At 49.7% G+C, this 67,585-nt stretch overlaps 7 protein-coding genes and 1 long non-coding RNA gene across 10 annotated transcripts in view; 1 reads left to right on the forward strand and 7 right to left on the reverse strand.

The window, feature by feature from the left end:
- The window catches only part of Hoxd4 (homeobox D4), an 8,335-nt gene extending 644 nt beyond the window's left edge, over positions 1–7,691 (reverse strand). Inside the window, exons 1-4 of the mRNA XM_048345202.1 lie at positions 7,665–7,691; positions 5,807–5,892; positions 3,264–5,508; positions 1–2,721 (exon numbers count right to left, since the gene is read on the reverse strand). The exon at positions 1–2,721 is cut by the window's left edge and continues 644 nt beyond it. Of these exons, the coding sequence (XP_048201159.1) occupies positions 2,381–2,721; positions 3,264–3,690 (768 nt within the window). The 5' untranslated portion in view covers positions 3,691–5,508; positions 5,807–5,892; positions 7,665–7,691 and the 3' untranslated portion in view covers positions 1–2,380. The remainder of the gene's footprint in view (positions 2,722–3,263; positions 5,509–5,806; positions 5,893–7,664) is intronic.
- Positions 7,692–19,007: 11,316 nt separating this feature from the next.
- On the forward strand, positions 19,008–22,987 carry LOC125350532. Its single transcript, XR_007210762.1, has 2 exons — positions 19,008–19,191; positions 21,030–22,987. It is a non-coding gene; the product is annotated as an uncharacterized LOC125350532 (long non-coding RNA).
- A 266-nt stretch (positions 22,988–23,253) lies between these two features.
- Positions 23,254–26,537, reverse strand: Hoxd8 (homeobox D8). Of its 3 annotated transcripts, XM_048345201.1 has the most exons (3): positions 25,090–26,537; positions 24,539–24,681; positions 23,254–24,460 (listed from the first exon to the last, which is right to left on the reverse strand). In XM_048345201.1, exons 1-3 carry the CDS (start codon positions 25,658–25,660, stop codon positions 24,386–24,388), a joined length of 789 nt encoding a protein of 262 aa, XP_048201158.1. In that variant the 5' UTR covers positions 25,661–26,537; the 3' UTR covers positions 23,254–24,385. The 3 variants fall into 3 exon arrangements, with proteins under 3 accessions (XP_048201158.1, XP_048201157.1, XP_048201154.1); XM_048345200.1 differs by having other exon boundaries at positions 23,254–24,678; positions 25,090–26,520; XM_048345197.1 differs by having other exon boundaries at positions 23,254–24,681; positions 25,090–26,376.
- Positions 26,538–30,893: 4,356 nt separating this feature from the next.
- Hoxd9 (homeobox D9) lies at positions 30,894–33,863 on the reverse strand. The gene is made up of 2 exons (XM_048345204.1): positions 32,524–33,863; positions 30,894–32,171 (listed from the first exon to the last, which is right to left on the reverse strand). Exons 1-2 carry the CDS (start codon positions 33,341–33,343, stop codon positions 31,930–31,932), a joined length of 1,062 nt encoding a protein of 353 aa, XP_048201161.1. The 5' UTR covers positions 33,344–33,863; the 3' UTR covers positions 30,894–31,929.
- Positions 33,864–36,240: 2,377 nt separating this feature from the next.
- Hoxd10 (homeobox D10) lies at positions 36,241–40,024 on the reverse strand. Its single transcript, XM_048345203.1, has 2 exons — positions 38,516–40,024; positions 36,241–37,202 (listed from the first exon to the last, which is right to left on the reverse strand). Exons 1-2 carry the CDS (start codon positions 39,468–39,470, stop codon positions 36,925–36,927), a joined length of 1,233 nt encoding a protein of 410 aa, XP_048201160.1. The 5' UTR covers positions 39,471–40,024; the 3' UTR covers positions 36,241–36,924.
- Positions 40,025–44,876: 4,852 nt separating this feature from the next.
- Hoxd11 (homeobox D11) lies at positions 44,877–49,023 on the reverse strand. The gene is made up of 2 exons (XM_048345205.1): positions 47,849–49,023; positions 44,877–47,094 (listed from the first exon to the last, which is right to left on the reverse strand). The coding sequence occupies exons 1-2, from the start codon at positions 48,630–48,632 to the stop codon at positions 46,859–46,861; spliced, it is 1,020 nt and encodes a 339-aa protein (XP_048201162.1). The 5' UTR covers positions 48,633–49,023; the 3' UTR covers positions 44,877–46,858.
- Positions 49,024–55,085: 6,062 nt separating this feature from the next.
- On the reverse strand, positions 55,086–56,189 carry Hoxd12 (homeobox D12). The gene is made up of 2 exons (XM_048344229.1): positions 55,541–56,189; positions 55,086–55,377 (listed from the first exon to the last, which is right to left on the reverse strand). The coding sequence occupies exons 1-2, from the start codon at positions 56,115–56,117 to the stop codon at positions 55,139–55,141; spliced, it is 816 nt and encodes a 271-aa protein (XP_048200186.1). The 5' UTR covers positions 56,118–56,189; the 3' UTR covers positions 55,086–55,138.
- A 4,834-nt stretch (positions 56,190–61,023) lies between these two features.
- On the reverse strand, positions 61,024–62,938 carry Hoxd13 (homeobox D13). Its single transcript, XM_048344230.1, has 2 exons — positions 62,161–62,938; positions 61,024–61,274 (listed from the first exon to the last, which is right to left on the reverse strand). The coding sequence occupies exons 1-2, from the start codon at positions 62,936–62,938 to the stop codon at positions 61,024–61,026; spliced, it is 1,029 nt and encodes a 342-aa protein (XP_048200187.1).
- Positions 62,939–67,585: the final 4,647 nt, after the last annotated feature.

The following is a 67,585-nucleotide window of genomic DNA, read 5'->3' on the forward strand; positions in this document are numbered from 1 at the left end:
GGAGAAGGGAAAAAGTCTATATAATAATCTCCATAATATCTATATAGTTGGATATTGTGAAAATATATTTTCCCCTCCCAAGGAGAAGGTTCATGTATGCACATATTTGGGTTTTAGGAAAGCATCTTAGCAACTTTCCAATTTGCCTAAGGATAGTGGGTCTTTTCAAATGCTGCATCCAAAGACTGCTCTCCATGTTAGAAGGGGGGGGGGAGGTGGAGAAGAGAAGGGTAGTCAGAGTCCAAAAGGTTAAGGGTTTAGAGGTCAGTCCTCCTGGCTGAAATACAGCTAATCGAATAGAAAATTTGTCCTCTGGATGAACCTGATTCTGTAATTTAGCCAAACTTCAGTAAAATACCTTTTCAGCCTCTCAACGTGAGGGCGTCAGAAAGAAGACGTCTTGACTATGTATGAACTCTGTGCTTTTTGTCATAGAAACAATGATGGGAATAATGCAGGAATATCCATCTTTAATATACCGACGTGGCGATATTCAAGTATTGCCATGTGCAAGTCTGAGAGCCAGGCTTACCCCAAGGAGGAACAAAGAGCTGTCCCCGGGGTCTAATACAAAAGACCAAGGCTTGGATGATACTTTAGAGAAGGGAAATTTTAGCATAGGGATCTCAATGAATACCTGCCCTTAGCTCTCAGGAGACACAGAACCAAAGAATATGCCTTCAAGAGAAAATCTTTTCCCTTTCCTCCACTTAAGTGTATTTTAAAGACTGCTACTAAAACCTTCTAAAATGTTCTGAAGTACTGAGCAAATAACTTCATTATGGACCTTAGAATTAAGATTTAACTTTACCCCCATCTCCCTCCCCCTTATTTGTCACTTTTGGGTAGATGGAGTCAGAGGTCTCTTTTGGAGCACAAGGTTTTTGAGGGTTAAAACTTTCAAAGACTTTCATTTGAGTACATCAACTCTAGTTATTACTTTTGACTCTTTGCCCCTTGTCCTTAAGACTCAACATTTTAGAAAAACTGAGCTTTGAGCCCTTCACAGACATGGCACACATAAGAAAAGTGACTTAAAATGATCTCTCTTGTTGTTTCAGATTTATTGTTTTTAAGCCACAATTTTCAAGGCAAAGAAAAGGGCCTGAAAACTTTTATACTTTTTCAATTTCTGCTTCTAATTAATAGGTTGGAAAAAAAATCACTTATTGACTTTGCTTTAAAAAAAAAAACTTCAGGAAAAACCCTAAGAGCAACTTTTGTGTCCTTCTAGGCATAATTCCTTTAAAAAACAAAAAAGACTTCTTCACCTACCCACTTTTTCTCAACTGCACAGCCCCACCTCCATGTAGGCCACATAGAAATTCTTATCTAATACTGCAACAAGGAATATATAGGACATTTGGAATTCAGTTGGAACAGAAAATTTAGTCATTATCAAACAAACCAGAGCATAGAGGTTTTGTTTTCATTCCTCAGAAAGAAAATGTTGGGCCATTTGTTTCTTTTTTTCCTCGTCCTTCAGCCATCCAGAACTGCTTGTAAGCACAGTGCAATTACGGTGTAAGCACATGTGGAAATACATTTTCAAGAATTCAACATTGCTTCTTCTAGAAGGATTAAAGGCCCCTACACTTATTTCCAGGTCTAGGAAGGGGGTGGTGATCAAAATGCCAGTTATAGCCAAAAGTAAGTCTACATATTTCTGACTCAGCTCCTTGAAACTCAGACTCTTTACCCTCTAAAGATTTTTGGCAGGAGGTGTCAGTTATTTTCTGTACCCCATCTCCCAACAAATAAATAATAAAGCAAATATAATCTAACCATAAAACAACCCATTTGTACTTCTTTCTTAGATTTATTTCTTTGAGCATAGGGCCACTGGGAGCATGACATTTCTTTCTAGCACACTGGCAATAATATAAGACACCTCAGAAAGTTCAGAGATTTTTGGCAAGCTCTCTTGGTCCCACTGGAAGCACCTGGCACCAGGGGGGACCAACCTTCTGCCTCAACTCCCCCAACATTGAGTAAACCACAAAGCTCCCTGGAGGGGTGGAGTGGGGGAGAATGTCCAAATTCACACTGGGATAAAGCATCCAACCTTCATTTGCAAATTCAACATCCAACAGCAGAGATTTTCATGAGTTTAATGACTCGCCAGGGTTTTATGTTCTCAGTAGCTCCTGCCATAGGATCATATACTTACAGAATCCCGCCCACCCTCCCACCCCCATCCCCACTCTAGGGAGGGGGCTGCCCTCGGGCAGGACGCTAACCTAGTCCGAGGGCGGCCTGCGAGTCCCAGGTCCACCCCACAGTACCTTAGAACCCAGCGAGGTGACAGCAGGCCCGGCCTGCCCCCACAGCTTCGGCTCCGCCTGGAGCACTGAGAGGATTGGGCCCAGGGTCCCCACTTCTATAAAGCCGTCAGGTCCGTGTGGTGGTCCTTGGCTATTGGCTGCAAATGCTGGCCCGGGGCAGCTGAGGAGGAGCAGGAGGATGAAGATGAGGAAGAGGATGATGATGACCTGCCCTTGGTGTTGGGCAGCTTGTGGTCTTTTTTCCACTTCATCCTCCGATTCTGGAACCAGATCTTGATCTGGCGCTCGGACAGACACAGGGTGTGAGCTATTTCAATCCGACGACGCCTTGTCAGATACCTGTTAAAATGAAATTCCTTTTCCAGTTCTAGGACTTGCTGCCTTGTGTAGGCCGTTCGGGAACGCTTGGGCTCCCCGCCGGTGTAGTTGGGGTTCACTAGGAAACAAAACAGACAGTAGAGCCAGGTCAGTGCCCCGCCACCACTCAGGCCCCTAGCCTCCGCCGCTCACTTCCTGGCGGGGGCCCTAAGGCCCGCACGACCCTCCCCGCGCTCCCCAGCTCGCCTGCTTCCTCCCTCCTCCCTCTCCGGGGTGCATACCCTCCCTGGCACCCACTCCCCCAGGCTCCCAGCCGACGGTTCGCAATTGTGTTCCCTTTGCCCTGGCCCACCCCGAGCTCCTGATCCCTGAGCATTTTGGAAACACGCTTCTCCTCCTCTGCCTGTTTTCCCTCTGCTTTGAAAATGGAGTCCTCCCCCACCCCACCCCCATCCCCACCCCCTTTTGCGCCCACAGCCAAGCAGTCAGCCACATGGTCCCGGCCTGCTCCCTCAGCTATAAAAATTTATGGAGAGAGTAATTGCAGCACCCAAGGAAGCTTCACAGCCGCCACCCCCTCGCAGCCCCTCCTGGGGGGGCTCAGGTCCCTTAAGGGTGTGGGGGGAAAGACAGGAGGAGGTTACTTGACCCACGCCTTACCCGAATTCACGTGCACCTTCTTCATCCAGGGGTACACCACGGCGGGCTGCTTGAGTGCCGTCCCGGGGGGCGGCTGCTTGGGGCCGCCGGGCTGGCTGCAGGCCCGGGCGCCAGGCAGGGGCGCGGGCGGGGGCGCCGGGCACGGCTCTCCTGGGGCTCCGTAGTGACTGCCAGGGCCGCTGGGCTCTTGCCCGTGACCCCGTGCGGGCAGTGCTGCGCCCGGCCCAGGGCCGCCGCCTCCAAAGGGTTGCTCACCAAAGTCGGGCCGCGGGTAGAGCCCCGGGGGCTGGAAGTCAGCGCCCTGTGCGCCGCCGCTGTAGTAGTCGGCGCCCTGCTCGCCTAGGTAGCCGCCCTGCAAATATTCCTCGCACGGAGGAAACTTGGGGTCCACATACTTGGAGTTCACCATATACGAACTCATGGCCATTAATTTCAGAAGGTAGAAAATACTAATTTTTCTCGTGTTGTCTTTTTTTCTCCTTCCATAGGGCCCTCCTACTTGCTGTCAACTGAATAAAGTTGGACGGCCATGTGACCAGGCCAGCCAATGGGGAGGGAGCGAGTTTATCACCGGGTTGGTGAGCATCTCATAATTTTCACAAATTTAACTAAATAACAGACGTGTAATCAAGTGGCTCGCCTTGCCACATTTGAGGGTCCCTGCCAGATGTTAAAGTAGTTCCAACCCCAGCATCCCTATCCCCAGAAGGTAATCTCGTTTTGGGCTTTTTTTCCCCCTCTGTTCCTGACTTTGCTAACCTTCTTTCATGCCCTCTCCACTCAGAATAGCCTGAAGCAACCCCTCAAACTGGGCACAGTTCAGGGGCAAGTGAGGAGTCCTAGTGGGGTATAAAGCAAGGAAGGGTAGGTGGGCAAGGTGCCTCTGCCTTGGACAGAGTATCTTAGGCGGGCAGTTTACCCGCCCAGGCGGCGGGAGACGGGACTCTGCCATACAAAGACTGTGTCCTGGCTTTGTCTTCATCAGGGTCACCCAAAAGATACCAGATTCTGGCACGCCTGAATTAAGTTAGGCAATGAGTAACCACCATGGTTTCCTTATTAGTGCCCAGGACAGGTTGCTTCTAGCCTAAGTTGGGCCTTGCTGTATGGCCAGAGGACATCAGGGTCCAGGTTCTTGAAGTGTTGGGCCAGAAAGGTGGTGAAGAGACCTCTCTGAAATGCACCACAAAGGTCCTAATGAACTTCTTTCCAGCTTGCTTTCTTCCCACCCCAGGGCTTTAAAAGTCAACTAGCCCGATCCCAATTGGGTACCTTTGCCATTTATATTCTTGGAGAACAGAGCTGTAGCTGAACCTAGCTGGTCTTTTACCTTACTCGCAAGACCCCCAAACCTAGCCCTTTGGCCCTGCATTCATGCATCCAGTTAAGGGTTTTGTTTGTTTTGTTTTGTTTTTTGTAGCACCCACTGAAACCTCTGTTTAAAGGTGTGGAGCTTCTGCAGGGAAAGGCTGCATAGTGTCACCAGGCACAGTCGATCCTCCTGAAGTACAAGGCAATAAAACAGAAAGAAGTTGCTGACCTGCACCGGCTGCCTCTACTCTCTCCAGTTCTGGTTATTTCGGAGAAACGTGAAGGTTTTGCATCGACCATATATTCCCCTAGAATCGAATCTGTGACTATGTGAATACCACACAAATTCGGTTCTACAGGGTATATATAGACAACGTTACAACTTCTGGGTTCTATCCAGAACAGATACCCAGAGTGCTGCCAGCCCTGGTCTTTTCCTCCGAGCCTCCGCCAGCTCCAAGAAGCCCGACTTTCAGAGACAGTTCAGGTAGCTTGGTGACAATTCGAGTTCTCTCATTCATTTGCCAAGGCCAGGGCTGAGCAACTACAACATTCTTCTTAAAAAAGAAAAGAAGAAAATAATTCATCTCAGAGATACTTGTTCTAGTACCCTCTCTCAGGATCCAAATACCTTCTCTACCTCATTCAGTAGGGTCGGGTTTTTTTGTTTGATTGTTTTCCAGAATTTTTTCTACCAGAAAGGAGCAGATGCCCTTAGCAAGCAGAATGGGGAAGGGGGGGGGCAACAGAGGAATATCTCTTGTTTATTCCCTTTCCCACTGCCTAGCAGTTGTCACAGCTCATTCTCCCAGAAGTCCCGCATTTACCTTCCTGGGCCCTCAGCCCGGCTGGCCTCTGCTTCCCTCCGCTGCTGCAAACCCAGAGACAGGCGCAGCTCTCAGGCACCGAGCCGCCCTGGGCTGAGACCCGCGCACTAATGGTGAAGGGCAGGGCGAGGGGTCATTCGAAATCATTTACAAACATATCACAAAGTTTCATTATTTTTGCCTTGCCGACAGCAGCACACAAGAGTACAAAAGTTCAAGAATTTTACCCGCCCCAGCGCCTCCGCACTGTCCAGGGTTTGCCCCTCAATTCAGGGCATCAAGAGCACAGATGCATTCAGGGGCCGGACAGAATTCAGTAGCAGAAGGATGCCCAAGGCTGCCTAGGGTTTTTAGATGCCTGATGGCAGGCTGAAGATGCCCAATTTTTAAAATTGTTTTACTCACCTCCCCCATAATGCAAAAATGACTTTCAAATCTTAGGCCTGGATGGATCTGGTGGGGTTAGGGCAAGGTAACTCCTCCTACCAAACCTGGTAAAAATCAGTTGCTTACTTCTACTGTGTACTTTGCATGCTACCCCACCTCAGTTCTTTGGTTCTACCGGTTTAGCTATTTCTCAGAGGTTTCTGGGGTGCCGGTTCTAATAATAAATGGCTCTAAGGCTGCTGAATTTGTTTGTTCCAGGAGAGTCTCCACGATTTTCCTTAACACTAAGCATTTTCACCTACTCACCTTCCTCAGGGTGCTGGGCCTACCTTGGGTTTATCCAAACAAACTGGGGGAGCCTGCTGGTCTGAGCAGAATTGGGGGGCGAGTGTACACATTTTCATATTTGTTAGACGCTGTGACCTGCATTTCACCTTATTGCTCGCCTTGTTCAGACAGGTCAAAGCCAATGAGTTATTGATGAACAAAAGCGTTAAATATTCACCTCCCGCTCAACTGCCCATACTAATGCTTTTGATCTCCCTGGCTTTTTGTGCTGTGTTCAGCTACAAGGCGCCAAATGTGGGTTTGCAAGACAGCAGCTCTGCAGAGATGAGCACTCACAGCCAGGGCAGAAGAAGGGGGGCAAAGCCAGGGAGATCTGGGGACACCAAAATTTTCAGCTCAATCCCAGAGCCAGCCTGGTTATAGAGGGGAGTTACATTCTGGGTGCATCTCAGCATCTCTGAGTGAGCACAGCCCCCAGAGGGTCAGCTAGGCTACCCAGCCAAACAGAATAAAGAAATCTGGCCCTGAGCCCAGGCCCAGCTTTTCTATGAAGAGAGGGTGTTACACAGTGGGGGGATGCCTGGTTCATTGAGCCCTTACTTGTGCCATCTTCCAACAAAATAAAATCGAATGGGTCTCACATTGAGGGAGAGGTGGCCATGTTTTTTTTTTAAAAATCATAATGAAACTATCTTCCAGGAGCTGGCACAGGCCTCCTCAAAATTCTACTGTTTTTAGCTGCTTAGGCAGGTCAGCTCTAAACTTCTCAGCTAAGAAACCCAAGAGATTCTGGTTCTACACTGCCCAATCCTGCTGGTGCTTCTTTACAACACCAGCAAGTCTGGTGCAGAAATTATTGAACTGAAGTTACCAAAGAGCAGAGGCGAAGGAGAAGAACCATACCCTCAATGCTCAGCCAGTATCCCAGAGCCAGCGCCCACTCCACTAGAGCTAGGGAAGGGAGGGGCAGGACAAGGATGCTCAGGGAAAGCTCAGAATTCGTATCCTTTCTGGAAGAGGGCCAATTCAACACACCCAAGGCCATCAGGGATTATATTTTGGTATTCTTTTTAATATATCAATTTTAAAATTAAAAAATAATCGGGAGGAAGGTTGGGCTAGACTTGGCCAGATGTTACTGGAATCGTTTGCAGGGGCAGGATCCAGTTGCCTTGTTTACGGTTTGAGCCGGGGGAAATGCTGCCCACAACTCCTTAAATAGGTTTGGCTGCTTCAAGCTCTTAAACCGAAGGGAGCGCTCCAGCGGAGCTGCACCTGTGCGAAGCTCAGGGTGGCTGGGAAGGTCGGCCAAGGCCCCAGGAGGCTAGGGTGAAACTCCTACGCGTGTTCCCTTAGGCAGGTGACTGTGAACAAGGCCCCCCCAAAATCCTTTCTAGAAACTCAACCCAGAACCTCCATTTTCTAGAAGTCAGCTCTCCTGGCGAGTCAGGCCTAGGGAAGCAGATCGGTTCTTCCACCCACCCACCCGGCTGGCGCGGCCCTTCGTCGGCCATCTCCCAGTATCAGCACCGCTTTTGCACAGTTGGGGCGGGGGGGGGGGGGGGGGGGAAACCGGGAAGGTACTTACAGCAGCTGTCTCTTATGGTCCGGAACCTGTTGCAATGAAGACGGGGTTCACTTAGATCTTATACGATAAGAAAGCAGAAATAGAAGATACACAGAAAAATGACAAGGCCCGGACATCCCACCAACAGTCAGAGCTCCCTACTTCTGGTGCCAGCCCCTGCCCCCGGGGGACTGCGCAAAGTTCCGCGATGACTTCATCCTCAAGGGCAGACCTCTGCCGGAGTTCGAAGCTCATCAACCACCGCCCCCCCCCCCAACTCTGTGCACTCTTGGGCAAAGCCTTACTGGTTGCTTGGCCGGACTCTTGACTATAACAGGGTTGCCAGTGGGGAAATGGAAAACAGCAAAAAATGGGCCTTTGTGAGTTTCCTTGGCGCACAAACAGCCCGGTGGGTGCTTGTCCACTAGGGAGTGGGGTCTCCTTTCCATCTGTCTCCCCCACCTTAGTTCCTGATCTTTCTGGCTCTGGGAGCAGTTCGGTCTCCTTTTCCAGTTTCAGCTTTGTTTCAAATTTCTCAGCCTTAACTACCTCCCCCTCCCCAAACCCGACTTCTCCCCAAAGAAGGTTCAGGCATGGTTAGACTGGCCTTTCCACTTCTTAACCAATTCAAAACAAAGAGCAATTTCCAGGAGAAAATGAGGACTCAAATGATAACCAAGGGGGCAGGGATCAATGAGTTTAAAGGTAAATGTCAATGCTTTAGGTTGTTACCTAATTCTATGTATGTGACAGGATTTTTTCAGCCTTGCTGCCAGAGGACCCACAAACCCAACTCACAAAGCAGTAGTTTTCCCAGGGGCTGGTGCCTAACTTGAAGTTTTCAGTCTTCTCCAGTTTTATTCTAGGGTGGTAATTTGCTGTGTGAAGGTCTCAAGGCAAAGCCATCTCCACACTCTTCTCCCTCTCCCCACCAACTTCTCCACCGTTTTGTTGCACTCCTGAAGCAGATGCAGTAAGGTAGGGTGGGGGTGCGGTAAGTCCTTCCTGTGAGGTGCAAGCTCACAGTTCCTAACTTTCCATGGCCAGGAGGGAAGGGAAGAAGCCTAGGATTCCCATTCTGTTTGTTAATTGTATTTTAAGCTATAATTATAATTAACTTCGATGAGACAGCTTCCAAACAGAAAAGTCAGGGCCAAGGAATCTCCCATCTCTGAAGTTGCAATGGAAAAAGTAGTAAGTGACTTACTGTGTTTCTTTCCTAGTAGGCAGGGGAGCTGAGGGTAGAACTGTCTTCTTCTGAGCCCGGCGCTGGCTGGAGCCTCTCGCTTTCCTATCGCTGCTCCAGGAACCAAGCATCTGCACTTGTATGCTCTTAACCTAATTTATGGTGGGAATTATATTTTGGCTTGTCAACTCTCAAGCCATAAAACAAAGTTTATTGGAATCACGTGCTCGTAAATAGCCACTCAGGTCCCATCTCTACAGAACCATAAATAACCTTTGGCTTTAAACTTTTATTCACTAAATAAAGGTTCACTGCAACTGTTCCCTTAGATTTAAATAGTTCCAAATATCCAGAATTCAAGTGAGGTCATATTCATATCAATACCCCGGGCTTTTCAAATAGCATCTTTTCAGAGAAGGCTGTTTAAATTGGGAAGATAGTGCTATTGGGAAAGGCTGGTTGGTGGGCATGTCTTATGATTCTTTGGCTGCATTCACTGTGAGTATCATCAATCCCTTTATTTTAATAATTTTCTAGCTTTAGATGTGGTAAAGAGAAAAGCCAAAAGCCATTTCTTACTTGCTTATCCCAGAAGTAGGAAATTATTTGATTTTTTTGTTGTTGTTGTTTAAGTTTCAATAGAGAAAGAATGATGAGGGAGGGAGTGGGTGGGCTTGGGGGTGGGGAGGCAACTGGAATTAACACTTGGCTTCCTCCGTATTGTTGTGGATAGGCTTGGCGAAAGTTGAAGATAGCCACATGCCTGGAGGTTTCTATAATTTGCTGAGATCTGAAAGAGAAGCCTTTGCAAGTGACCAAACTGCTTAAAATAGCAAGGCTTGGGGTTTGGTGAAGTGAGAAAGTAGAGAATAGCCCCATTGGAATCTTTGGTAACTGAGGCTCTAAAGAAGGTTATAAAACCATAAAACATCCCTGGTGTGAAGGGGCCAGGGTGTGAGGAAGCAAATGAGACTCTCAAGGAACCCAAGCCCAGGAAGTCACATATCCCCAGCTCCCACCCTGCCTTCAGCCACTGAGCTCTGGGCTTAGGGGTCCCTGATGACCCAAAGCGGGAGTGAATTCCCAAGGGAGCTCCCAGCAAGGCTGCCCCCACCATGGAGAGAGCATAAGAAAGAAGGAGGGAGAGTTCAAAGTTCTGTTGAGCAAGGACTAGGGCCAAGTGCTACTCTATCAGACAGTGTGGCCTCTCTGCTTGGGTGGGGTGGGGGAGATAGGAGCAGAAAGAGGGGCCAGGAAGATGTTCCTTTCTCCTACTGATGGTCATAAGGGCGCGTATGCACACACGCACACACACACACACACACACACACACACAGAATTGACAGCCCCCAGCACTCTTCAATGGCTAGTGTTGCCACCAGACAGTGTGAAAGGTGTGATTTTGACTTCTATACAGAAATAATGGATGTTTTATTTAGCTTTGTAGAACTCTGTCTTAATCAAATGCAATGGCATCAGTTCCTGTCAGAAAGTTCCAACAAGTTCCATAAAAAAGGTCCCTCTGAACAAAGATCTCTTTGCATTCTAAGTTCAACTCATGCCACATGCACTTCCCAAACCATTTTTTATTTGACTCTCATTAGTCAGAAAACAGAGAGCTCTTAGCCCAGATAGTAGGACATCTTTTTCTCTTCTTGTTTATAAATCCCATCTGCTTTCTAGAAGTTTTTTTTTTCACAGTGGTGGTATCTGTAATTAAAATATTAGGTAAAGAAAACCCTTCAAAAATAGTTTCTGAGTATTCTAGCACTGGATGAGCAGCTTTAAAATTAATCCTTGTTAATCACCTGTACAAAAAAAATTGAAGTTGGAAGGGCTGAGAATATTTGTTATTTTAAGTGAATAAAAATTAATCAAAAGGCATATAACTTTCTAGGAAATTGTCATGGGGTTTTCATGGAGGTGAATATAATGAAAACAAGCCTAAGGAGGAACAGTGTCCTGTACTGAGTTGAGGTTCAGTGAATATACTTTGGATGAAGGTTTGAAAGGATGGTGAAGGAGACTTGCTTGCAGTAGTCATTGTACCTTACAGAAGAGAGTTAACATTATTTAAATAATAGCAGGAAAGCTGCTATAAAGTAAGGAAAGGGAGAAAGAAAGGAATACGTTGAGACTGATACCTTTGTTTTTATCTTAGAGCACAAAGGCATAGTGATTAAGGAGCAAGTGTCCACCTTCCTACAATGGTCCCTCATCTCCCACACTACAAGTGTCCTGGGATGAACAAGAATGTAATGATGGGGAAGAGAAGCTGAGCATCATTGGGAAAACCAGAGATTGCAGGTGCCAGTTTGCTGGGGGTTCTCAAGAATTTGCTTTTGTATCCTCCCTCACTCTTTCATTGCCTGAGATTGACCTAGGGCCTTGGACATGCTAGGCAAGTACCTGATCACTGAGCTACATGCTCAGATTACCCTCATCCAAAGTCTTTCAATGGTCATAGTAATGGAAGAGGAGAAGAAGAAAAAAAAGTTGAGCCTTTTTGGGGTGGCAGGGGGTGGGGGGGGGACTGCAAGAAACGAATTTCCCAGTAAAAGGATTCTAGTTACTGTCCCTCCTCCATTTGGCTACAAAGAACCACCTCTGAGAATTTCTGTCTAGTGAGCTCCTATGAGACGGTGGTGCTTTGGGTTTTGTTTTGTTTTTGGTGGTGGTCCTGAGGTTTGAATTCAGGACCTGAGCTCCTTTGCACAAGGCTAGTGTTCTGCCACTTGAGCTACAGCTCCCCATCCAGGTTTTTTCATCATTACTTGGAGTTGAGTCTCATGAATTTTCCTGCTCAGGCTGGCCTTTGCATTGTGATCCTCAGATCTCCACCGGCTAGGATTACAAGGGGAGCAACCAGTGTATAAAAATTCTATAACCCAGAAACCAGAGCAGCTTCTAAGGAGAGAGGGGTCCCAATCTTCTCCCCACTCTAAAATCCACCTCTATTAATCCCCAGCTCCCCACCCCCATTCAGATCTTTGCTTTTAAGAGGCCTCTTGCCTAGAGCTGGTCTTGATTTATCCTCTTAAATTAAATGTTGGTACAACCAGAAGCGATAGGTAGAGATGGGCTTTAAATAAACTCATTGACCAAATTCAGATGGAGCAACAAGATAGTCCATGCCTGGTGGATAAAGACACAAGCTGGAGTTAGGGCCAGAGATGGGCTGGGCAGGTAGTTCCAATCAAGAGAGGCCAATCACGAGAGAAATATATGATTCTATATTCCTAGCACTGTGCTATTAAGGCAAAACTGTTCTTCCCCTCTCTCCTCCACAACAGAGTTAATGAATTGGGTCTTCTGAGAGGAAAAAGTGATTTTAGAGGCAAGGGCCAAATGTGGGAGATAGGAACTCCTCCTCCAAAAAAGGAGCCATGAGGCAGGATGTCATCCTTAAGGACAGGGGCTAGAAAAGACTCCAGTGGTCTCAAAAATGGTAGGAGTTAGAATAGTTATTTAAGTGCTAGGAGAACTGGGGCTCTATCCTGGAAGACCAGGGAGTTATGGTGCCATAACAAAGTATGTGGGCATACCTCTTCACATAGTTAGTAGAAGAGACTATATGTGTTTTCAGAGAAAATGTAATACACATGGACTCTTAGCTTAGTCAAATGAAGCAGTTTGGCCCTCTTAGGAAGGAAGTCATGGAAGCAGGGCTAAAGAGATAGAAGCTTGTGGCAGGGTGCATGCACACATGTGTGGGTTATAGCCTGAGGTAGCATATACATCATTTATTACAGATAAGAGTTTTAAGGGTTGGGGTATGGCTCAAGTGGTAAAGTGCCTGCCTAGTAAACTCAAGTTTCTGAGTCTAAACACCTTAGACCTGAAGGGAAAGAAAGAATAATAACAATAATAATAAATAAAAACATGGTCTTGCACTGAAGAAGCTAAGAGGTTCCTGAGTTATGAGGCCAACTTGGCCTCACTTTTAAAAAAATAAGTGAGAAAAAAAGAATTTCAAATAATGTGAAGGGTCTGTGGAAATGTTAAAGAATAGGGCTTCTGCGAGACATACTTGACCATGACTCTGGCCCAAATTGAGGGTCTCTGGGGCTCACCCATAACTCTGAGGATCAAAACAGGACAAAAGCAGATTAAAGAGCTGGGTACAATGAATGAGGCTAAGGCTAGGACTCCCTAGCTTCCCTTTTGCTTTCCACATTTTTTTTTTTTTTTGGCCATTCCTGGGGCTTGGACTCAGGGCCTGAGCACTGTCCCTGGCTTCCTTTTTCTCAAGGCTAGCACTCTGCCACTTGAGCCACAGCGCCATTTCTGGCTGTTTTCCATATATGTGGTACTGGGGAATTGAACCCAGGGCTTCATGTATACGAGGCAGGCTCTCTTGCCACTAGGCCATATTCCCAGCCCTCCCTTTTGCTTTCCCATCCCACTGCACATTTCAAGAGACTGAAGATGGTCCTTGCCCTAGAGCTGTAAGAGCCTAAGTGGAACAACCAGCTGAGTGGGAGGAGAGTATGATGAAGAAAGTGACTACAGGAGCTAGACAATAGGGGAATGTGCTCAGGAAAGGCCTGGAGTTCTCTCCAAGAGTTGAAAAGATCCCTTCATGGGTGAGTGGCGTCTCACCACAGAGCAATGGGCACTTGCCTCCTGGCTGGAGCCCTGATAGCGAAGAGGCTGAGGTCTATGAGGCCTACTGCAGCTAGAAGATAGTTCCCAGAACTATGTTCTCCTGGGTCAGCTACTTCTAGTGTGACCAAGCCTCTTTTAGCCCCTGTAGAATTTCAGGATTTCATGAGTGAACAGGTGTCTTCTGCTTTAAAAGCCTGGGCCTTATTGCTAAGCAAAAATGAATTAATAATAAGAAAGATACACTAAATTTTTTGTGCTAAAATATCATTTTAAGTACTTAACAGGGAAGTTAATGTATAATAGTAGGTAGAATCATGCCTGATAGAATAGATTATGAAAGTAAAAAATCCTTATAACAATTCTTGATGGTAGCTTTACTTTCCCTACTTGTCAAGGAAGGAAACAGGCTTAGATCTTTTATCCTACTTCCTGGTAAATGGTAGAGGAGGGATTTAAATCCAAAGAAGTCTCAACACAGGGCCTACTCTAAGATCTCTACACCCAAAGAAAGGGAAAAATGGATCCTTCCCTAAAATGGGAGCAATTACTCACCAATATGGTCATAAACTTTAGATAGATATAGATAGATAGATAGATAGATAGATAGATAGATAGATAGATAGATCTAGTTCCCAAGCTCTGGGAGATGCCCAGTCGTAGCTGGCATGAAGGAATTTGGCTCTAGGAAAACAAAGAACCAAGCAGGAAAGTCCTCTGATCAGTGGTATTCAAACTTAAGTGTGCATCTTAATTACCCTGAGAGTGTATTCAAATGCAGCTCCCTAGGTACCACACCTGAACATTCAGTAGTTTGATAAAAATAAAAAACCTTTTTTTTAAATCAACAAAAGATTAGAGTTCAGGCCTTCACTGAGAATCATTGCCCAAGAGTAGTAAAAGGTGGTCTAGAAAGTTTGTATTGCTAAGACACAGTAGAGGATCAGTATGGTTGAGTCAGTGCTAGATGATGTTATGTGTCACCTCTGGTGTAAGAAGTTTGTGTTAGCCAGAGTCCCAATGGCTCAAAGTTGTAATCCTAGCTACTCAAGGGCTGAGATCTGAGGATCAAGGTTTGAAGCCAGCCTGGGCAGGAAAGTCTGTGAGGTTCTTATCTCCATTTAAGCAGGAAAAAAGAAAGTCAGAAGTGGAGAATAGTTCAAGTGGTAGAGCAGAAAATCTCAGGGACAGGGTTCAGGCCCTGAATTCAAGGCCCAGGAGGGACACACACACACACACACACACACACACACACACACACACACACACACATACAATGGGGGAGGGGCAAAGATCAGGTCTGTGTTGAGGAGAGTATGTTAGTCATGCCCATCTGTATGGCTCTCCAAGGGAAGAGTTGGATTTGCCGGAAAGGAGACCCAGGGCCTAGGCCTTATCCTAAGTAAGGAGGGACATGGCACACTATGCTTTCCCAGTCTGCCTATTCTGAGCACCAGGAATCCAGGAACAAATGGCAGGAACAGTGGCCCTGGGAATGGTTGTGACTGTGGATTGGAAGCAGCTTACCCCATCCTAGAGCCCTGGATGCCTGCTGTTTAGAGCAGAGGCAGAAATCGCGCCCCCTCTGGGAAGGAAGAAGAAACCAGGTAGCACTCCTGCCCTGAGCCGGCCTCGTGGCTCCTGGGGACCCCGGAGCTGCCTCCGCTGCTCGCCCGCCGGGAGAGCTGGCCCTTGAGGGTGGGTGCAGTACCCCCAACCTTCCTGGAGGCTCGACGTGCACTGCGTGCGGAGGACAGCCGGGGGTTAGGGGTCGCTCCCAGTGTCCTCCCCTACCCGTCCTGCTCCCGCCCGGGGCATCTGCCGCCTCGCCGCAGCCGTCGAGACGCTTGTCCTACAGCGCCTCCTCCTGGACAAGGTGCCAGACAGCAGAGTAAAGAGGCCACCAGCCCCGGAAACCTGTGTGGAGGGGCTTGCCACCTCAGATCTCACGCACCAAAGGCTGGTCCTATCATGTCCCCTGGGGCGGCTAGAAGAAGAAGCTCCTGAGTGCCCCCCATCACCCCGCCCCCTCCCTGCACAAACAACAAGCCCATGACTCAGAAGCCCCCATCCCTCATTAATTAGGCCAGCCCAGGCGGAAAATCCCTCCAGTTTGTTGGTTTATTTCTTTATTTACTTGACTGCTCTCTGCTGAGCCTCTGGCCCCCCAGAGCCCTAGAACGTGCTGCGCTGGCGTAACAAGATCCGGGAATGCTCTGCTTGGGGAATTGGCCTGAAGTTTGGTGGTTTGAACAGGCGCCAAGAGGAAAGGCCTTTTCCCAGTTCAGGCTGAAAAAAAAAAATCTACGTGTGTGTGTGTGTGTGTGTGCGCGCGCATGTGTGTGTTCTGTTTTGCTTTCTATTTCTATTTCTAACGCACAGATTTAAAATGAGGTGGAGTGGTAAGTCTAGATCGAAAATAATGCGCGCAAGGGCAGAGCTAGTTGGCTATATTTAGATGGAAGGCTGGAATAAAAGAAAGAGGAGCCGCAAATCCTGAGGGAGGGGTAAGGGAGAGATCTCTGCTATGTCTTCCTGTCCTGAGTCCACTCCCCCTCCCCCATCCGTGCCTTGTGGGTTGTATCTCTAGGCTGGACTATCTGCACTGCACATGCGCTGGGTGCCTGGTGAATGTGGGTGGTGGGCGTTGCGGGGGACCACTGAGCTGTGCCTGCAGTGTGAACAGTGCGAGTGTGCAATACCGTGCACTCCTGATGACACTGGCTGCAGAACAGGAAATGTACTTTTCTTTTTCAGGAAAGCCTTTATAAAACGCTGCCACCAAGCTTTCTGGTTTGCAAGGCCAGGTCTCAGCAACCAACAAAATCTCCAAGTCGCCAATGAACACCATCAACGTTGTCAGGTGGCTCAGACATTTAATATCTAAGACACTTCGTTGTCTGTTAAAGCTGGGGAGAACCGCCCCACGTTCAGAGTATAACTTCTCCTTAATTCTGCAGAACTATCTAGTCCCTGTCCCTAAAACATGGAGTATCATTTTGCATCATTTCCATTTCCGGAAAGGTGGGCCTAAATTAGATTTAAATCGGAATTCTTGATAGTTTCTCTCCAACTTCCGGTGCCCCCACATACTCTGCCTGGCCGCCGCACTGCGGCAAGGCCGTAAATACCTCTAACAGCTGCCTGCCAGCCCAGGGTGAAATACTGTCTTTGTTCGATTTCCCCTGCCTCTCAGAGGAAGAGAACAGAACTCTGGCGAAATATATTTATTTGTAGGAACACATAATGGGAAATCCCGCTTGGTTTTCAGCCCTTTCCTGGTCCTCCTAGAGTTCACTAACCCAGTTTATATCCTGACCTAAAGACCTGCTCCAAGGCTTACACGTTCATTTGCTTCCTAATCTATAAATGGTCGAGGTTCCAGCCACGAGTGCTGGGAGTCAAGCTTCCAGGCCTATGAGCTCTTAAGAGTACCGAGTATGTTTTATTTCGTTTCCTTTTTGTTGGTGCTAGTGTACTAACAGAGACAATGGGGACAATTCCGGCAGGGAGGCAACTATCTTAACTAATTTCTTTGTAGAATATATTGTCTGTGTGCAAATATGTTTTGCGGGATGTTTATTCTTTTAGATGTAATCGAACATTTCTTTCCAATAACCTGCTAATGCTACCACGAGAATTGTAAAGAGCACCTCCATCCTCTCTGTCTGCCATGATATCACCTTCCACTGTGTTCTGTGTAATAAGACGGGTAGCCCGCCTAAGTACTGGCCACCAAACCCAGAAAAAAATCTTGAAACTCTGAACCCAAAGCTTAGCTCACACAACCACAAATCCACCTTAACCCCCACCCAGCCACAGCAAAGCTAGAGGATCCTCCACACCTGAAGCTGCCTTTGACCGTGTCTGCCTAAAAACTGATCAACCGGCTTGCTTTTCAACTGGGAATGGGTCTTTACACCATCATACTGTAGTAGAGAAATAGCCATAAAATAGAGACATTCCAAATTAAAAATACCACTCGTGTTTATTTGTAAATGATCACAGTGAGGGGCCCAGGACAATTCTGCAGACATCAACTGATCACCAATCATGGCCTCCATTTTGAAAGCGCCATGATTCCATCCTTAATAACTAAAAATTCTTTTCTGCAAATATGTCATCGTTCAGAAATGCTTTCACAGCCAACAGTGATAACACTGGAATAATAAGGAGGAGGCTAAATTAGGATTTGCTGTTAGATGATTTGAAGAAGATGCCCTGCTAAGGGCAGATCAACCCTATGCGCAATGCGGCAGATTGTCTAAAGGTTTTAACATTTCACAATGTGCTCATGAAAGAATAGGGAATAGGATTCTCAAAAGTGGATGCAGACGGCATCCTCAAAAGTGTCATTCCAAAGGGGGGGGAGGAACTGTATTTTGTCCCGCAAAGCTTTTAAATTTTTATTTTTTTACAGCATACTTTGGTTCAGTAGTTTTGAAGTAGAGGGAAATGTATTGCTATGCAATATTTACTGGTAAGTAAGAATCCCAGTACATTTAGAAAGCACAAAGACCTACTCTTCCTACTCGCAAATGAAAAACACACCCGGTGTTTGAACTTAAAAATGCTTCACATTTCTGAAATATCTATTGGGTTTCTCTTAAGACCTGCAGCAGATTTTCTCACACTATTACTTCTCCAACCATGCATCAATTCTGTGACATAAAAGAACCCAAATTCACCTGACACATAATGGAGTGTAGAAGAACCTATCTTTGAGATTTGCATTATTTTTCTAGGAACTCGAGAAGCATTTTTAAATACTTAAAAATTTTACTCTCATACATAAGGCCCAACAAGCCACAAGCCCTAGAAATGAGCCACCATCTAGACTCAGCAAAGCCTGGATTCAAAACCCAAGGTCTTCCTGGGTCCACAGAAACCACCCCACCCCCACACAGTCCCTAACCCCCCAGAAACCACTCCACCCACACACAGTCCCCCAGAAAACACCTGTTCGCCTCTCTGATACTTCTGACCACAGACGAACCACAAAAATCACATTGGTCTGTAACACAAGGTGCCTGTACTGACCCCCACTCCCACTCCCAGCAAAGCTGAGATATGTCCGGAAACCTTTTACCCTCGCTTCTTCCCAGGGAGGGATTAAGGGGCAATGGGGTCCCATCTATGCCACCCACAACTCAGGAGGATCCAAAGCCTCCCCCCTTTGACTTCGGAACCCCACAGGACCCCAATCTCTGTCCCAGGGGAGGTTCTGGGGACGGGGTGCTTGGGGGCAGGACACCAACCCCCCCCCCCCAGGTCTCTGGGATTATAGGAGGGCTGTGCTGGGCTCACCCACTGTCCGAGGCGGTGCCCGCCTCCAGCTCCGCGCTGGCAGCGCTCCGGCCTCCGAGTTCGGGGAAAGGGGTGGCTCTTACCGGGAAGCTGCCACGCCGGGGGCGGCGGTCGGCCGGGGAGGCTGCAGTAATCCATTAGGCGCCGCCGAGTTGCGCGCATCGCGGGCGGCCAGCACCGAGGCTCGTGTTGGCGAGGGAACCGGGTGGAAACCGCGCCGCGGCCGCCACCGCAGCAGGCCGGCTGCTCCGGGCCGGCAGTGTCCGCGCCAGCGGGGGGCTCGGCGCCTGGGGCTCCTTCCGGGCTCCCCCTCCGGACTCCCCGCCGGCTCCGGAGGCGGCCCGAGCGGGCGGTGGCGGGGTCGGGCTGGACGCGGGGCGGGAGCCGAGGCCGCTGCGGACCCCGCAATCCCGCAGCCGGCGACTGGAGCCCACCTCTGCAGAGACAAAGGTTAGAAAAAGAGGGGGTGAGGCTCTGGGAAAGCAGAATGCGGGGGGAAATTCGCCTGGGAAATCAGGAAAAAGGCCGTGAAGGCGAGCGGCGCCTGCACATGACCAGCCGCAGCCAATGACGACCGCAAATAGGTCATAAAAAGGTCTATTACCAAGTTGTAAATTTTCTTCAAACAAAAAGGAATTTACTGCAATTCCTTGCGGATTTTGCACATACAGCTCAGAAGCGCCATGTTTTTTCTCCTCTCTCTCTCTCTCTCTCTCTCTCTCTCTCTCTCTCTCTCTCCCCCTCTCTCCCTCCCTCTCTCTCTCACTCTCTCTCTCTCTCTCTCTCTCTCTCTCTGTCTGTCTGTCTGTCTGTCTGTCTCTATCTCTCTCCCTCACTCTCCCTCCCTCTCTCTCCCCCCTGTGTGTCCCGTCTCCTTTCCCCTCTGGCACTTACTTATCTCTCTCTCCCTCCCTCAGGTCCTTACTACCTTCTTTCCTGTCCCTTTTTCTCTCTTTTGCTTCCCTGCTAGATCTTTCTTTCCTTCTTTTTCTTTCTTCTTTCCTTTCTGTCTTTCTTTCTTTCCTTCTTTTCTCTTTTTCTCTTTCTTTCCTTTCTTCCTTTCTCTCTCTCTTTCTCTCCCTCTCACACACATACACAAATTTTCTAGGAATTCTTTGTAGGTTTTGTTTCTATCTGCTCAAAACCTCTGTGCAGTTGTTGTGTGGGAGGAATAAAAGAGTGCTGCTTGGCACCACCTCCCCCTTCTAGCATCTCCTTTTACACTGGACACACACACACATACACACACACACACACACACACACACACACACACACACACAGAGGCTTATGCAGAAGGAGGGCCAAGAGCTTTTGAGTTTTTACCCTCTAATCTTGGGCAAGCCAACCCTGATGATCTTGCCCAGAAAACCTGGGCTCTGTAGGCCAAGAACAGCCACAAGCTCTCCCCTCCCAATGGGCTCCAATCTAAATTAGGGTCCCTCCCATTTCCTGGGGGCGGGGTGGGGTGGGGTGCTGCGACTGGAAAGTCACCAAACACCTGGGAGACCTGAAATGGCTTTAGGTATCCTGCCAACATCTCCAGAACCCTATTTTTGAGAGTCCATTGTTTGGTCTTTATCTCCACAGAAACTTCCTCCTGGAAAGTTTGGAGTTAGGTAGGAAGCAATCTTTCTGCCTCCCCTGAGGAATTCCTACCTTTAGGTCCCATCTAAGAGTAAATTTTAAAATGGACTTTAATTCTATTCTTCTCTTCTTGTGAAACCCTACCCCTGTCCCCCAAATGTCTGTCCATTGAATAGCTTGCTCAATTTCTGGAGAGGGGCTTCCCCATAGTCAGCCTAGGGGGGAAAAATTCTCTCAAAGGCAAGTACCACACCTTTTTGTCTTTTCCATCTAAACTGTTCTAGTGACTCCACTTGAAAGTAAATGTCCTTGTCTGGCCTCTAGCATTTTCCTCATGGACCTGACATCCAGGCATCAGTACCTGATGAGGGAATGAGGGAACCCCTACCACCCTTCCCTTCCCAGGTCTTTCAAAGTGTTTATGGGTTTTTAGCGATAAGTTTGTGTTCACACTGTCTATCTGTGTATAAGTCCTCAGATATCAACATCTTCACCTCTAGTGAATACCTAAGTGAACTTAGGCTTAACAGGCCATTTGTATCCATGAGAAAGTTCCAATGGCCTTGGATAACTTTAATAAGGATTTCTGTTGTCATCTGTCAGCAAAGGTCTAATTCTGTCTAGAAAAGGCCAGTGGACCCTAATTTTGCTGGAGGGTCAAGGTCCATTCAAATGTTCTCTCTCTTCCCTGTCTGCCCCTAGGTGACCAAGAATTCAGCAAACACAAGGGAAGCAAAGGACCACAGCTTGGATGTAAAACTTAATGCCTTGAATAAAAAAAACTATTTTTATTATACAAGTAAATGGAACATGTTGATGAGCCTTCCCAAGCTCAGAATATTTTATACTGGTTTATACCCATGCAACTGAGTAAAAAGGCATTGTGTAATTCTAAAATTTTCTGAGAAGTAATCAATAGCCAATTTGCCTCTTTATCTTCATCCATTCTACCCTAATAAAAGTAGAGTTTATGACCCTCCGTTTCAGCTTGGGAAATGAGGGCTAAGAAAAGGCTGAAAAGGCAGCCATATTTGCTTTTCCTCCTTCGCAGAGGTAAGTAATGTGTGCATCTTTGTGGACCTTACAAAATGGTAACCCTAAACCAACTATTCTGTATAAACGATTGAGCCTCGCACCTTCTTTTGTGTTTCTGTTCCTTGCAAACAAAGCCTAAGTAACTCCAAATCTTGGCATTTCCTTAATGTTAATATTCAAAGGTTCTATTTTTCGTTAAGTAGTTTACAGACCTACTTGATTGCCTCAATTTGGAGCAGAAAAATAATGCCACTTGGGATTCCAAAAGGTTCTCAGAAATTTTATGCAAATTTCTGCAGCAAAAAAAGCTTGTTGCGGCAATGCTTGAATGTTTACTGAGCTGAGCCAATTAGAGTCTCTCTTCCTGAGATACCATGTTGGGGGGGTGGGGATATGTAGCCATTATGAAAGAAGGTGGAGATGATGTGGTCTTAATCTGTAATTCTTTCTCATATACTAAAGGAAACATACATCCACATTTATACCCAATACTTTCTGCATGTGTGTAACGTATGTGTACATACAAGTTCATATTCTCAAGCAACACTATTGAAAGTCATTTTCAGTATATAAGCTATGTTTTAGGGAGATGATGGAGTCTGAAAGTACATTTCCAGAACAACAAAATGCCAAGGAAATGTCATTTTTACCTTCCCTTCCTTCCTTGATTTCCACCTCCACCCATGCAGTAGGTCACTTACTGGGTAGACTACTAACAAAGTCGGTAGCCCTGAAAATGGACTTTAGGAAGCCAGAATTTTTAGTGGGGGACAGCAAATTGTACAGAAGGCTCCCTTACATCACGGGCAGCTGGAGCCAAGCCAGTACCCGTCTTTGGACAGTTTATGCCTAAGGCTGTTTCCAAGCCCTCTTTTCAGTCCTAGACATCCACACTATGTACCAGCCAACAGTAGTCTCGGGCAGCGCACAGAGCAAAATGTTCCTAAATCCAGCATACACATTTGCAGCTGTCTCTTCTGCTGCAAATGTTTAAGCCTAGGCCACCCTTGATTTTAAAACGATCTTTCCTGGCTTAGGTTAGTAAATATCACAGTTACAGCCCCTTCCTGGGTAGAAAGCTAGGTGGTCCTTTCCTTCTGATCCAGCCAGTTCTAACATTTCTCCTGTCCTTGTGTTAGCAGGCAAACAACTGAGGGGGCAAGACTCGCCCCAAACTAACGAATCCTTTTATCTTACCTGTGTGATAAAATCATTCTGGAAATAAAAATGTTTATAAGCAAATGTAGTCAGAAAAAGCAGAGCCTTTCACTGTTTACTTAGTAACAGTGTTTTCCCCTTTCAGGGAGAATGTTGCTTTACTTGAATTTCTTCTCTTTCTCTCCTCTTCCCTCTCCCTCCTCCACATAAAATGGCAGCTGCAAGAGCAGCCTCAAATGGGAAACAGATACCTTGATAATAATAGACGCCAAAGCACAGTATCAACTGGGACTCAGAGGAATTAAACTGTGGTGTAATCTGGACTGTGGGTCCTTCCCTCATTGGGCCTACAATGGGAGACCTTTGTGAAGTTCTAAGCTTTCACAGTATTTTGGGATTATTCAGAGCAAGACAGATTATGGGTAGCAGTAGTCATTCCTCTCTGGAATAAGTGCCCACCCCCAGCAGAAAGAAAGAAAGAAAGAAAGAAAGAAAGAAAGAAAGAAAGAAAGAAAGAAAGAAAGAAAGAAAGAAAGAAAGAAAGGAAGGAAGGAAGGAAGGAAGGAAGGAAGGAAGGAAGGAAGGAAGGAAGGAAGGAAGGAAGGAAGGAAGGAAGGAAAGAAAAAAGAAAGCTTGGGACCAGCCTGGAGCAAGTTGCTGCCGCCTTGTGAGCGATGGCCATTGTTTGCCACTGAAGGATAGGTGTATTTGCCACGACACTCAAAGACATTAGTTCTAGAAAGAGTTTGATTTCTTTATTAAGGCGTTAGCTAAGTTCTGGAGCGGTTGTTTACACTTGGAGGTTTCTGCATGTGCTCTCAGGGCTTGTTTCCAATAGGTGAGAGACCATAGCTTTCCTGAAGAACAGCAGAGGATGTACCAACCGACTTCTGAGATGCACACAGCAAGTTGGCTTCAAAGCAGCAGGCAAACAGAGGGGAATACAAATAAATATGATACCTACTTAGAACAGAATCACAATAGCATCCTGGTCTGGAGACCTACATATTTCAGGCGTTTACAAGCGGAGCTCAAAATGAAAGCAAAGCAACTCGCCAGAGCGAAAAGTTAGTGTAAATGTTATAATTGGCTTTTCAAGTATTAATTTACTCTAAACTGCCATTCATTTGTAGGGACTAGAGAAAAATGATTTAATGTGAATTTTGACATTGTCCTGAAAGTCTTGTCACTGGCCCAACATTTTCCTGAAGTTTAGGGAAGTTGTAGAGCCTGGAGTACACATTACACTCTTCAGTTAACATGTGCTTTTCAAATAATTGGCCCAGACTTTTCCCTGATATGTCACATTTACAAAATACACAAAGAAACCGTTAAGGAGTAAATAAAAGGCACCCAACATATTCATTATAAAAGCAGAAAGGAAAACATAAATAACACACTTAATCAAATAATATAAAGTAAATATTCTGCCAGCATAATTTTTTAAAAATCAATAGACTTCTTTTTAATTTACTCACCATAAAGAAAAGATTTTACATGTTCAAGTGCACTTGTTTGATTAATAAAGCATTTTATATTCAATCATTTAGTGCTAATCATTAGGAAGTTTATGTTGTTGAGACAAATCACCAGCTCAGACATTAAAAACCACCATTATAAAAAATATAGCTACAAGGTCAGTATCAAATTACCCTTTTATAGGACAGCTTCTAGGCTATATAGTAGAAACTTTTTTTAAAGACACCTCAAATCCCTCTGAAAGTGAAGAAACCTCAAGAGCAGTGACATGAAGGTAGCTTAAAACACAGGTAAGGTCCTGTCCAGGAAAAGAAAATCGGTGGTATCCACCAGCATATGTTGTTCATTAGTTTTAACAGTCTGTGGTAAAAATTTAAAGGTAGAAGTTAATTTGTCGGGTCTTCAGCCTTGTCTTCCTCCAGCTCTGGGACTTCCTTTTTGGTTTCCCCGTCCTTCACCTCCTGCCGGGAAACGGGAAATTTGTCCTTGTTGTTCTCCTTTTTCCATTTCATTCTCCTGTTTTGGAACCAGATTTTTACCTGTCTCTCTGTGAGGGCCAGGGCGTGGGAAACCTCGATTCTTCTCTTCCTGGTCAGATAAGGGTTAAAAAGGAATTCCTTTTCCAGCTCTAAGGTTTGGAAGCGACTGTAGGTTTGTCTTCCTCTTCGTCTACCTGGAGCTGCTGATTAAAACAAATAAAAAAAAAAGGAGGGGGAAATGAACGTTTTTAAAAAATGTGATCGGTGCCTCCGCTTGTTGGTGGAGGTTTCTGGAAACGCTTAAGGGGGAAATATACACAGTGTTCTTTAGTTCTGATATCTATATATACATGTGTATGGTGTGTGAGCAAGAGAAGCAAAGACAAGGTCTTGGCGACTATTCTGTCCCCCAACATCTTTTCATGGTTTCTACTTTAGGGAGAAAAAAAAAATCAGTCTGTATTACTTTATGAGTAAGAGCCACTGTGGCTACACAGAAGGAAAAGGAGGGGGAGGGGGAGAGGACAAGGGAGTTTTAAGGCTAGAACGTGAGATGAAAACAGATTTCTCCCCCTTCTCCCCTCTGTTAAAAAAAAAAAAAGCATCCCAACCTTGTGGTCTCATCCAGGGAAACATTTGAGAAGGAGACGAGCTCTGATTTAAGTGGTCTGGGTCCTCGCCAATATTACCACTGGACGATTTACAGTCAGGATATTGTACCAGCTCGGCCTCTTGCTGGGTCGTAAAAATCGGCTGTCTCTGTAAGTTATCGTATCCGTAAAACTTCGCGGGCTCCCCGTGACAGGCAATCCCGCCGCAGGGAGGAGGCGGCGGCGGAGGTGGAGGGTGCGGAGGAGGAGGTGGGGCGGCCTGGTAGGCTGCGGCCGGGCTGCCCCCGCCGGGGTGGAAGTAGTCCTGGCCGGGCCCCGGGCCGCCCCCACCGCCGCAGCCCGGCGGCGGGGACGGGTGCGGGTGCGCCGGCGGGGGCGCGTGCGGGAAGCCGACAGCGCTGTTGCCATAGAGCTGCAGGGCGGCGGCGTGGCGGCCGCCGACCTCCGGCGCGAAGTGACAGTCGTAGTAAGTGGGATTGATGGCCTCGCCCGCCGCCGCCGCCGCCGCCGCCGCCGCCGCGGCCGCCGCCTTGTACTTGGAGTACAGCGGGTTTACGAAGTACGAGCTCATCCGGGCGGCGGCCGAGGGCCACGGCGCGGGAGGGCCGGCGGCGCGGAGCAGGCGGGGGAGCCGAGCGCGCGTCTCCACCCGGCCGGCCGCGCTGCCGCGGGGGCCTCTGGGGCGGCCGCCGGGGCCGCCGGGCTGCGTCGTCGCTGCTGCCGCCCGCTCGCCCGCCCCGCGCGCGTCGTCGCTGAGGCCCGGCGCCTGGGCACTCGCTACTGGGCACTCATGCCCCGGCGCTGGTGTCACCGCCTCGGCGTCGCGCCGCCTCCCGCGCGGGTCGCGGGGCCTCGCCCAGCCCCCGCGCGCCGCGGCCTCTCCCGGCCTCCCCCGGCGCGCGCCGGCTCCGCCGCAATTTAATCACCGACGCCCCGGGTGACCTGGCCCGCCGCCTCCACGGCTTCCTCCCAGGCACCGGGCCGTGCTCGCACACTGGGACACGAAGAAAAAAATTAAAAAGAGGAAAGAAAACAAGTGGCCCAGCCCACGGGGATACTCTGGCTTCGGTTTACAAACCTCCGCTCTGGAGGGAAACGAAAAACACACACCACCACACACCCCCTGCCCGGTGCCACCTCTCACCTCACCTCCCCCTCCGCCCCCTCCCACCGCGGCCGCCGCCGCCGCCGAGGCTGCCGCCTCGGTGCGCGCCGGGGAGGCATTTTCGCACCCCGCCACTGCGCGGAGCGGGAGCGAGATGGGGGCGAGATAACCGCGCGGAGGGATCCCACGCGGCGGCGAGGAGGCGCGGCTCCGAGAGGACGCCTCACGCCGCTCCGGGATGCCTCCGCCGGCCTTAAAGGGGGCCCATAAAGCCGCACTGCCAAGGGCTAGCCCGTGCCCCCGGCGGAGAAAAGCGACTGCAGCCCGCAGAGAGGGGGCGCGGCTGAACCTTACACTTGGGGAGAACTGGGAGGTCACTCTCAGGGAGGCTGTGGAGCAGATGACTCGCGTCCCAAGCTCCTGGGAACTACCCAGCAGAAATTTGGCTTTTGCCTTTCTGAACACGCGGGTGCAGCCCAGGGAATATGGCCAGACGAGGTTGGCCGACCAGACCAGGCCTATTTAGGTGGTTTGATTAAAAGCTACAAAGGTGGCCCCCAAACCCTGGCGTTATCAAAGCGAATCAAAGTCCCGCTTTTCCGGCTGAGCGGGCCTTGTGGAGATGTACATTTACCCTTGACGCATGGCATGCCTGGCCGAGGCTCCCAGGTTAATTGATATTTAATGGAAATCATGCCCATGAATATAGTTTCCATCATTTCACCCTTGATGGACGTCAGTGGTAGGCTGGGGCGGGGGGTGGGGCGGGGGTGGGGGATGTGGACGCGGAGCCTTGGCGCTGCTGCAGGAGTGAAGAGGCGCGCAGTGGGAAAAGTTCCTAGTTGGGTAGGAGAACTAGGGCTGGAGTGGGTGGCATTTCTTGGGGCACGGTGCAACACACTGTACCAGCCCCGGAGCAGAGTTGACCTGGGCGGGCTGGTGCTCCAGGTGGAGGGCGGAGGGGGGAAGGGGAGGGAGGTGCACCCTGGTCTCCCCCTCCCCCTCCTCCCGAATATCCCGAAGGGCTTTCGGTTCGCGCCGGTTCCTGGCAGCTGCAAGCCACCGGGCCCCCGCTTTCTGCTAAGAAGTCTAGTTCGTCTGCCTGCCAAGCCTGCGAAATAGCTGTGGAGAGTCGGTGCAGGCCTCAAGCCTTAAATTGCTAATTTCCCCCCAAGAACTCAGCCTAGTTTGCGGGAGCGGTGAGGAAGAGAAATAGCCAGCGTCCTGTGGGCAAGTCGAGTGTGAACGGACAAAATGTTCCTGTTCTTGGCAGCTCTCTCCAGTGGGACTTCTGGCATTACACCACCAACCACCTCCACACACACTTCTTTTTTTTTTCTTTTGCTCTTCTCCCGTCTTAATGTCCAATAAATATGACGAGTCTCTGCTGTGTGTGTCTTGTCTGCCTTCTGGTGGGTTCTTTGGGTGCTGGGCCCCCTTTCCTTCGGAATAACCCAATGTCCTGAGGGCACCAGGCCCACCGGCCTCTGGAGCAAACCTCCAGGATACGCCCCGACCCACTGAGCACGCTCCTGCTTCAGCTCAAACACACCACCCCTACTTTCCACGACAAATGCAAGCGTCTAAAGCCCCAGACTGACCTCCAGAAGCTGCAGGCCCGAGGTTTCAATTACTATCCGTTGCCAGCCTGGATGAACGTGATGCCTGAGGTCGATCAAAGTGGACTGATTATTGTTTTTATAAATGGAGAAAATAAAATAAAGTCGAAGAGGAAAGCCATAACGATAATGGTGTCTGACTCAATTATTTCTGCAGGGATGCCTGGAAATGGTGGAGGTAAAATGATTGTTAATGAATCCGGAGATACTTGAATTTTTACTAGGGACTTGTTAATGGGGGTGATCGAAAGGAAAGTTTGGGGTTTTTTTTATCCCCCCCCCCGATTATTATTTAGATAGCTTTAAGTTTGAAATGGAACAACTGATTCTGACAGTGGAAGATTTATTTATAATTCAGTTTTGCAAACATGCTTCAAAGATTATTTTCGGGAACGAGAAAAGGGATGACGTGGAATAAGATGCATAAGCTGATTTCTTGAATAGCAACCCCTTTGTACAACTACTTAAATATAATATATATAATTTTTAAGAAGTCATTTTCAACAAAGCCTTAACAGGAACTTGGTAGTTGTGCCTTTTTATTCCACTGGTAGGTGTGGGTGTGGGTATGGGCATGCCTGCACATGTTTGAACCACAGGTAAATGAATAGATTTGGGCGTAGAAAAAAAAAGACAGAAAGCCAAGATGTCAACAGCACCTTTTAAGAGTTGTAGGAGGCAGGCATGAATACAACAAAATTAATTCTGCATATTCCATCCTAATTTAGAAAACATTACACATTTTTCCTCTTGGGACAAGTTCCTTTTAGAAAAGAATTGAGCATTCTGTTTATAATATGAACAGAAAAAGTGTGACTAACTTAGTAAATAAATGTCTATGCTTTTACATGTTTCTGTTTTGATAGCATGCATTAATTTACCCTAGCATTTTACAGTTTCAGCTGTGCCACAGTCCAGATTTTTCTGAAATCCTGAGCCAAAGTGTTATGCCCAACAAACACGGCTGTATAATTTAATAGTTCACATTGTTTATTTTTGTTAAATTCATCCTAATTTGGGATTAAAATAAGATTGTAAATATTTTTAATCAAATCCTTATTCCTCAGCAATTCCTAGCTTTACGATATCAGAAAGTGGTGCAATAGCGCCCTCTAGTGACAAAATACCAACTCCAGTGGACGAATTTAACTTCCTTTTTATGAGCCTCAAAGCAATTCTAATCTTGTTCTTTGAGAACAAGGCTTGGAGCGCTGACACTAATAAAGCTTCATTCTTGGATTGTCAACAAGTCAAGTGCAGTAAGTAGAGGCTCCGGAATATCAAGGATATGCTTATTTGTGTTCCCAAGCCTAAAGACTACAACCCTTCTATTGCCAGACAAGGCAGGTTCCACTTCTGTAGATGTGATTTTTAAGCACAATTGTTGGACAGTCTGTTTAAAGAAAATCACAACTTTTAAAATGCTGACTGCAGATATGCTCTTTTTTCTTCAAATGAACCACTTTGACAATTAAGACACTATAGAAATTATAGAACTCAATAATCATAGTTATTTTTATTTTAAAGTTGTTGCTTTTTAGCATGAGTCAAAGAATACTTCTTATATGACTTTCTAATTTAAGCACAGTAATCTGGGAAATTGGGAGGGAGAGAGGTTAATGTCAAATTAAAAACCATTTTGCTGGGTCTCTGCAAGGCTCTCTGGAAAGTCCCTGCTGGAATTGTGTTTGTTTGAATTTTTGTGAATAAGAAATGGGATTTAATTGTTTTACATCAAAAGTCGCATAATGCACAGAACTGACCAAGCATTCCTTGTGAATTTTTCTTTAAAGCAATGACTATTAAATCAGTTTAGGTATTTCCTGCTAGGTTACTCTTTCCTTGTCTTTCAGAAATGCTTTCCAACAATTCAGGTATAATGACTGTATCTGTCATAGTGAATAGATACAAATTCTAATAGTTTAGCTGTGCAGTTTGGAGTGGAGGGCTCAATATTTTTGTGAAAAGGCATGCACTTTATTTTTCCCCACAAGCCACACTTCTGGGAGACTCTTTCCTGCAGTAAATGTCCCCCAGATCACTAACCTTCCTGCTGTGAAGTAACAAGGTGGTGGTGTTCTCTGGTTTTATTTTGTTTTCAAAGAACCAGCTAGACCATGGCCACTGTCAAAATATTATTGAGCCACTGGTCATAAGCTACTTCTTGATGCTCAGTTCGTTTTAAAAATCAGAAATATATCATCTCCTTCCATCGTTTTTATTTTGCAAGTGTTCACATCTCACCCAAAGGCTCCCAAACCCCTGCCTTCCTTGGTCCAACGTAGTTTTGTTTATATTTTATTGTCCAGACTTTAAGACCCAGTTTTGTCTGCATTTTTCCTTTCCTTCCATGAACATCAAAATGAGATGGTTTCAAAGCGAAGCGCCTGGCCAGTCGTAAACTCATTACCTCCAGACGTCTGGCCAGCCCGATGGCTTTATGACACCTTGGCTCTTCCTGTTTTCAAAGAGCTCTAGGTATCTGGCAGGCTGCAAGGGAGGAGGGACAACAGCACCTTCTGCCGGATCTGGCCCTTGGCTTTCCAGCTCAGCCCCCCTCTGCTTTTTCACAGAGCCCCCTCTTTCATCAGGAGCCCCAAGATCTCTGCCACCGCCCCCTCCCTTCCGCCCAACTCAGGCTGCCCGGCGCCGCCACCTCCTCTAGGGCCTGCAAAGGCTGTACTCAGGCAGAACCTTCCCTTACAATGACCTTCATTTTAGCCTCTGAATGCAGTCCGCAGAGGGCCAAGCTGAGGGCTAAACATACACAGAAGCTGGGTGGAGGGGGAAGGGGGGGCGGTGGGATGAGGATAGCTAAGAGGAGTGCCTTGACCATTTTGATCTGCTAAGGTCACTTTGGAGTTGTAGTGGGGAGGGGCCAGAGCTCCCAGCCTAACCAGTTGGGACCTCCCGAAACCAGCTAGCTCCGGGGAGCTAGGGTTGTTGCTCCGGAGTACCGAGTTAGCCTTTCTTTCCCTTGTTAGGAGACTAGGGTTAGCTGCTGGATTTCCACTATGGGAGGGTGGCACGGGTGAGGTGAGGAATACCAAAGCCTTATTAGCAAGCATGCCTGGTACTTAGGGCCACAGGCTCTGCGAGGCTGAAAGGCCAAGTGTGGCCCAAGGCACCGAGTTCACCGCGGTACTGGTACCAAGATTAGGAGGGCGCTAAGACCTCCTCCAGGGAGGAGGTTTTGGTTTGCACACACAAAGGGAAGCTCTGTGGCACATCTGAGCAAACGGCCAGGTGGAAGGGCCCTGCAAGTCTGCAATGTCTCCCTCGCAGGGATGGAGAAATCTGTCTGGTGTGGGTGATATTTTGCAGAGAGATAGAGCAATCACACAATGTCAGGGCCAGTGTCAGGGCATCATTTGATCAGATCAGCATTTATTGGTAGGAAGTGATAACATTTACAACCATTTCCAGGCAGGAATGGAGGGGGCCACCACCCAAGGCAGTTCAGGGGAGCTCAGCCCTTCCCGGGAGAGAGCAGTTGCCCCCATACTCTGAGAATAAACCCCTCCACCCACCCAAGTCCCTGGGATGCTTTAGGCCTCACTCAAGGTGGGGGACTAGGGCCTGCCGACTCCCTGAGGAAACGGGGATTTCCAACCAGTAGGTGACCCAGACCCAGGCCTGGGCGAGCAGCAGGAGTGTACACAGTTTCTTGCTCAGCCTTCAGATTCTCAGAATTAGGGCGCACAGGCCCTGTTTGGAAAGAGCCAGGGGAAGGGGACTACACTACAGCACTTTCCGGAAACATGAGGGATATTTACACGAGAGAGGGTTCCTCAAGCCAGCGTGCAGTCACAAAATATTGCATTTTCTAAGGAACCAAGAGGCAAGAAAAGGGAGGGAGTGGGATAGAGTGAAACTCCAACGCCACTTGGTTTCTCCAACACTTAAGCGAGCAAACAGTGTCCCAAATAACTCACAGAGACCAACCACACAGTCACTTCTATCTAAAAAAAGAAAAAAGAAAAAAAGAAAAGGAGGGGGGGCAGTCTTGAGTCGCTGGAGTTTCTGGAAATTAAGAACCCACAAAACAACAACAACAACAACAACAACAACAAAACCCTTGCTGCCTTTGGGCACTCCAGCCGGTGCCGGGCCAGGTCAGTCTCCTTTAGGGCATTTCTCCTTGCTCATCTTTTTCATTTTCATCCTACGGTTCTGGAACCAAATTTTGACCTGTCTCTCTGTGAGGTTGAGAATCCTGGCCACCTCGTAGCGCCGGTCCCGGGTGAGGTACATGTTGAAGAGGAATTCCTTTTCCAGCTCTAGCGTCTGGTATTTGGTGTAGGGACAGCGCTTTTTCCGGGTGGAACGAGCGTGGATCCAGTTCGCTGCGGGGTTGTCTACGAAGAGGGGGGTTTGCAGAAGGGGAGCGAGGGGCGGAGGGGAGACAGAGAGAGAGAGAGACGGCAGGGTGGGGAAGAGAGGTCGTTAAATTAATTTCACCAAGGATGGCCGCTTTTCACAACTTGGGGGAATTATCATAAAAAGCCTTAATGCCCGCGCTCTGTTTACCGTACAACCCGCGCGCCCAGGGTAGGTGGTTATGGGAAGCTTTTTTATGGATGCATGTTGCTCGCCTAGGCTTGGGTAGGCGTCTAGACGTTTTTATAGGTTAGTAAAACTATCAGTTTTGCACATTCGAGCCTTACAGGTTTCAGCAATAAATCAGGGGGCAATTTCTTTTGCACTTACTTGGGTCAAGTTGCTGCGGCGGCGGCTGCGGATGCTGCTGCTGCTTCTCCTCCTCCTTCAGCGGGCAGCCGGGGCTTGGGTGATCGTTGCAAACCGAAGGCTCGGCTGAGCCTCCCGCCCCAGGCCCGGCCCCGAGCCCTGCCCCGAGCCCCGGTCCCCCTGCCGCCGCCGCCGCCGCCGCCTTGTCCCGCAGGAACGAGTTGCACGGGAACTCGGCGCCGCCGCTCCCCGGGGACTCGCGGGCCGCGGAGCACTCAGTCCGTTTGGAGGAGGAGGACGAGGAGGAGGAGGAGGAGGAGGAGGAGGAGGTGGAGGCTGCGGCCGGAGCCGGGGCCGCTCCGGTTTCAGGCTTAATCCCGTAGTGGCGCCCGTTGGCTGGGCCGCCAGGGCCAGGGCTGGGACCGGGGCCCGGGCCGCCGCCACCACCGCCGCCACTGCCACCGCCGCCGCCGCCGCTGCCCGCGCCGCCGGGGAAGCCGGGCAGCGGCTCCATCCAGGAGCGCACGTAGCGGCTGGGCTCGGAGGCGGCGGCGGCCAGGGGCGGCGGGGGCACGTACGGGTGGTAGAGGCCGCTCATCGCCGCCGCGGCCGGGGGCTGGGCGGGCACCGCGGACCACGAGGCGGAGAACACGGCCGATTTAGGGGCAAAACTACACGAGGCAAACTCGGCGGCGGCGGCGGCCGGGCTGTCGGCCACACCTGCAGGCCGACCCTGGGCGCCGGGCCCCGGCGGCCCGAAGCGGGCCGCGAACACCTCGTCGCCCTCATGGCCTATGAGCGAGTCCACGTAGTAGTTGCTGAGGGTGCCACTGGAGGACATTTTGAGGCGCCGCGCGCTCCCACCCAAGGTTACACTGCCCGCCGCCGAGCCGCTCCCCGCCGGCGCCGGAGCCGCCGACTAGTTCGCAGGCTGCAGCCTCCACCATTGGTCGCGCGGCCCACGTGATCATATTTACCAATACCCGGAGTAAATCAGTCCGCTAAACTGGGGGCTGCTGTGATTTAAAAAAAAAAAATCATCATCAACATAAACGCTGCAATTAGAGCCCACAGGCCTCGGTCCGGGTTGCCCGCTCGGCCTGGCCCGGTCCGCCGGGCGGTGGCGGGAACCACAGGCCCGAGTGCGGCCGGAGGAGGCGCTGGGGACTATTTGTTCGTCTCCTCTGGCCGCTCTGGGTCCCGTAGTCTCCACCCGGGCTTCTCAGTTCCTGGGTTCGGAGCCGTGCACCGCGTGTCTCACACTCACCTCGCGCTTGGCCTGAGCTCGGAGCGGCCCCAGGCGCGCGGGGCCCGGGGCCGCCGAGGCAGGCGGGCCTTCAAGGGCGGCCCCCTGGCGCCCGAGGGGAGCTGCTCTCCCCTAGCCTCTCTGTCTCCCTAAACCCACCCCGCCCCACACATCCCTACACACGCTTGCTCACAGCTTGTCGTGTTGTTTAAAACAGGTGGAAGACCTCTGTAATGATATTATGCCTTTCAATAAAAATTTTATGAGGTGTATTTGATTATAGATTAATGTGTCCCTAATAAAACGGACGGATGGAGCAGCTCGGAGGGCCCCCTCCCCTTGCCACACTCACACAGGCCCCGCGCAGCCACACACATCCTCGACGTGAGGCTAGGCGCGCGCCGGGGCCCGAGAGGGTGAACTGGGGCGGCCTGGCTCTCGAGGACCCGGCCCGGCCGGGAGCAACGGCGGCAGCGGGGGCTTCTGTGTGCCCTCGGAAGGGCGGGCGAGTGGTGAAGTCCGCTGGGCTCTGACAGTGATGGCCAAGGTTCCTCCGTCTTCTCCTGGGCGGCTGCAAGGCCCTGGAAGAGAACAGGCCACAGAGGGGAAAGACCCACATGCTCTCGCGGGCCCTCTCCCACTCGCGGCGCTGGCCCTGCCTCTAGGAGGCCTGCGGGAACCGCCATTCCCAGGGCAGGGTGGCTTGGGGCCCATTCGCACTGTGAGGCCTCCAAGTGGATCCGAAGGTGTCTGGAAAAAAAAAAAAAAAGTCCGGCCTGATGACCAGGTCTTTGGGCCATTCCCTTCCCAATATTTCTCCCCTTGATTCCAAAGGTAAAGCTGGGCAGCCTTGAATCTGAGAGAAATGCCCATTGTCACTCCCAAATCCATGGTACAAAGCCTTGGGAGCTCCGCTGGGAGCCCAGACAAAAGCCGGGAGCTGGCGGAGGCTGGGAGCCTGCTCCTCACTCTCCAAGTTGCCCAGGGCACCCTTGGAGGGCTCCTAGCTCATCTCCATCCCCTGAAAGAAAGGGGGTAATGGCTACTTATTGCCTGATTGATTGCTTTTTGCCAATGGCTTTCTGATTTTGTTCCAGAGGGACTGCCCTTTCCTGTAGCATAGATTTGCCTCGGAGACATGCCCCCCTAATAACAGCTAATGTTGCTCCCCACATCGTGTGTGTGTGTGAAAACTGTCAAGGAAAAACTGCTCTCAACCAAAGTGAATCTGGGGCAAATTTTTTTCCAGTATTCTTAATCTGAAGTGGATTCAGCTCCCTCTCCCTCAGTCCCAGGAAATGATACCCATAAAGGGTTCTGCCTTAGAACTTGGGAAGGTCCCTGGTTTGGGGAAGAAGTTTAAAATGGAATAAATGGTGTTACCTAAAGGCTCCTTACATTAGGGAATCTGAGGCTCACGAAGCCTAAACGGATTATTCTTAGGGAGAAAGAGGCTGGGATGAAAAGGACTTGCTTTGTGAAACTCCTCGAAACTACTGGAGACCCTTTGAAGACAGGAAAGACCTGAAGCAACGAATTCTCTGTCAGCTTTTCCCTGGAAATTCTCTCCTCCTTTCTCCTGTCAGGACTAGATAAAGCTGGACTTGGTGGTAAAGATTCCACCAAAGCTGGTGAGATTTTCACAAGCCATGGCTGTAAATGGAACCCTGGACTTGAAGGGAAGTCCTGTTCACTTGAAAATACACATCAGTCACCTTTTCTGCATTTTTTGGTTGCCTCACATACCCGGGCTCCAACAAGCATTTGATAGTTAAGTAGCTAGAGATTGGACTGGGCAGACTGTTTTCCTATTTCCTTTATATTTTTTCATGTGTGTTACTAAAAGGCAATAACTTAGCATAAAATTGTTATACAAGGAAACCAAGGCAAAGTGGGATGGGAAAACTCACCCAACCTTGGCTTTGCTGGGGCCTGGCTGTCTTGCACTCATGGTGGGGTAGGGATGAGCAAAGGGGGAGCAAAATTGGATCCAGTGCCATGCTAGGCTGATGTTGTTCTTGTTCCTGTAATGGAGGCCGGGCAGATTGCAGGTGGGCAAGCCTAGTCTCCACCTAGCCCCTGATGATGGTTCCCCATCCAGAAATCACCAAAATCTCACTGAAAGCATTAAAAATACACACACACACACACACACACACACACACAAAACTAAAGAGAAGAAAACACACAAATGAACTGTGCAGAAGAAGCCGCTTGGGGGCTCAGGCTTACTTACCAGGCTCAGGCTTCAGAGAAACTTAGACCCATTGAGATAACAACTATATTATCATGACTGGAGACAGAGCTTTTCTCTTCTTTCCTCCAGTTATGAAAACTGGACTTTTCCTCAACCCTTCCCATCCCTGCCAAATTTCAGCACCTTGGGCTTCTCCAACTTTTCTCTTCCATCTCTCCCCCACCCAACTGCCCCCAAACACTTTCATTTCCACCATAAAATATTTCCATTTCAGAAAGCAGATGGAGCAAACTCATTTCCAGAGTTTATTGCATTATACATGCGACCAGAACATGCACAGAAAGGACAGGTTGCTGTTGTACTTCTACCAAACCACAGATGCACCACAAGGGAAAGGCTACAAGGCATAAGTTGTCAATATTCCATTTCACCAAGGACATTGCTAAGTTCATTTGTGAAAAGATACATTGTAATGTGCTTTTTAGTCCCCCTCCCCCAAAGCTTGTGGGTTTTCTTAATTTTTAAATATATATGTAATTTTTTAAAAGTACTGGATGTATTCAAAATGCCACGAGTCCATGGGCTAACCACATACAGAGAAATTTTGTGTGAGGAAAAACATGAAAAAGTCACATTGTTGGATGGTTGAATGGATGGATGGCTAGATGGATGCTCCACAGTTCCAATAAGTTAAGATCCAAATGAAAATGCGCAGTATTAGTTACCCTGCATTATGATGAAAAATAATAAATTACACGTGCTAAGTTTTTTAATATATATATATATACTCATAGGGATTACAGATCACTTGCAGCACGAACAGAATGACCCCAAAGTCACATTCTAGCAGGAAAACAAAACAAAACAAAACGAAAAACAAAGAGCAATGAAGGTTTTGTTTCTGCCTTCCCAGTCCTCCAGCACCGGGCCCTGGAATGCGGTGCCCCTCTCTGATCCCGGCCTCTCACCGATCTCAGACCTAAGAAAAGGTGAGGTTGGCGGTCAGTTCTCGGATCCGGTTCTCTCGGCTCATCTTCTTGAGTTTCATTCGGCGGTTTTGAAACCATATCTTGACCTGCCTGTCGGTGAGGTTAACGCTCTTACTGATCTCTAGGCGGCGCTCGCGGGTGAGGTACATATTGAACAAGAACTCTTTTTCTAATTCCAGGGTTTGGTGCTTAGTATAAGGGCACCTCTTCTTTCTGCCACTCTTTGCAGTGAGCCAATTGCTGGTTGGAGTATCAGACTTGATTTCCTCTAACAAAATTAAAGGGAGAAGAAAAAAATCAAGAATTTTTTTCTCTCATTCTATTCAAATATACCCTTGGCCATGACCATGTTGACAGGAAGGCCACTTTGGGCAATGCTTGATATTAAACATTACTTAGAGAGATGGGCCCCGAATGTACCTTAAATGGATGCAAAATTAGAACTCAATGCCCAAAGTAACACAATCAGAAGATATCTGCATTAAGGATTTCTCTCTCTCTCTCTCTCTCTCTCACACACACACACACACACACACAACTTTCTCACTCACACAAAACATTAGTATAATAAACTTTCCAGGATCTCCACTCCAGAGCAGGAGTGGAGGAAGCCATGGCCTGGGCAAGCCTACCAACCTCCCTGAAGCCTCAGGTCTCCAAGTCTGTCGCTTCTTCCCCACCTCTCTTAGGCAGGGAATCCCTTAGCCAGGTTTAGGTATAGGTGCCTATCTCCCCTTTTAGAGGATAAAAGTAAAAAGAAAGGATACCTTCTTCACCCTGTCTGGACATTGTTGCATTCCTCAGAGTTTCCTGAATTCTCATGCGATTTGCTCCTACAAAAGCACTCCTCCAGAAATGTAACCCCTAGTGTGGCCCACCTCTGGGTGCTGGAGGAGAGGTTTGGGGGCAAGGTCCCGTCTCAAAAAGCCAAACCACTGACTCTTTGCCTCAGTCCAGCCTTAAGGCTGGCCCTGCAAAGTGGGCAATGCAGATCCATTCTCCCCGCTCTGCCTTTGTGGATGGACTGCAAAGCCTGCAGCAGTTTCCCCAGACAAAGCCAAGGTTACCTAGCTAGCCCCACAAAGGCAGGAAGCACTGCTACCCCACCGGCCCAACCATCTCCTTCCCCCAAACTCGCTGGATGCGGGGTGTAGACTCTGGAACACACACACTGTGCCCTGGACCACATTAAAATGATCATGGGTGCAAAGAAAATCTGGAACTGCAAATCTGAGGAGGGGAAAGGAGGCTCTGGGGCCCTGTATAGGAGCCGCAGGTCTCCTCAGAGCTCTTTTGTTGCATTTCAGGTCTGGCTCAGGAAAAATAAACCCGGCAAGGCTTTGCTCTGCCTGGGCGCCATCACCATAGGGCCAGGACTGGCCGGGAAGGCCATAGCAGCGCGAGAGAAGCAGGGACCATCTAGAGGCAGAGATCTCCCCTCTACAAGCCGGGCAGAGCAGCACCTGCCAAGTCGGTGCGAGCTCCGCTGCCTGGGCTCCGCGCTGGGCACCCGAGCGCTCCCTCTCCGCCGGGATTCCGGACTGCGCGCCCCGCTGGGGTGGCAACTCTGCTCATACCGACCTTTGCTTTCCTTCTCCTGCACTTCAGGACTGGACACGGAGACTTCAGCCAGGCAGCTCCTTTCTTCGGGAAGGCCGCCTTTGGCCTCTGGGCTCTCCACCTGGGAGACTTTGGTGGGCTCCTGGCCGCTCGCCGTCTCGTTCATCTTCTTTTCCATCTGCAGCTGGGCAGCCGAGAGCTGCGGCTTGGCCGCGCCACGAGGGTTGAGCTGGAGCATGACAGTGGAGCTGCCTTCGGGGCTGTTATTGTACTCTTGGGTTTTCCCGGTGGCGTAGGTCTGACTCAGTCTAAAATATCCAGGGACAGGAACCTCGGGGTTCTCAACAGGACAGGACTCAGGGACCAGCCTCTGGTACGAAGGGACCTCGGCAGAAATGAGTTTGTTGCGCTTATCAGAATACATGCAGCAATTGGATTCTTCCTTAATGTTGGTAGTGAAGGAGCAAGTGGGGACTTGCTGTGTAACAGGTTGCTCTATTCGACAAGATCTGTTCGGGTCTGTCCAACTGTCTACTTGAGGTATATAAGGATGCACATTCATACCCATATTTTGGTGGTTCACTTCTCTTTTGGCCAGAGACGGGAGCAGTCCACAGGTTTGCATTCCATAGGTCCCCATGTCTGCGCTAGGTGGTGGCATGTACATGCTGGCGCTGCTCGAATAAAAACTGTCACTCCTGCAGGCACTGATCAAGGAATCTACTAAAAAAGTATTAGCAGCAGGAGAGCTGTTGGGAAAGGACATTTTGGGGAGGAATTTGAAGAAGAGAGATTGTGTCCTTTGTAGGCTGACATCTCTAGGAAAACATTCCCCGTGTAATTGTGGATGCCTCTGCCGACCACATGACAACCAAGCCAATGAGATTTGAAAATGGCCTTGAGCCGCAGCCTCCTCGCAGGTCACGTGCTCCAGAGCCTGGCCGGCCGGCCGCGTAAGCACGGACAACAGCGACATCTACTATGCGCCTGCGATAGTGCGCGCTGGAGACAACCGGCCCAGAGCTCGCCGCCGCCCGCCGGCCCGCCTCCCCGGGGATCTCTTAGCCTGCTGGCCCCACACTGAGTCTCCCGTCCCGGCCACCGGACCCCGCTGGTGGAAGGAGCCTTGGGTGGGAGGACACGCGCGGGAAGGAAAGCCCCAGCACAGTGGCGCTAGCACACAGAAGCATTTTCCTCCAAACAGTCAGGCAGAACGTGCCCAAGAGAGCCAAGTCCCGGGCAAGGGGTGGAGGCGCGGGGTGGCTCATTCCATACCGGGCATCTGGGAAGGTGAGGCTGATTTCACCAAATCCTGAGACATCCCTCCCAGGGGTCCAATCGGAAGATCTCCCAGGCGATGCCTGGGCCAAAATGTCCCGGGAAGCGCAGACGGCTGCGAGGGCCGAGAGGCCACGCAGCCGGCCAGAGCCAGAGCATAGCTGACGGGTCCAGCCCCCGCACTAATCTTTTTTCTAGGCCCTCACGCCAGAATTCGGGTGGCCCCTCCGCGCGCCTCGAGCAACGGGAGTCTTGGACTCTCAGAGGAACCACACCCTGACCTTTGAGGGGCCAAGAGCTGGGAGCTTTCCGCCTGGAGACAATTCTTCGCCAGCAGTTCTCTGTCGGCAAAGCGTCCCTGGTAAAACGAGATTTCCTTCCCCATGCACCCTGAGAATACAGCGCTGAGAGGAGAAGGGGGAAAGAGAAAAATAAGGAAAAGGGGAAAACTCTGGCCCAGCGACCCCAGAAGTTTTAGAAAATTGGGCCAGGCAGGAGAGAAGAAATACAAAGGTGTCATTTGCTTCTTCTGCGAAGAAAAATATGTTTTCCTTTTATGGATTTTGTAAAAGCATTGGTTTCTGACAAGTGCAAGGTACAAAAGGTTGTGGAATTTATTAATACATATTAAGAAGAATCAGGGCGATCAATAAAATCCTCATCTACATTCTTGGGCTACTTGGTAATTTTCTTGCTTCTGAAGGTTTTTAAAGAGTTATACCCGCTGTTGCCACACACGGGAAGATATTTTATTAACAAATCAATCGAGACTTTGTAAAGGATAAGATTAATAGTTAAGATTTAGCATAATGGCGTTCGCTTTATGAATTATTGAAAATTATACTATTGATTTTTCCCCTTCACTACCAACCAAGAAGGTCAATTTTTGTTTTAACACAAATCGTCAAATATTAAAAGCTATCCTTTTTGTCAGAAGTTGAATTTTATAGTTTGGGATAATCCCTAAAATTATTTGACAAGGTTTTGCTTGGTGAAGAGGAAGGAGATGGGAGAGTCTTAGTTCTGTTTCCTCTGGTGAGAGAAAGTACTATAAAGAGGATATGGTCTGAGGTTGTGGTCCAGCTCATTAAAGAACAACCACCACTGCTACCACCGTGGAAACTCGGAGTTTTATGAGAAACTTGAACAACTTCCTCTTTCCTTCTCTAGTTGCAGGCGGGAGAGCAGTCCTGCGGAAGCCGAGGCCTCAGGACAACAGCGGGGAGCTTTAACCTTGATTGCCAAAGACTTGGCCTGGGCCAGGGGCCCTGCCAGGCGAGAGGGAGCCATCTCTCCGCCTTTCCCGGCAGCCAAGAAAGTGAAACGGCCCCGGAACCTCTGACCGTGAACCAGTTCTCTATCCAGGAAGACAACTGTGTTCTCTTCTCCCACTCACTTACCCAGGACTAGGCTGGCCTTGGATTTCAGGCCCAGAGACTGAACTTGTGGGTAAATTTAGTTTCCGCCTCAGCAGAACATTTCTTTGGGGTTTGATGCTCATTAGGACGCCTTCACATTCTGGGGGAACCTAAGATTCTGCCTACTTTTGCACAAAACCCCTTTTCTCCCCCAAACCCTTTGTCCCCCCAACCTAAAGAGCATTTCCCCTGTCCCAGGGAAAACAGGCGTTGAACATTATTTTCGGCCTTGGGACCAATTCGCTTGCCCCCTCTTAGTGCCCTCACCCAAACAATAACCCCTTTTAAAAAAAAAACTCTGCGGTGGCAATGAGACAGACCTTTTAAACCTTTACGCAGCTGTTCAAATACAACATCATTGTCAGGTTAAAAGCCTGGCGCCTCTAACTGCTCTGGCTGTTGTAGCCTGACGTAGCCAGAGGTTTAAACATTACCTTTCCACAGGGGTGGCTATTTTTAAGCTTGGGGGTGGGGATTGAGAAAGGCAGGGGAGGGGGAAAACCCCTTTCAATATAGGTTACTAAGAGCCTATTTAAATCTAATAGCCACTGATCGGCACCCCAAAATTTCCCTTTTCACATTGTGGAGATACTCTTCTGAGCCACAGCTAAGCGTGCCCAGGGCTGGACAAAGTGCCCGATGAACTAGCTCTCGGCAGGCACCCAGACGCGAGCTTGGCGCTCCAGTATTCATTGTGTTGCCTTGCACTCGGCCAAGAGAGATTGCCCAATTTTCCCTATCCCAAGCAAGGCAAGACTGTTCAATCTAATCAGGAATTTTATGCCCATCAAATGCCCTTTCATAATCTTTATTTATACATGAAGAAAACATCCAGGCTAGTGGATGCAGAGTGGGTAGGTCTTTAGTGAGCTAGAACAAGCAGGGTCTGCCTTCTGAATTTGGGGGCCTTTCTGTGTCAGATCTGTGTAGCTTTCAGTTCAAAGTCACCTCATATTGGATAGATAAGGTTTTCGCTCACAGAAAAGATGTGTATACAATATCATTTTAATCTGTTCTCACAAAATTCTATTTTTTCTTTCAGATATCTACCTTCAGACCAGTTTATGGGGGCCAGTGTCTGTCAATAGTTCAGAGAGTTCTATCATTAAAAATGGAGCTAAATAAACATAATTCAAGAAAATTATCTGTGTCGGGAAGAATGGAAAGTGTGCATTAAGATCTTACGGCTGAAATGAAGCAAATGGATTTAAAAGATGGTTGCTTTATGAAAAGCGAATCTTTATTTTACTTAGCTGTTTAATAAAGTTGTTTGTCATAATCTTTAAGTCAGTCAGAGTAGTTACCACTAAGAAAAGATCAATAATGCACCACAAACCACAGAAATATTCATATTTTTACCAAGATGTCCTCTCTGGCACAATTATTTCCAGAGAAAATTTAAAAGGGTCACCTTAGCAAGAAATTAGCATTTGTAGTCAAAAGTGTGGCTTACATCTGCACACTTTGTCTCAGGAAAGAAGAGTGAAAGTCCTGGGCCTCAAAGAACCTGGGGGCTCCTGGAGTCACCCTGAATTAGAGCCTTGACTTCTCTGGGCTAGGTTACTCTTTGGGGACAGACAGGAGAATGACAAATTAAAAGACATCTCCCCAGGTTACCCCTCTGGGTTGCACGGAGCACTATGGGGCCAACGTGAAAAGAATTGCAGGAGGTAAACTAGGAGATTACCACTAAAGCGATATGGGGTTTACGAAGACAAGCAAGCCGGACCGCAGGCCAAGGGCTTGTTTCTGTACACACACAAAAGACTCCGACTTCGCGCATTTTCCCTCCACTTCGGAGTCCGAGACCTCGGCGCCTCAGTATCCGTGACCACCCTCAGCGAGCCCTACGCGTTCTGAAAGGTCGGAGAGGGGGAAGTCTTGAGCCCCCAAAGATCCTGGCCCAATCCCCCGGTCCTAGCCCGGTCCACGTCGGGCACCGCCAGGAGGAAAAGCACTGCATATCGCTGAGCAGCCGTGGTCGGCGGGCGGCTGCCAGCCAAGGCCAAGGGGCGCAGCCAGATGCGCTGCCGATGGGAACGCCTGCAGAGGAACTCAACGACATTTGGGGAGGGAGTTCTCGCCCCCGGTAGACTGAAGTCTCTTTTGGACTCCTGGAAAGGTCACTTCACAATAGCTAAGCTAGACCCATGGCCGGACAGACGGAGACCGGTGTACCCGCTGGGAGCACCCACGCCTCTCGCTGGCGCCTCGCCGAGGGACTCGCGGCGCCCCAACCTCCCCGCAAGCCAATGCCAGCCCACGAAGGCGGCCGAAGAACCAGCAGACAGACGGCCCCAGAGCCTGTGATCTGGGGCCTGGAAAGCGGGAAAGGAGTCCGCGGGGCCAAAGGAGGCCAGTGTTAATTCCAGGGCTAGAGGGACTTCACAGTGCACAGTGGCAGGGGGCGAAGGGGGAGGGAAGGCCAAGGTCCTTGTTTAGAAGGTCCCTTGTCCTCTCCCCTTTGGATTGTGGACCGGGACTCAGGCACTCCAATGTCAGGGGCTTTGGTGGGGCGTAGAAGGTACACAGCGGGGCGGGGGGGGGGGGTGGGTGGTGGCGGGGAGAACGGTTCCTGACAGCCAGCGCCCAAATCAAACTCCGCACCTCAAGGCCCCAGGACAGCTTAGAGGGCTAGCCCTGCTTCTGTCAAATGCAAAGCCCGCTTACTTCAAACACAAGTTCCCAGGTCCACAAAGCCTTGAAGCATATACTTCCCCAAGAACCCTTTGCCTCCCGCAGTGGCCTCAGGCTCAGCCAGGCACCAGCACCCCAACTTCTACTTCTCTCCGCGCCTCATAGTCGCCAGGGGTAGCTCCAAACCGCGCAGGGCTCCAGCATCCTTAGTTCAGAACGACCCTCACCCCACCCCACCCGGGGCCTGGACGCAACTCAATTTTTCTAAGTATACACACCGCTAAGTTATGAAGCCCTACTCTGTGTTAAACAAAAGGCATTTAATCATTTCCGCGGTCTGAGAGCTCACTAGCCGCCTGTGGTTTTGAGGAGGTGGTGGAAGCAAGATCCTACCGTTGGCATCACTCTCCACACTCGAACCAACAACAGCACAGATTTTTCCTAATTTAATTAACTCGCAGTAGCTATGACATATTTCATCCAAGCATGTATTTGTCTTAAAAATCGTGGACATCAGATTAAACCGAGGTATTTCTATGCTACGGCTTTATATTTAAGAAGGCAATGATAAGGCAAAAGATGGGGGTTGGGCAATCTCCTCTTTTAAGAATCTGATTGTCCCCTCTCTGTGTACACAACTTCTCACATTCTAGGGCTGCTGAGAACAAACAAATAGCAAACACCTTAGCTTCTGACTGTTTCTAAGGGGCTGAGAGTGCCTATCAGAATCTAGTATTGGGGAAAAAAGGCACCGCAGCTTCTTGGCAAAAGCTGTTTCTGGAACGTGAGTGCGCCCTCTTGTGGCTGTACAGCTCCCCTGCAAACTGGTCGTGGCTATGTGGCTGGCACACATGCTTACACAGATGTAGTTTTTTTTTTTTTTTAAATGAAGGAAGAAAGGAATCAGTTTGAAGCTTCTGGAAAGATAATGCCGTTAGGGCATTAATATTAAAAACTGATGTCTAGAATTCCGAGCAAAAGAACACCCTTCCAAAGGAAATAATTTGATTGTCTGCTTTGTTTCTGTCGCATTTTTTTCACCAAAGGTCGAGGGAAGCTTTTAAAAAATAAATATATTTTATTTTGTTGCATATCTTACAGAGTGCCATAATTTATTTGGCTGGGTGGTAAATTGCTTTTAAATATCATAAAGGTGTATGTCTGAACAAAACGTACTCCTTCAAACACCTTATTTTTAAAACTATATTTTTAAATGACAGCAAAGGGGACCATTTCCTAAGATCTCGCCCAAATATACAGCACATCTTAGTTGTAGCAAAAGCTAAGAGGCATTTTAATTTAACCATTATTCTTTTTAAAAGTAATTGCTATTGAACTACTCAAATGTTTGTAGGGAAATTAAGGTTATTGATCCTGAAATTAGGAATTTTCTTAGATTTATGGTGAGCCCCCAATATGATTCTGTGTGGTCATAAATGTTCCTATGAGTCTGGATGTGTGAGCATGTATTATGAGAGTGGGTGGCTGTTGAAAATCACAGAAGAACCTTAAGGCGCCTAATTATTCAGAGAGGTTAAAGGTGATGACCTTGACATTTTGGAAGTTCAAAGGCATACACTTATGCACTTATGTTTTTCCTTCCCTCAAAAAGTCTTAGTAATTAAAAATGTTTGCAGTTCAAAATGCATACTTTCTCAAAGATGCTTGCGATGCTGTGCCTCTAATAGATTTATATTTTTACTTTGGACTTATGAAAAGTTAAGAGTCATAAGATTCACTCCATCCTTTCCAGAGAAAGAGAAGCTTTTCTCACTTCTCCAGTTTATTGCACATTGCGGAAATCTCTTTTGGGCCCACCAGAAGGTGTATAATATAACCCAATTAAGCTGTTTAGAACTTTGGCTTTTATGGTGTTGTCTAGACAGTTCAAGGTTTTGTAAACAGCCTGGCCTGGCTCTGCAACATAAAGTGCAGTGCGACCCTCACCACATTCTTTAACTTAAAGGGGTAAATGTGGTGAGAAGTGGGTCTGCAGCCCCTGGCCTTAGTCCAGTGGGGGGGGGGGCTGTGCTTACATTCTCTTCTCCAGACCCCCTATGACACTAGCAAGGACCTCAAGTCCTCTTCATCCACTAACTTCATTTTAGCAAACTATCCCCCCTGGAAGGCTTTGATTTTGGTTTCTCTTAATGAACCTTGGCTTGCCATTATTTCTTTGAGATAATTTGGATTGTCTAACTAGATTTCAACAATTATTTTGTCTTTCCAGAAATTTCAAATTTAGTAGACTGGGGTAGTTGTGGGGATTTGCTTCTCAAGTTTCTGCTGTTCCAGCCTCGTTGCCTGAAGAAATAAGCACTAGTCTGGCTGGATCACACAATCAATGCAGAAATATATCGTGTGTGTGTGTGTGTGTGTTTTAGCAGTGTAGTCTAGAGGGGGTGCAAAGAAAAACACCTATTATAGTAAAATTTAAAAGCATTCCACTGGTTTATCACTGAATTCTGGCCACTAAGATATCCTAATCCGACACTAAACTTCTTCATGGGATAATTCATGCAGTGGATTGAAGCTATAACCTCCAATTTACTAGAAACCATTTATTCACACACAAAAAGACAGTGACTCATGCCTTGATATGACAGACCAAAGGTACATTTCTCAGAGCTTAAATAATCTGCGTTCAGAGGATGGGGAAAAAGTGATCGCTTAAACTCAGACCAAACACCAGCGCCTTTTAGTCCCTATGGCCTACCCTACAGATCCCACCGCATCCCCAGGAGGACTGGGGAAGGAGGAACAGCAGCACATTGGCGGTAAAATTGGAAAGGGACATTTGCATTTACCATTTTCCCCTTATTAGGATCCGCTCGGCCAAGTCCCCGGCCTCGTCCTCAGGCTGCGGTGGTGGTCGCTGGGAGGTCCGGAGATGACCGTGGAAAGGAATCGAGAAGTTCCACAGAGAAGAGGCGTCATTAAACCCAAGGACAGTGGGCCTGCGGAGGGCAGGCTGGTTTCGGAAAGGAGGGTGGGTGGATAGGGCTCGGGGAGGGGGTGCTTCCTGAAGCTCTCAAAATAAGGGGTTTCCAGTGAAATACTGAAGACGGTCTCTGTTCAGTTTCTTTTCTTTCATCCTGCGATTCTGGAACCAGATTTTGACTTGCCGATCAGTGAGGTTGAGCATCCGAGAGAGTTGAAGTCTTTTCTCTTTGTTTATGTATACGTTAAAGAAAAACTCACGTTCCAGTTCGCGGATCTGGTACTTGGTGTAGGGGCAACGTTTTTTCCTGGACCTCTGGGGGGCCACTGCAAAGCAAAGAGACCAAGGGGTGAGAGAGGCTTGTCTGCCAGCTCCCACCTTCCTGCTTGGGCCACTGAGCGAGGGCCAGGCCCGGGCCCCGTGAGGGACGTCCCCTACCTCAGCTGAAAGGCCCTGCCTGCGTCGTGGGGGATGATATATGGGCGGGCACAGGAGAGTGCGGGCGTGGACGGGTGTTCACGCCAGGAAACACACACACATTTACACACTCACGCACTCACAACTAGCCTGGGCACCTAAACAGGGGAAAGGAGGGGGAGTCAGGCTCTGAACTGGAACACGAGGAGATGGAGACAGGAGTGCACCCGCCAGAGCATCTGCTCTACTCCAGCGGTGCGCGCCAGCCAGCGGCTTGGATAAACTCCAGTGCAAGGATCGCCCAGCCCCTCGCTCAAAAGCAGGGGGCTCCCTTGTCCACACTCACCAACTGTCTGGGAAATCTCTCTCCCTCCCACCCTCTCTCCCCACGGTCTTCAACACCCACCCACCCCCTAGTGTGTGTGTGGGGGGGAAGCTCTCTGCAGCAATTAATGTCCCCCTCGAAGTCTACCTTAAGCCCACCTAAATTGGTTTCCTATCATAAACACGCTTTACAACGACCCTGGAAATCTTATAGGATGTATAAACCCCTTCAAATGCTTATAAAGTAGCACATAAAACGGCGCAAGCAGAGGGAGGCCCCCGCCACCCCCCCACCCGCGGCCCCCCGGCTCAGCCGCTCCCCCTGAGCCCAGAGCCTACCTGTGCCGCTGCTCTTCTCGGTCCCCGCCTCCCCCGGGGGACCCTCGCCTTCGCCACCGCCACCTTCCGCTGCCCCCTTGGGCTCCGAACCAGGAGTCGCCTTGGCGCAGGGACTCCCTCCGCCAGCAGCAGCCCCGGACTTGGGGTCGCCCTTGTCAGCAGCGCCTTCGGGCTGCGGTGGCGCGGGCGGCGGCGGCGGGGGTTGCGGCCCGGCGAACGGGGGCCCGGGCGCCGCCTCGTAGAACTGATCGAAGCCCTGAGGCAGGATGCCATTGCGGCCCACGGCGCTGTAGAAGTTGGAGGCGGCGCCCGCGGGGCCGTGCGGCGGCCCCGGCGCGGCGCACACCGGCTCCGGCGCCTTGAATAGCACGTCTGGCCGCCGGCCGGCGGGCGGGAGCAGCTCTCGCTGCATGGCCGCTTCTTCGGCCGCCGCCGCCGCGGCCGCCGCCGCCGCGGCCGCCGCGTAGTAGGGAGCGTAGCCCCCGGCGCCGCCGCCGCCCCCACCAGGGCCGCCCCCGCCGCCGCCGCCCCCCGCGCCGCCGCCGCCGCCGCCGCCGCGGTACGGCCACTTGGCGCGCTCCAGGCCGTAGTCGCGAAAGGCCACTTCCCGCACTGGCTGGACGTGCGGCGCCAGGTTGGAGGAGTAGGGAAAAGTCATCTGGCAGGAGGACGGTTGCGAGAGGAATGACGGCTTGCTAGCGAAGTCCGACGGGGCCACATAGTAGGCGCAGCCGGGCAGGTACATGCTGGCTGCGCTCGGGCCGCACTCGTCAAAGTCGTTCATGGCTCCGCGGCGTGCACGCCGGCAAGCCCCGGGCCGCTCCCCGCGCCGCCAACCTGAGCCATCGATTGCACAAGAGGCTTGGGCCAGGATCAACTAAGCAAAAATCCCCACCGGGCGCTGACGTGCAATTCATCTTGATTGATTCTGGTGGTAATTATGTCACGTGACGCCATGGAGAGAAATGTCCTTATATCTATATCAGTGCTCGCCAACACACCCCGGGACGGCTCCTGGCGCCGAGACGCGCGCACGCTGGGGGCGGATCGGCCTCTCCTTTCCCGCCAGCTCTCCCTGGGCGCCCCCTGGCCAGGCTGCGCCTCAGGCCGGTCACCTGCGCGCCGCCGGCGGCTGCCACCGCTGGGCGCATCTGCCACCGCCCGACTGGGCCGCCCGCCCGCGTTCGCCCGCCCGCGCTGCTTTAAGTACGCGGACCCAGGCCGGCAGGGAGGAGGAGGGAGGGGGAGGAAGGGGGAGGAAGGGGGAAGGGAACGGAGCGGCGAGCGAATGGGGGGGGGAGCCCCGCACTGGCACTGGGGACTAGGTGTGAGGGTGTGAGGTTCCCACCCCCCCCCCAGCCCCTTTCCTGAAGCCTCTCCCTCCCCCGCGACGCCACCACCCTCTGCAGCTCACCCGCCTGGAGCTTGTTGCTTCTTGTTCAAGGGGCGTAATTGCGCTACTCTCCAGGGCGCACGGAGCCCTGATTTACATATTTCTCAGCCCGCTGCGAACACGTCGCGAACACCTCGGAGTAACTTGGCTCTCTCCCTTATCAACCCCTAGGGCGCAAGTGCTGGCCTCGGAAAAACCTACGCAAACACCTCCCAAGTGTTCGCCCCCCGGCCAGGGCCTTGGTGCCCACGGAGCCCTCTCTCCTCTTCTCTGGCTTCCTTCTTTCTATGCTAGCCTCCCTCCTTCTTTGCTTCCTCCGTGGTTTTCAGTCTTCCCCCTCATTCTCTTCTTGTCCACTCTGAATTCCTTTTCCTCACCTACCACTCTCTTACTTTCTTCCTCCCCCCCTCCTCTCTGGGTCCCTCCATCCTCTGGCCGGTTTTCCCCTAAGTGTGTCACTGTCTCTCTCAGTCGCCTTCCTGTCTTCCCTCTCAGAACTAAACGAAGGAGGGGAGCTCAGTCCTCGGAGGCACCCTAAGGACTCAGGGCTTCTCTCTAAGCTCTAGTGAACAAAAGGATCTGAAGTCCTGCCCTCACAGTGCCTCCTACTCACCACCCCCCAATGGGCACAAGCCCCTGTGCCTCCACTCTCCTCACCCCCTCTGCTTTTAGGCCTGGTCTGGGACCAGTCTTCCTTAATACCAAGACCTTTCCCTGTATAGAAGCCGGACTAGGGGCTGAGCATTCAAACATCTCCCGAGACTCCCACGGCACCCTTGAGTCGGCATGGTCATTGCAACTCCAGAAAAATCCCTTAGCTCTCCAAGGGCTCTCCGTGGGCTCTGTGTTCCCAGTGGAGCTCCTTGGTACCACCTGGCCCTGGGGGACTCTTCAGGTCCTCACCACGAGCCCCAAGGCCTCACTTTCCTGCCACAGCCTTCTCCCAGCAAGGCCTAGGCTTCCTCTTTCCAAAGAGCCGGCGCTTTCCAAAGGAAAAGCAGTTTCTTTCTAAACCCCAAGCCCAGAACCTAAGGCACTAATCTGCCTCTGCCCCTGGGATTCCTCTGCCCAGTCATCCCAGCACAACCCCGGGGACCAGGGCAGGCAGCGCTGGCTGGGATGTTGGTTCCCTCCCAAGCCTGAGCTCTTGCTCTGCTCCCTGCCCACGGTGCCGCAGACAGAAAAGGGCGGGTGGTCCGAATTAATGTCTATTTTCTAGCTGATGTTCCCCCCACCCCCTTGGTCTTTTTCTCCTCCCTCCTTTCTTCATCTCTTTCCTCCGCCCCCTCCCCAAAAGGCTTCCCTCCCCCAACACTGCGCAAACAGGTCGATGTTGAGGGAAGGGCATCAAGCCTTCTCCTACCCAGAACTGTCCATCCCGTGTTCCCCCTCCCTTCAGCTGGCACCCCCACCCCCATTCCTCTCGCACCCTTCTCCTCAGCCCAGACCCCCAGCACACTTATCTGCCTCCCTATCTCCATCCTAGCGCTGTGCCTCTCCATTTCTGGCTCCTGGTCGACGCCCCTGGATCTGTCTCCTAAAATGGCTCCCTGGACACTGCACACAGGCCCCGCGATCTCTCAGGACCCAGGGCAGCGGCGGGGGGCTCGGGAGGCGTTTCTGCTATATCTGGGGGAGAGGGACGCAGAAATGCCTCACATTTTCTCTCTGCTCGCTGCATGGATTGGGGCGCGGGCAGCCAGTCGCCCCCAAAATGAAGCTAGCTGACCGGCGAAAAGGGAAATGATGACGAACCATTCAAGTTCAACGACATGGCGACGGCAGCTCCGGCGGGAGCCAAGCTTTGGCAAGGGAGGGTGCGCCATCTGCAGCGGCTCGCCGGTGCAGAGGGGAAGGGTACGGAAGGCCCCCCCCACCTCCGTGCATGGGCACCGTACATTCGTCCTCCCTCCCCACGCCACTCGGGGCATTCGTTCCAGGTCCAGCCTGCTTCCCTCTTTGACCCCCAGCTCTCTCTCTCTCTCTCTCTCTCTCTCTCTCTGTTTGGTCCTCACCCTGAAAATCGGGAGAAACCACAGCCTCCAGACCCGCGCGTCCCGCTCGAGAACCTACCGTGAGGACCGCGCCGTGGCCTTCTCCTCGCATGTGAGGCCCCACCCGAAACGCAGGGAGCACACAAGGCCTTCGGGGTTCGGCAAACAGTTCCGCCAACGATAGCTTTCTGCGCAGCGCGGAGACGCGATGCGGTAATTTCTAGCCACCCCAGATAAGACACTAACTTGACCTTAACTTTGTCAGGGCGCCCCTGGTATCTGGAGAACGTGAACAGACACTGTCTGGCAGCTCTCGTAAAAGCTGACTGGGGAAGGGATTCTGAGTCATTTCATTTATTGCCACTACAGTTCTGCAAGAAAGCTTTTCCTCCCTGCCAAACTTTAATTATTTATGCTCTTTTAGGAAACGAAAGAAGAGAAAAGAGGGAGGAAAAAAAACAACAACCCACCCAGAGCAAGTCCCTTCCCTACAGAGCCTTCGGAAAGGACTCCTTAAGTCTAGCAACTGGAGAACAAAAATGAGGGGAGATCACCTTTGTCCAAGGACAGTCGGACAGGCGCTGCGCCCCACCACCACCAATGAGGGGAGTGGGTGCAGTTGAGAGATGGGCCACACATACGCCTCCCTCTCCCCCTCCTTGCCAGACATGAATATTTACAACAATTCTGGATTTCTCCTCCACCCGCCGGCATCCCGGAAGCCTCCCCAGCCCGCCTCCCTGGGGGAGAACCCCCAGGCCTTAAAAGCTTCCTCGGGCAGCCAACTGAAGAAGGGCTAAAAGGCTCTTTCTCTGCTTAAAACCATTTTCTTGGTCAAAGGGCCGCGTGGACCCAAGCATTTCCAAGGAGGCATTTGTTTTTCTGCGAGGGAATGTCGAGCGCTCAGATTTCAGCATCATTTCTTTCTAGCATTTGTTTCATATGATTTTCCTCCTGGCTCCAAATTGCTAGGGAAGAAGTCCACGGTCTTTGTGTTTGTGTGGCTCAGCAAAAGAGGAGATACATTTGGAAAACACTTTGAACCAATAGAAAAATTACACTTAAACAATTTAATTCTCTTCAAAGAGTGGCCCTCGTGAATATTTCTCCCATCCCAGACTCAGGGGAAAGAGCAGGAAGATCTAATGGTATATATATACTTAAAAAAAAAAAAGAAACAGTCTATGTGTACTGTCTTGGGACCTGGGTCTGAGTAAGTCTGATTTCTTCTCCCTTTCCTCAGCCTTCTGGATGTCTTTTGATGTGGCTTCTGCCTTTGTTCATTTGCTTTCCAGGAGGAAAACCTCTGAATACAGAATAAGATTCTGAAGCCCGCTATGAATAGTACCATTGCTTTGTCCAGTCAGGTGGGGAAACATTTCTAACTATAGGGCCTCCACAGCCTCTGGCCTTTTTCCTTCGTGTGTGTGTGTGTGTGTGTGTGTGTGTGTGTGTGTACATTGAAAGAAGGTGACTTAAAATATTTTTAAGGTGTAAATCTAATTCAATTTCAGAGAAGGGGAGTTTGAATGTTAAATTCTCAGTATTAGAGATTTATTGTTTGTGCTAATTCTTCTTCTAACCAACGCTAGTTTCTACCTCAACAATCCAGGAGGCCAGGCTGTGCAAGAGAGTTTGTATGAAACAAGCCCTGGCTTTACTGGACTGAATCAGAAACTCCAAAGGCCTAGGGGGTCTTGAGGCCACATTTCCCAAGGGGCCTGTTGGGATCCTGGTGGAGGTGCCTTTGGATCTTCATAGCCTGTTCCAGAAAAGCCTGACCACAGCTTTGGCAGACTGATGTTTTGTTTTGAAATCTGAGGAGCTTCAAATCTTGGTGCCCCCCCCCCTTCCATGATAATAAGCTTTAAAGTTTGAGAATCCAGTCAAAATGCAGAAACCCTAATCCACAACAAGCTGAGAGTCTTTCTTCATGCTAGGGATTCACTGTGTTCTGTCTGTCTTCCTACATTTGGCTATTCCATACATATTTTGTTCATAGATTTTTATGCCCCATTTCCTGGCTGCTTTGGAAGCCATTTTCTTATTTAATGAACAGCCAACACCCAAAGTGAGACTTCAATCAGGAAAAAAAAAAAACAGAAAGAAAAGTGAATTTGGTGGCTTGAAAACATTGCAAAGGAATCCAAAATGTTATTTTTAAATAAAGAATCAACATCAACCTCCTTGACAGCTTGGCTGGAACCTGGATGTTTATTTTCACTCTGAACGTTTCTATGCATCTAATATATACAATGAGTTATTTTTGACAAAAATCAAAGCAAAATATGTATGGCAACTGTTAGCAAAAAAAAAAAAAACAAACAAACTGAGATTAGTCTAAACACCAAGTGAGATCAGTTAGACTGAAGCTAACAGGTTCTGTGAGAAGCCCTCCTAGGTCCAGGCCCTGGTCCTCCACTGAGGAAAAAATTAATGGATTTCAGGAAGGACTCAAACCTTGGAGCTGTTGTACATTTTGTTAGGAGTTGGAGGGAGAAGGTTGCTACATTTCAGAAGAAGAAGAGGTAGGGGGCGGGGGGGGGGGAAGCTCACTGAGAGGAAGGCTGGACATCCTAACACACTCAGAACAACTCCATTGGGTATAAGGAACCCCAGAGTCCATAGACAAACCTGCCAGCACTTAGTGCCTTAGAAGCTTCACAGGGACAAACCAGACCTGCCCCAGAAAGAGAAGAGTAGCCTTTGGTGGGAGTTGGTAGTTGATGGAGAAAGTGAGAGAAAAGCTTCCAGTTTTGTTTGTTTTTCAAGAGAAGCAACCAGAGTCTGAGAATCTTAAGAAATCTCTTTCCCCACCCCATAGAAGAGGAGTTTTTACTTCTCCTTGTGGTGGCTCATTAAGGTCATTCAAAAAAGAAAGACATGTCAACACTTTTACTCACCTCCAGAGGAAAGTCATACTTGCAGCTCAAGTGTACCCTCCTTTTCTCACTTACTGCCTTCTCCTCCCCCTGCTTATCCTTCCCTCCTTCCTGTACAACCAAGCCTCAAAGCAGACCAGCAGCTCCCCTCACTAGAGCTCACCTTTGGTGGTCCAGTTACAAGGTGCATGGGCTTAGCCTAGGCATGTGTCAGGAGGTGGGAGTGGTAGAGGAATTTTTAGAAGGCTCTTTTTTTTTTTTCTTTTGAGATTGCAGTTTGTTTTGGAGTCTGAGTCTGACCCATCCCAACTCTGGAAAGAAAGGCTTTCATCACAGCCCATTCTACCCAGCTGAGGGCCCTGCCCAGACAGCCTTCTGAGGAATCTCCGATTTTATCTGGGAATCCCGCTTCAGCCCTCCCCTTTCCCTAAGTCTGAAGGTCTAGGGCAGCTTTTGTCTTTCCAAACCATGCGGGGGCAGCTGGGAGGGGGGATTGGGCCCTTTCCTTTCTTCAGAGTGTACATTCTGGCTTTACCATAAAGAGCTTTTACTGCAAAAGGAACGGTGTTATCCACAGCCCTTTCCAGTGAGACTCAAGACCTTCCTGTGTTCACGTTCCCTCTGAGTTCTAGGTAGGAGCTTGCTAAACGCAAGCAAGGCTAGAGAGAGGGAGAAAAGAAGAAATAGCGGGTTTAAAATAGGAAGATTCCGGTACAAGGATTCTATAGTGAGTCCTGGTTGCAAATGCCCCCCACAAAAACAAAGACAGGTGACTTCAAGCCCCACGTGGAAGCCGGATGGCTAAAGTTGCTTTGCAATTCCAAAGAGCCCTTTAGGAGCTTCTCGGAGAGAGCAGAAAGCAACGAGGCCTCATCTCCAAATCCCCTATTGGCTTCCGGGGCTGTAGACGGAGCGGGAGAGTACACAGACCCGTGAAGACGGAGCCGAAGGAAATGCCTCAACCCTAACCAGGCCTTGGTCCAAAAAGGCAGGCCTGGCGCGGCCGAGGCCACGCGCGCAGCTAATAGAGCGCCAGCGCCTGCTCGCGCAGCACCACGCGCTTCTTCTTCATACGCCGGTTCTGGAACCAAATTTTGACTTGCTGATCGCTGAGATTCAGCCTGTTTGACAATTCCTTGCGCTTTTGCCGGTTGATGAATTCGTTGGCGAGGAATTCGTTCTCCAGCTCGGCAATCTGCTGCTTCGTGTAGGGTTTCCGCTTCTTCCGGGCCCTCCCCGGGGCTGCCCCCCACGGCAGGCCTGCAACACAGCCCCAGCCCGTGTCAGTCCAGCCCGCTCCCAGCCGCCTGCCCACCCCCAGCCTTTCGCCGCCTTAGGCAAGTCTCCCCCCCCTCCCACCCTCCTCTGCACCCCACCTCCCATCCGGGCCCCAACGGGCCTGGGGAGCATGGGCACCGTTTACCGTCGGGCAGCGAAGGTCGCAAGCAAGAGGCGACACCCGCCGCCTGCACTGTCATGTTCAAGTTGAGCGGGCCCTTGGTGTCGTCCTTGAAGCTGGAGGCGCAGGGGGGCCCCTGGAGCAGGGTCGCCGAGCCAGGCGCGGCTCGGCCCACACTCGCGTAGTCGTACTTGGCTGCTTTGAGCGCAGCGGCTGCCCCTGCAGCCAAGCTAGACTCGGGGGTGTAGGGTGGTCGCGCACGGCCACGCTCCTCGGGCCCTGCAGCCGCTTCAGGGGTGTAGAACTTGACCTGGTCTTCGGGTCCATCCTTGGCTCCCGGAGGCTGCAGGCCTAGAGGCCCGGAGCTGGCCAGGTATGGCTGCGAGAAGCCGCTAAAGGCTGTGGCGCTGGCAGGCTGCGCGGGGGCGCACGAGCCGGGCGTGGCGGCCCAGGGCAGCGCGCTGCGCGGGTACGAGATAGGGGGAAGCGCGGCCAACTGGCCGCCATTCGGCCTCAGGTTGGAAAAGTAGAAAGATTCGGGCGACTGCAGATTCAGAAGCGAGCCCACATAGCCCGCTCTGTAGAGACTGCGCTCACACATCTCCAACAAAGGACTTCAGCTGCTCTCGCAACAGTATTTAGTTACAGCCGGGAATAAGAGGACAGGCTCAGACGATTGGACGAAACTTTGCCTGCAGGTTCTTCAAAGCCGGTCATTTCAGCACCGCCTACATCCCCCGACCCGTTTTCCCCCCCTTCAGGGTATTATGATAACACCCGCAATGTTCGATGGCGAAGGACTAGGTTGCCGGCAAAGCCAAAGCATGTTGAACAGAGGGAAAGCCTTTGGGGGGGGGGGGGTCCAGGCCTGCCTTCAGGAGCTGGCGACATTAAGCTAAGGGTGCCTTTACTCAAGTGTCCCCTGGGACCCTGCTCAGTCTTCATTGGCTTCGCGATCTCGTTTCCCACTAGCTTTCGGGGCCAACTTGGTTCCACTGGCTTTAAGTTGCAACTGAAACATTTTCCAGTTAAGGGTGCCTCTGTGCTTAGATGGAAAGGGCGAGGGTCTAGCAGAGCCATCAACTCGGTCCCCTCCCACTCTAATCCCTTTCAGTTCTCTGCCCAAAGGGTCTAAAAACTGTTCATGCATTGCATGAGTCCCAGGCCACAGACACAATCCAAGATGTTTACCAAACAGAGAGAAAAGCATTGTAATCGATGCTACCCAAGTTTGGCGACAAGGAAGTTCCTTCACTCCTGGCGTTTGAGCCCAAGTCCAAGAACTCTGCCCCTAAAGACGTTGCCATCCATGTCCGTGAAGAATGCCACCAGGCAACCAGGCAGCTCCAGTAGTTAATCTTGGCCATTCCATTGATCGTCAGAAGTCACCTTGATTAGTCCTTGTAAGGCAGAATTCCACCGTTGTTGTTTTGGGTTTTTTTTTTTTTCCATTCCTTGCCAGGCACAACCGGACAACCTCCCTAGGTCTTGTGTAGAACGGAAAAGCCAGAGCCACAAGGCTGAGAAGAGCAGGGCTGGGAGGCTGGCAGGTTCATGGGTCTGGCAAACAGAAGCGGGAAAGGCAGCAGTTTCTAGTGGGGGCAGTATCCGCAGCCCCCAACTCAGGCCCTCCAGTGTAGTCCAGCCAAAGATCTAAGGATCTCTAACCTCCAGCACCAAAACCCCAGAGACTCAGGGACAGGCGCCAGCCCTAGCCTTCAGCAGGCAGGACCCACGTCCCTGAGCCAAGCTGGAATTGGTTAGACAGCTCCGGCGGAGACCACACAGGCGCCGCCGGAGGGCAAGGCTGACCACCGCGCCTCCACTTTATTGTGTGAGTTATGGCGACCAATTGGGCGGCTCTGGGGAACGCAACTGGCCTTTCTCCTGCTTGGGGCGGGGGGTGGGGGGGTGGGAGGATAGGAGGTGGGGAAGTAGGGTGGGGGGAAGTCCTGGGCGCCTCATGGCACTGCCAGAGTTTCTTCAGGAGCCCAGGCACGAGAGATGCTCTATGCTCCACATCTTTCCATGAGAAGTGGGGGTAGGTACAAATTACAGACCCAGTTCCTAGGGATTTGATGAGATCCTGAGACACTGGTTCTCCGTTAACCCTAACTTTGTGGAACTCGAACTATTTTCCAATAGTCACAGGATGGAAAATTCCAGTTCCAGGTGTGTTTGCAGTCTAAGTGTCTCTCATCTCAGCACACAGCTATTCTCTAATATTTGTATGCCTTGGGGTGTCTCCCTCCAGTTCTTACAGCAGCCGTTTGTCCCCTGGGACTAAATGACTAAAAGGACCAAAGCATGAAGCAGATAAGGCCAAAGCACCTAGACTTCCTCCATTGTTCCTTGCCCCCAACAGCTCTGCTGTATCTTTAAACTTTAGAGATCTGGTAGGCAAAGTCTTATTCGAAGAGCTGGGGAGCTAGAGACCCGAAGGAGGGTGAGAGGCGGTAAGGAGGCTTGGCTCGTCAGCTCGAGAATGAGAAAGGAGCTTTTGGCGGAGGAGCTAAACCGCTAGTTCTGCCAATGCCGCCGATTGCCCAGGAGATGGCGAGCGCGCTCCACGCCTGGCGAAGCGCCGCCACACGGTCAAGATCAACAGTGAAGGGCGGCGGGGCCGGCTGGGGGTCGCCGGCCTGCGCGGTCACGGCCCGCAGGCAGGAGCTGCAGATCTCGGGAAGCTGAGACGGTGGCGGTAAGGCTGACACCGACACGGAACCCGGGGACTAGACGTGAGGAAGCATAGCGCGCGCTCCTTTGTCTCGTCCTGTATCCCAGCTCTGACTCTTCCCTTCGCCTCTGAATCTCATAGACTCGCTGACCCCGATGTCCCATTGAAGCGCCAGAAATCTGCCAGGTTTCGGAGCAGCTCTCCCGGCAGCTTCTGGGTCTCTAACCAAAGGAAAGACCTCTAATTCAAGCTCCCTAAGCTTTGAGGCCTCACGGCAGGCCTACGTCGCCGCTCCGGGGCTAGTGGAGGGCTCCACCTCCCTCCTCAATTTAGAATATGAAAGGAACACATATAAATAACAAAGCCTTCATCTGTTATTGATTTAGTCGTCAATCCAGATTCCACCAGAGAGCATTTGAGCGCAGTTTTAATCTTCAGCAAATCTCCCATTTCTCTTCGGCAGAGGGAAATTGACGAGTAAACTACAGATCAAAGGAAAATCTCGAAGCAAGCCCCTCTACAAGAGATCAGAAACCCGAGAAACGGATCTGGGGCATGGGGTACTTCCCAAGAAAAAAAAAGAAGGGGAAGGGGCGGCAGACATTGGAAGAACGAAAAGTAAGCCCGTTTCTGATGAAAATACATCTTGTGAGAAAAAAAAAGTTTGAGACGAGTTAAATGACCCTTCCCAAAGTGTAACAACAAGGATAATGTGGCCCTACGTTCAGGGGTTATTCTCCGGAGATTAAATCGTGGTTCTGTTGTTTCTCTGTCTTTCTCAAAACGAAGTTGGCTCTCCGCAGTCCACAGTAAGATATAAAAGAAATCAAGTTGGGCCAGAGAAAACGAAAGTAGTTCCTCACTTTAGGTCTCTGCGCTTTCTCATGGAACCATAAGAGAGCCAGTCTATCAAAAGAATTTACATATTGTGTAAGATTTAAAACTCTGTGCTTAACTGACTTGTATATTCAACAGTTGCCAATTATTAAATTGATTAAATAGAGGTATAACTACATGCTATGCTGGACATTTCCCTGAGTGGCAAGAAAAAGCAAAACCGTACAGAGAAAGTTTTTAGTGCCCCCAAATTGTGTCTAGCAATTAGGATGTATAATTGTAGTTTTAATGGTCAATTGCTGAGTAAGTACACAATAGTTGGGAGAGATGATATGGGGTAAGCTTGAAATGTTTCTTTTTTGATCACCAAATATGGCTATCCAGTTCTAATTTCAAGACCTTCCTGGTTAAGATATTTATAATGGGCCTCCTTGTGAGTTCTTTTTATACACAGGCACACAAATGCACATCGATTTTTAAAATAAATAAATTTAAATAAATGGATAATATTGAAAGAGAAAAGAAATTTTATTGGAGATAGTTTTTGAGCTGGTTTGGTTAAAAAAAGAAACAATCATTTTACACATTTCAAATGACACTCGTTTTATAACATCATTACTTGTGTTAAATGGGGGAGGAGGCAGGTGTGGTGAGTCAGACATGGATGTTGCAGGCACCAGAACTGGTGTTGAGTTTCCTTCATCTATAGAGAACATCATAGTGTTTAGGATAGCAAGAATTTATAATAAATAACAACAGTTTCTAGAGGCAACACAAGCTGGGAAGAAGAACACATCTATAAAGACTCAGAGGAAACAAAAAGAGTTCTGTTTATTTGTATCTCCCTAGGAGTAAAAATTGATTTTTAAATGCCCGAAGCACTGCTCACATACACCAGCTCACAGACATTGTATCTACAAAAATAATCCTCTCAGCTGTATAAATATGCAGCACTTTTTAAAAGTCATTATTTAGCATAACTTTCAGAAGCAGTTTTTTCTTCTTGGACCTGAGAGCTCCACAGTTTTTGAATTTATTGGATGATTTAAAGCTCTTCAAGAGGCCCAGATGCATTTGTTCAGATAGCTAAGTGCTTCCCTGGGTTCAGAATGGAGTTGCCATTTGTGGCCTCACTGGCTCAGTCTTTCCAGGAATTGAGGAGAGGGTCTCCTCTCCATTCCTACAGACCAGAGGGCAGAAAAGGGGTGCACTTACATCACCCTCAGGTTACTCTGCCAATTGTAGTCATTTAAATACCTGCTTCTAGAGTTAGAGAAATGAAGGCATCCAGGAGACATTAATTTTCAAGTGAAAGATTATAAAAGTCAAACTATCAGGTGTTTTACAAGTATGCAACTAAAACAGCAAGTGAGAGATTCAAAGTTGTAAAGATTGTCTTCATTTTAATATTGAATGAACATGATTTAAGAAGGTAGCTGCTTTTAAAGCCCGTGGAATGGCTTTAGCCTTGTTTTCAGGCTTTCTCAGTGACCCCAGAGCAGTACTTTCCACTTGCCTCAGGGCCACTGCTGAGAGCTAACAATTCAAGTACCCAACCATGGGTTGTGAATGGCTGAAAGCCTTTCTGGCCTAATGGAATAAGAAGAGTATCTATGCTGGAAATGGATAAAGTGATTAAAACAAAAGCCTTAAATCAGAATGACACTTCTGTAATTAATTGGGGGGGATTATTCAAAAATACTTCAAGTTTTTTTTACACTGGCCTGGAGAGAGAAACAGAACGTAAAAAAATCACAAAATTAAACCTAGACAAGAACAAAACCATAATAAGCAAGTAAGAAACAGAACTACAAAGTTAGATTGGGCAGCAGAAAGTTTCAGAGCCAGATAACGGTCATAAAAGAAAACAAATTTCACAACATTTACCATCATAGGTAGGGGAAGGGGGAATTAAATACATATTCAAGTCTTTCCAAAGGTCTTTTGGTGACAACTGAAAAAAAAAAACCGTCCTTGGCCAGCCTGGCCCATATCAGGAGACAGTATCTTTGAGCTTGGAGACAATTTTCTTGTCCTTCACTCTTCGGTTCTGAAACCAAATGGTCACTTGTCTCTCCGATAGGTTTGTGGCAGCTGAAATCCGCCGCCGCTTGTCCTTGTTAATGAACTTGTTAATGGCATACTCGTTCTCCAGTTCTTTGAGCTGCAGTTTGGTGTAGGGTACCCTTTTCTTCCTTCCCCGACGGTAGACACACATGTCTGGCTGATTTAAAGCCACATCCCCTGGTACAAACAACAGCATGGGAAAAAATTAGAGCCTGGATACTTGAAGCACCTAACTCTCTCTCTCTCTCTCTCTCTCTCTCTCTCTCTCTCTCTCTCTCTCTCTCTCTCATCTCTCTCTCTCTCTGTGTGTGTGTGTGTGTGTGTGTGTGTGTACACTTGGAGAGGTGTAGAGAATATAGAAAATCACACTGTTTACTCTTTATTATTATTTACATAGGAATATTCTTTCTTAACTAAGGACTATTTGAACTTCAAAACAGTGGCTAATTTGATGGATCATCATGGTTTCTCAAACCATCACCTTAACAAGCCTGTGATTTTAGGGCCCAGTTATTGGGAAGCTCATAAGGACACAGTAACTGCAATTACCAGTTGCATATGTTCACACACACACACACACACACACACACACACACACACATTCAGATCTTTTGCTCAAGGTTTGATTTCTATGTTCCTGTGTCTGGAACTTCTTAAGAAAGCTTTAGTGGTCATTGGATTGTCTCATTCCTTGAAAACTGGGGACTTAGTTAGACCTGTGACACCTCTTAGGGAAGAGGTCTGCCTCTTCCATAGAATGGACCCTAGCAGAGGCCATCTGATCACCCTCAACTTGAGGAGAAAAAAACAATCTGTATCACATACAGGAAGTAAAAGACTGTGAGAGACTTTAAATCGGAGATGGTTTACAGAGGAACTATATCAACTTTTGAGTTCAACTTGGTCAGGCCGGGAGTTCAGACACCCACACCCAAATAGGGGTGTTCTCTCTCTCTCTCTCTCTCTCTCTCTCTCTCTCTCTCTCTCTCTCTCTCTCTCTCTCTCTCTCTCTCCCTCCCCCCCCCTTTTCCGCCAGTTCTTCCCTTTTCTCCAAGGCCCCTACCTGGAAAGGATGATTTCCAAAAGTGAGACCCCTGTGGCTGGTCCTTGGCACAGTACACCTGGCTGTTCCATCCGTTGGTCAGCGTCCAGGACTGGTAGCCCTCCATGGAGATGTATGCTTCGTGCCTAGGCTCCCCAGAGCCAAACGTGGACACCATGTCGATATACCCAGGCACATGCTGATAGGGGCTCGTGTAGCCCTGGTAGAATGACACCTCCTTGGCTCGCGCGGGCACCTCGTTGGTGGGCACGCTGCTGCTAGCCAGGCCCGACACGTCCATGTACTTTTCCACGGGGAAGCCTCCGAGAGAAGCGTGCGGCGACGACTTGAGGGCATTCTGCTGCAAGCCCACGCCGTGCGACATACGGCAGCTATAATAGCCGTTGCCGAAGTGGTAGCCATAGCCCAGCGCTGGGGCGCCGGGCGGCGCTGCGGCGGCCGCGGCGGGCGCGGGCGCCGGGCACTCTTTAGCCGGCGCTGCCTCTGGGCGCGCGGCGACCGCAGCCGAAGACGACGACGACGAGGCGGAGCCCGTGCGCTCCGAGGTCCCGGGGTAGGCGAAGCTGGAGGCCGCCGCCGCCGCCGCCGCCGCCGCCGCGGCCGCCGCCGCCGCCCGCCCCGAATGCGCCCCCGCGAACACTGGCGCGGAGAGGAAGCCGCGGCATTGGCCCGGCGCGGCGGCCGCGGCCACCGAGGAAGAAGACGAGGCCGGGGCGGCCCCAGAGGCCCCGCTGTCCGCCCGCAGCCCGTCCATGTCCCAGCTACCGGAGCGGCTCATGGCCCGGCCTGGCCCGGCCCAGGCCCGGGCCCCGGTCCCGCGCAGGACACCATGGCGCGGCGCGCCTCCTCCCTCCTCTCCTTTCTCTCGGGCTCGCTCGCTCCCGCCCTCTTCCTCTCGCCCTCTCTCCCTCGGCGAGCCTCCCGCCTCCCGCCCGCCCGCCCGTCCGCCCGCCCTCCAACAGGTTAGCTCATCGCGGGACGTTTATAAAAACGAAGTTCAGGTTGGGAGGGGGCCTGGGCCGGCCGGGGGGCCGCCTCTCGCCCCGAGGGCGCCGGCCGGGGGCCGCGCCATTGGCTGCGCGGGGCCACGTGGGGGTGGGGGCGCGGGGGAGCCTGGCTGCAGGCCCCGGCCCGACTGGACCCACCCACCCCGGCCCCCACCCCTCCTCGGGTTGGTGCGGCCCACCCCCCATTCGTGCCCCCCCCCCCCCCACCCAGGAGTTTGTGCCGCAGCCACCCCCACGAGTTGATTGCGCGACGGCCCATCCCAGGCCCTGTCTGCAACTGAGGCGGGCGCTGGGGCCTGCGCCTCATCTCGGCACCAGCAGCTTCGGCCACCTCTCCTCCGTCCCCCAGCTGCACGGCCAAAGGAACTTGAAGGACAGGGATAGTCAGCATAGGGCGTAAAAGTAGACCAATGTTTAAAAATCCGATTCCTTCATTCTCCGTTAAGTGAACCTCGATCCCCAGTTCGAGGGAACTAATTTTCCCTGTTTAGAGCGTGAGGAAGCGGCAAAGGCATTTTACACATAGAAGATCCGCCTAATAGAGCATCCTCCTCCCCACATATACGGCCCAGAAAATGCCCACAAAGCGCCCTCCGTGCAGCGGCCGAGACTTGCCAGTAAGTCCAGGGAAGACCCACCTCGGCTGGGCGAGCCTGACAATCGGCTCCGTGAGAAAGTGCCTGGTTCCCAGGTTCGCGCTGGTCCCAGCGCCGTCTCCCCGGCTGTGCGACCGGGCAGTAAAGTCCCCAACCACGGACCAGAGAGGAGAAAGCCACTCTGCCGCCCTCCGCGAAGCTTCTGTGCCTCACCCACAGCCTACCGGCCTCTTGCAGTTTACAGCCACCACCCACCCCCGCCAGTTACTCACACCAATTAATTGAAAACTTCACTTTCCCTAGGATCTTTGTTTCGCTTCCTTTTCCAAGCTGCCAAACTGCAGAAGATTGAGAAGAACAAGTGAAGAGAGTGCTTTTTCCCCCAAGCAAAGTGGGGAATGGTGGTACGTAGAAGCAGCCCGAAGCATCTTAGTCTGGCTTCCAGAGGGTATGGTGAATTCCAGGCAGTGCTGGTGGGACTGGTCCTGCTGCGAGAGTCCTCCAGATGGCAGCCCCAGTCTCTCCATAGCACTTTCTTCACTCCTTCAGCCTCATCCTCCCAGGCCCCCAGCCTCCAATCTTGGTAATTAATAGAACATTCGTGAGCCCTATGGTGAATATAGGCGTATGTCTTAGCACTATTAGTGTTGGTGAGCCAATGGTGTTGGGGAGAACGTGGGAACCTTCAAAGTGGGCCGACTTGGTTCGGTTACATCAACTCTCTAGACGGGACTATCTTCAGGAAAACTGGCTCCTAAGCCAAGATTGGTGAGGCCAGATTGTCTTCCAACGGCACTGCGCCCAGACACAAGAAAGAACTGAGTAGGGTGAAGAAAACAACCCCTGGGCCTGGAATGGAAGGGTTGGCTGCTGGTGTTGGGATTGTTGATATGTAAAACACAGTAACCATAAAAGGCTCAAATAAATGGGAAAGTTATGAGAGATGCTGGAAAAGAAAAGCAAGATAATTTGTTTAACTTTTTAATTTTTGAAGTCCTTTGCCTATCTGTGACTAAATCCTAAACAAGAGGTGTCTAAGCTTTACAGAACTGAGGAAATAGAAATTTGCTGGTGAGAATAATTTTGACAACTGAGAGAAAGCCAATGTCCCAGTGTACACTAGATTGCATTTAAAGGGAAGGTAATAGAGTTTCTGATTTTTCAGGATTGATTATGTCCTCTTTACCAAATGATAACCCAACTAGTCACTGGCTACCCTAAAATGCCTTTACTTTTTCTTTGTTTCTCTTTCTTGTTCTTAGAAAGAGAAAAGTACTCAGAGATAGAATTTTTCCCCTCTGACTGCAACAAATACACCGAGGTATTGCTAACATTGAACTGGAACCAACAAACATTCAGTCTCTTAAAATGAAATGTTTTGGTGGGTTTGTGCCCTTGGACTTCAGTTCCATTTCTTCATTTTATAATTACATGTCAATGGAGAGTTATATATTACAAATTAAAAAAGGAAATATTAGACAAATTCTGTGATTTCAGGCAATTTTTCGATTTGGGCTTTATTTTCTATGCAATAAATAAGTTGTACCAGAATAGGAAGAAATGTTGAATTAATGCTTGAGTTGAGACTGCTCTGTAGGTCCCCATCTACAGAGGCGGGGGTGAGGGACTTGGCTTGTAGGACTGTATGTTTCTCTCTTCATCCAAAACTGTACTCAGAGATTAGGGAGGTTTTGGATGCAGTGGATTTGATAAGGCTTTTGAGGTTCCAGCTCTGCAAAAGGGGATTACTCCTAAAAATGACTGACTGATTCCTTGTGGACTTAACTTCTATATCTAGCATCCAGAAAAGGCTGTGGCAAAGTGCTAAGTTCCATAGTTGACAAGATGGTATGTGATGAAAAGTATTTTAAATTCTGCTGAGTAGGCAGAAATGGATTAGTTAGCATGTATATCTTGTGCGTAATTGATTTGGGGTTAAAAACCCAACAGCAATTATTTTCTTAGTTTATCCAGCAGGAAAGAATGAGCCCTACACTTGCATGGATGTGTCATATTAGGGTTTTGACAACAGAAATAGGTTTTAGTAAATGAAAAACGTTTCTAAGATTAACGTCTCTACAACATATTTTACTGAAATGGTGTGCCACACTTCATAATTTGGGTTACAAACTCCAGATATCCTTCACTGCCAAGGCCCTCTTCCATCTGTTGCTCCTCTTCCTCCTGTCCCTCCACAAGCATCATTTTGGAAATTGACAGGGTTCTAAAGTCATATCTTTCAAACTGTTCCTGTCCTGGGTTGGGGAATGGAGAATACAGACTGTGCTTTAGATTTATTGAAGTTGCTGTGCTTGCCAAGTTAGTGAGTTCAATTAACTACATGGTCTGTGTCTATTAAGATCAAGATGACAAGGTCCTATCAGAGTGCAGTCATGGGGATGCCTTTGAAAGTATTTGCCTTGATGTCACAACAGGAAGTTCAGGACACCCTCCTAGTTAACTGTGAGAGCTAACGATTCAGTGCAAAAAGTCTTAATTCTGAAGTAAAGTCTTAAGTCCAGTGGAGCTGCATGTACAGTGTGCCTAAATCTGCATCCTTCCAACTTTGGAGTTACTTTTTCCTCCCCAGCCAATAACCTGTTCTCCTCAGGCTGGATATATCAAAAGAACAAGCAAGCAAGTAAAAACCCACCAATCACCCCCCCCCCAAATAAACAAGCTGGACTGCAGGAAAGGAACTATAGAAGGTGTAGAAAAGAGACAGCCAGACAATGAAAATGTGCACACATCTGGCCACTTTCCATGTCTTGAGATGTGCTCTGTTTTGTTTAACAACAAAATTAACTTAATAGATGAAAATCATTCTCAACAACAAAGAACTTCTCCAAACACAAAACATTATTTACTGAGACTAGATTTGGCTCCCACAGGGTAGCAGGACCTTGTTTGGGATGGACAAAACTCCCATAGACTTAGAGGGAATTAAACAGCAAGCAATTTCCCTTTCAGAGAAACACTGGTCTGTCGGGAAGGAGGCTTGAAAGAGTGTAGCCAGTGCTGGAGGGCCCAATAACTTGTCGCTGTTTGGAGAAAATAAAAGTCAGGATTGCAGTTTGCTGTTTTCTCTGACAGCTCAAGGTATAGAGTAGTCATAGAAACACACTTTTCCAGCAAAACTTTTTTTAGACTAGATTCAGTGAATGCTCAAATGTTGTAGGCTGTTGGGGATAAAAGAAAAGAAGTCTATCTGCCACCATTTATCAGAGATCGTGTTCTCTATGGGGAAACCCCATGTTGTGATCAACCAGAGAGGCAAAACGATGAAGGCTAGAAAAGCACCTAAGCAAGAAGGAGGAATGTAGAGGCAGAAGGGCGCCAGTGGTCCGGCTCAGCTTCCTGGCACAGCGGCACGCAATTCCTCACACCTGGCGCTAGATGTCTCTGCAAGTTCTCCCGTCGCTTCAGAGGGCTCACAAGCTCCAGGCAGGCAGCGCGCCAGAGTAGTTCCAGGGTCCAGAGAGAAAGTGCCCACCCAATTCCTCACTCACAACCATTCCACTGTGGTTCAACTGTGGTGCCACTTTGCAGAAGGAGAGGGAGAAGAAAGGCAGAAGAACCAGACTAGAACCAGAGGAGGCAGAGAGCTAGAAGCTTACCAGCTGAAGGGTTGGAGCATGAAGTTGCCTGGATAAACTCTGGCCTGGTTCCTCAATTCCTTGCCCTCCCTCATAAACTGAAATCTCCAGCCACCAAGACAGCAGGTAGCCTAAAGGAAACATGTCCTAGATTAGCAACCTAGCTCTGGAAGTTCTGGTTTCTTACCACCCCTGCTGTCCTAGCTCTCCAGGATTATGCTAACTT

This window comes from Perognathus longimembris, chromosome 4 (assembly GCF_023159225.1).
Source record: "Perognathus longimembris pacificus isolate PPM17 chromosome 4, ASM2315922v1, whole genome shotgun sequence".
Taxonomy (NCBI): domain Eukaryota; kingdom Metazoa; phylum Chordata; class Mammalia; order Rodentia; family Heteromyidae; genus Perognathus; species Perognathus longimembris.

Coding starts and splice junctions, on each gene's coding strand:
- Hoxd8 (XM_048345197.1), bottom strand. CDS start 25,660: ATGAGCTCGTACTTCGTAAACCCGCTGTACTCCAAGTACAAGGCGGCG. Junction 24,682..25,089: donor TCCCTGGATGAGACCACAAG/GTTGGGATGCTT, acceptor TGTTTTAATCAG/CAGCTCCAGGTAGACGAAGA.
- Hoxd9 (XM_048345204.1), bottom strand. CDS start 33,343: ATGTCCTCCAGTGGCACCCTCAGCAACTACTACGTGGACTCGCTCATA. Junction 32,172..32,523: donor GCCGCAGCAACTTGACCCAA/GTAAGTGCAAAA, acceptor CCCTCTTCGTAG/ACAACCCCGCAGCGAACTGG.
- Hoxd10 (XM_048345203.1), bottom strand. CDS start 39,470: ATGTCGCTGTTGTCCGTGCTTACGCGGCCGGCCGGCCAGGCTCTGGAG. Junction 37,203..38,515: donor GCAGGAGAAGGAAAGCAAAG/GTCGGTATGAGC, acceptor TAATTTTGTTAG/AGGAAATCAAGTCTGATACT.
- Hoxd11 (XM_048345205.1), bottom strand. CDS start 48,632: ATGAACGACTTTGACGAGTGCGGCCCGAGCGCAGCCAGCATGTACCTG. Junction 47,095..47,848: donor CGAGAAGAGCAGCGGCACAG/GTAGGCTCTGGG, acceptor TTTGCTTTGCAG/TGGCCCCCCAGAGGTCCAGG.
- Hoxd12 (XM_048344229.1), bottom strand. CDS start 56,117: ATGTGTGAGCGCAGTCTCTACAGAGCGGGCTATGTGGGCTCGCTTCTG. Junction 55,378..55,540: donor GCGACCTTCGCTGCCCGACG/GTAAACGGTGCC, acceptor GCTGTGTTGCAG/GCCTGCCGTGGGGGGCAGCC.
- Hoxd13 (XM_048344230.1), bottom strand. CDS start 62,938: ATGAGCCGCTCCGGTAGCTGGGACATGGACGGGCTGCGGGCGGACAGC. Junction 61,275..62,160: donor TTGGAAATCATCCTTTCCAG/GTAGGGGCCTTG, acceptor TGTTTGTACCAG/GGGATGTGGCTTTAAATCAG.